General features: G+C 47.9%; 4 protein-coding genes across 7 annotated transcripts in view; 3 read left to right on the top strand and 1 right to left on the bottom strand.

The window, feature by feature from the left end:
• Positions 1–4,187: 4,187 nt before the first annotated feature.
• PARP3 (poly(ADP-ribose) polymerase family member 3) lies at positions 4,188–10,392 on the bottom strand. 3 transcript variants are annotated; one of them, XM_033209218.1, is made up of 11 exons: positions 10,375–10,392; positions 9,511–9,692; positions 8,838–8,963; positions 8,479–8,667; positions 8,147–8,279; positions 7,833–8,059; positions 7,414–7,563; positions 7,119–7,205; positions 6,708–6,885; positions 5,165–5,320; positions 4,188–4,750 (listed from the first exon to the last, which is right to left on the bottom strand). In XM_033209218.1, exons 2-11 carry the CDS (start codon positions 9,688–9,690, stop codon positions 4,581–4,583), a joined length of 1,596 nt encoding a protein of 531 aa, XP_033065109.1. In that variant the 5' UTR covers positions 9,691–9,692; positions 10,375–10,392; the 3' UTR covers positions 4,188–4,580. The 3 variants fall into 3 exon arrangements, with proteins under 3 accessions (XP_033065109.1, XP_033065092.1, XP_033065101.1); XM_033209201.1 differs by lacking the exon at positions 10,375–10,392 and adding an exon at positions 10,000–10,133 and having other exon boundaries at positions 9,511–9,697; XM_033209210.1 differs by lacking the exon at positions 10,375–10,392 and adding an exon at positions 10,000–10,085.
• Positions 7,174–20,182, top strand: RRP9 (ribosomal RNA processing 9, U3 small nucleolar RNA binding protein). 2 transcript variants are annotated; one of them, XM_033209237.1, is made up of 16 exons: positions 7,174–7,194; positions 7,278–7,325; positions 11,575–11,657; positions 15,019–15,125; positions 15,474–15,541; positions 15,621–15,662; positions 15,942–16,068; positions 16,702–16,826; positions 16,908–17,000; positions 17,494–17,594; positions 18,136–18,270; positions 18,353–18,415; positions 18,832–18,977; positions 19,057–19,136; positions 19,830–19,903; positions 20,012–20,182. In XM_033209237.1, exons 3-16 carry the CDS (start codon positions 11,620–11,622, stop codon positions 20,103–20,105), a joined length of 1,293 nt encoding a protein of 430 aa, XP_033065128.1. In that variant the 5' UTR covers positions 7,174–7,194; positions 7,278–7,325; positions 11,575–11,619; the 3' UTR covers positions 20,106–20,182. The 2 variants fall into 2 exon arrangements, with proteins under 2 accessions (XP_033065128.1, XP_033065120.1); XM_033209229.1 differs by lacking the exons at positions 7,174–7,194; positions 7,278–7,325 and adding an exon at positions 10,982–11,291 and having other exon boundaries at positions 20,012–20,181.
• Positions 20,183–35,512: 15,330 nt separating this feature from the next.
• Positions 35,513–36,575, top strand: LOC117082481 (receptor of activated protein C kinase 1). Its single transcript, XM_033209186.1, has one exon. It carries the CDS (start codon positions 35,575–35,577, stop codon positions 36,526–36,528), a length of 954 nt encoding a protein of 317 aa, XP_033065077.1. The 5' UTR covers positions 35,513–35,574; the 3' UTR covers positions 36,529–36,575.
• Positions 36,576–50,779: 14,204 nt separating this feature from the next.
• LOC117082415 (IQ domain-containing protein F1) overlaps positions 50,780–60,948 on the top strand; it is a 16,644-nt gene continuing 6,475 nt past the window's right edge. Inside the window, exons 1-3 of the mRNA XM_033209106.1 lie at positions 50,780–51,112; positions 51,288–51,392; positions 55,994–56,056. Of these exons, the coding sequence (XP_033064997.1) occupies positions 51,110–51,112; positions 51,288–51,392; positions 55,994–56,056 (171 nt within the window). The 5' untranslated portion in view covers positions 50,780–51,109. The remainder of the gene's footprint in view (positions 51,113–51,287; positions 51,393–55,993; positions 56,057–60,948) is intronic.

Here is a 60,948-nt window from a genome sequence, read left to right as displayed (position 1 = left end):
GACTATGGGCACCCACCACCACACTTGGCTAATTTTTTTGTTGTTGTTGTATTTTTAGTAGAGATGGGATTTCACCATGTTAGCCAGGATGGTCTCGATCTCCTGACCTCGTGATCTGCCTGCCTCGGCCTCCCAAAGTGCTGGGATTACAGGCGTGAGCCACTGCGCCCGGCCTTTTTTTTTTTTTTTTGAGATGGGTTCTCACTCTGTCACCCAGGCTGGAGTGCAGTGGTATGATCTCAGCTCACTGCAAGCTCCACCTCCTGGGTTCACACCATTATCCTGCTTCAGCGTCCTGACTAGTTGGGACTGTGGACACCCACCACCACACTTGGCTAATTTTTTTTTTTTTTTTTGTATTTTTAGTAGAGACGGGGTTTCACCGTGTTAGCCAGGATGGTCTCGATCTCCTGACCTTGTGATTCACCTGCCTCAGCCTCCCAAAGTGCTAGGATTACAGGCGTGAGCCACCGCACCCAGCCTGCGACCATCTTTTCTAAAATTTTTCCACCTTCCCATCACTCAAATCCTTTTATCCTGCTTTATTTTTCTTCCCAGCACTTTCCCTACCTGCTATGGTATTTCATATTTATGCATACATTTGATTAGAGCCTGCTTTACTAAAATGTAAGCTCTATGAGAGCAGGGACCTCATCTGAGCCTCACTTGTGCCTGTGGCCCTAGCACCCCTCACAGACACAGGGTCAGCATCGCTGCAGATCTAGATGGTGAAGACAGCACATGGACCTCTTGGTTTAACTAATTTTGTGTTGGAATTCAAAGGGCTCCAGTGCAGTTCTCCATTATTCAGATGAGAAAAGTAGGGCCTGCCCAGAGAGTGGAGAAATGGGTCCCAGGTCACACAGCTGAGTTGGACCTGGAATCCAGGTCACTTGCTTCCTAGAGCTCTGTCCACACAGGTGTCCCTTCCTGTCCTTGACTACAACTTGAACTTGGGCATTTGCCTGTAGGAAGTGAAGCTGAATTTTTGAAGTTTTGGTCCTTACCCAGGTAGCCCTGTAGGCCCGGGGCAGCCCCTGAGTTACCAGGGCCTGGAGAGAGCTCAGTAGGGCCAAGTGGGAACAGCAAATGAGAAAAGTGGACTGGGGAAGGCGACAGGGAGGGGTGGGGACTATGGTGGGTTGCAGAGTTCATGCTCCCTTCAACATCATCAATATAAACAAAAAATTAAAACACTTTGTTAGCATATGTAGGTATGTGTGTGTATTGCAAAATTTGCCAAAAAAAAAAAAAAAAATTAAATAAAAACACACACAGGAAGGATATATCAGAAACTAATGAAACTGGCTCCCTCCAGCAGGTGAGTAGGAATGGAGTAAGGGGGATAGAAGGACTCTTCTGAGCACACCTTGCATAGAGTGGACCTTTTGGAACTATGTTAATGTTCCACATATTGAAAACAATAAAGTAACAAAGAAGAATGTAGACAGAAATGGCTGAGCCTACCTGTATTTCAAATGAGTAACATAACTACATTGAAGAGAAAGAACCAATCCAAGTAACAACTGAACCTGCATTCAAACTGTTACTTTGACCATGGACCCTCAGTCTACAAAGACAAAAAAAAAAAAAAATACTGAGTAAGATCAGAAACATCTTGAGCTCTATTTAGAACATTTGTTTTTCACAGGGTATTGATATGGCAATTCTGAAACTCCTTTTTGTGTAGGATTGAGCAAATAAGTAGATACATTGATGTTGATGGAAACCCAGGTTCTTACTGTTTGAGAATCAAGGAAATAGGGAATTGGGGAAGAATGGAAGAACTCTGTGGTGTTTGATTGGAACTACAGAAATAGATATAGACAGATGTGTTTGTTATTTATTCACACATACATATTCCCTCTCCCCTTTCTTTTTTTCCTTTTTTATTTTTTAAGAGACAGGGTCTCAGTCTGTCATCCAGGCTGGAATGTAGTGTTGCAATCATAACTCACTGCAGCCTTGAACTCTTGGGCTCAAGAGATCCTCCCACTTTGGCCTCCCAAAGTGCTGGGATTACAGGTGAGAGCCCCTGCGCCCAGCCACATATACACATTCCTTAGCTCTCTTTGCTGAAAGGACTTAAAAGCAATGACACCTCAGCACCAAGGAGCACATCTATTGCCCAGATCTTGGATTCTAAACATTTCCTGCTCCAGGAAACCAGGGCTCATCGGAGAAATAGTTGATTCCAGGTTTGTATGAGATGAACCTGGAACATCTTGTGATGCCAGAGAGAAAGGATGTGCTCAAAAAATGATCGGGACACAGAAGGGACCTTGTGCTGGCCAAATCTGGGACAATTTGAGGATCAAAATAACTAATGACAGTAATGGATTATAACTCACTGAATAAAATCAAAATCCATGAGTCTACACTGTAATAAAGGCAGAAAGGATAATGTAAACTAATACATATAAAAGGAATGATGGAGTTAGATAACTACCATTTGCAATCATCTTAGCAAAAATTGATTCAGGTAGTTGATTTCAGTTATCATCGATGGATATTAAAGCTAGTGGGTGAAAGGTGATGAGGAAAGGGACATTTACACCCAACAGTATTTCCCCACAGATTATTGAGTAATTACAAAGGGAGAAGTGGCAGCTTCACAGTGGAGAAACATAGTGGACATCACCTTAATGGATGATTAAAATTATTTAACATCACCAAGAATGGGCCATGCCCCTACAGATGGAATTCCCTAAGGGCATATCATCTATGTTGCGTTCCTGCCCATGCAATACCTAAATCTAATCACGACAAAGCATTACAGAAACCTAAACTGAGAGACATTCTATAAAACAACTGGCCTGTATTCTTCAAGTGTCAAGAATGTCAAAGTTATAAAAGAAAAAAAAAAAAAAAAAGACTGAGGAGTGTTTTCAGATTAAAGGAGACTAAAGAGACACAACAACTAAATGCAATGTGCAACCCTAGCCTGGATGTTGGCCTGCTCCAGCAATGGCACCCCTTGTCTGTGGATAGGATGACCTGCCTGGTGATCACCGGCATTCCTGCCTGAACAGCCTCCTTTCATGATTGCAGAGCTGTGCCCCTCTCACATATGCTCAACTTGTTTGTAACATTTAGATTAAGACACAAAGGAGGCTGTGTGCAGTGGCTCACGCCTGTAATCCCAGCACTTTGGGAGGCAGAGGCAGGAGGATCACCTGAGCCCTGGAGTTTGAGACCAAACTGGGCAACATGGCAAAACTCGGTCTCTACAAAAAACACAAAAATTAGTCAGGTGTGGTGTCATGTACTTGTGGTCCCAGCTACTCTGGAGGCTGAGGTGGGAGGATCACCTGAGCCTGGGGAGGCTGAGGCTGCAGTGAGCAATGGTTGCACCACTGCACTCCAGCCTGGGTGACAGAGTAAGACCCAGGCTCAAAAAAAAAAAAAAGACACGAAGGGATGTTTGGTGCCAAGACATGAGGAATGCTTGATTCACCTGGCAATGTCTGGGATAAAGGACAGAATCACCACATGGGTCCCCAGATGACAAATAGCTCTGAGTTGACAGTGGGGGTCCCCCTGGAAGCCTCAATTAGAGGAAGCAGGTTGTTGCAGTTATGGACCAGGAAGGGCAAGGAGTATGTGCATGATCCACATCAACCGATGTGAGCACTCGTTCCCTGGAGTGTGGCTGGAGGCCCAGGCCCAGCACAGTGGCACAGATAGGCAGAGGTTAGGGCAAGAGAATACCATGTTTAGTAAAGCTGCTTGCGCATGCCTGCAGTTTAGCCTACGTTGGTGACCACATGGCTCCGACATGCAGTCCAGGCCAGGATGGACGGCCTGGGTGGATGTGGGATCCAAGCCACTCTCAGCTGTGCCCCTTGAGTAGGCTGCTGCATCTGTGTCCCTGTAATACGCCCCTACCACACCCATCACTTCAGGAGGCAAGACTCTGGGGCCACAGCCACATCAAGGCTAACAGGGATTGGAGGGAAGGGATTGACGTCTGGGACACAGGGGAGCCTGGTAAGAAGAGGTGATATGGATCCAGAAACCCCACTACTGGGTATACATCAAAGGGAGATGAAATCAGAATGTTCAAGAGATGTCTGCTTTCCCAGTTCACTGCAGCACTATTCACAAGATATGGAAGCACCCTGGTGTCCACTGATAGATGAACGGATAGAGGTAATGTGGTGCATATAACAGAGTACCATTCAGCCTTAAAAAAGGAGGAAATCTTGTCATTTGTGAAAACATGGGTGAATATGGTACACATTATGCTAAGTGAAATAAGCCAGGCACAGAAAGACAAACACTGCATGATCTCACTTACATGTGGCACCTATAAAAGCTGCCCTTATACAAGTAAAGAGTCAAATGCTGGTTACCATGGGCTGGGAGGAGAGGGACTGGGCAGATGTGGGTCAAAGAATACAAAATTTCAGTTAGACAGGAGGCATAAGTTCAGGGATCTTGTACAGCATGGTGACTATAGTTAACAACAACGTATTGTATCCTTGAAAAAAAGGAGTGATATAGGGGTACCAGAGATATGCAGGACGATTGAAGATCATGGTCCAGCCTTGCAGGACCCCAGGGGACAGGGCGGGCACTCAGAGGCGGACCTCCAGCAGGTAGCGCAGGCGACACTGGCTCTCCTGGTAGATGAGGTACTCGCTCTGGGAGAATGCGGAGCTGCTGAACTCTGGGCAGGGCACAGGCTGGCCCTGGGGCACCACAACTCGCTGGCCATCCAGCTCCAGCTCTGTGTCCTGGGTCGGATCTGCAGGGCACAGCAAGGGCCAGGATGGCCCAGGGGTCACTGGTCCCTGTCCTTACGAGTAAGTCCTACCCACTATGCTCTCCACGTCTGTCACAGGGCACGCCTGCTCATTTCCACCTTGCCCACCTCCAAACCACTGCAGGGGCTGGGGCTCCTGCCTGCGGTGTCTGCCCCGACTTCTCTCTGGGAAACTCGTACTCATCCTTCAATGTTCAGTCAAGACTCCTCTCTTTGAAGCCCTCCGGGATGCCCAGGAATGATTTGTTGAACCAGTGGATATTTGTCAAATGACAAACTGAGTGACTGCAGCGAAGCTTCTTTTTGTCCCTCTTCCCAGCCCCCTCCCTGAAAATGTCCCAGCCCCTAGCTCAGCCCCACCTCTCTCCTTGGGCTGTCCAGCTTCCAAGGACTCACCAGGCTCGGTGTGGCCTTGGGCAATGACACTGTCAAAGCCGGGAGGTGGGCTCTTCAAGCTGGGGTTGTCCGTGGTGATATGGTGCTCTCTGCCCAGGGCCACCTCACCCAGGAACATGTAGCCGATATGGTGGGCCCCACAGTTCATGCCAGTAACTGGAGAACACAGGGAGGCACCAGTGGGCAGCTCAGCCTTTCTCCTGCTGACCCACGGGGCCGCTCTCTGCTGCGATGTTATCCCTTCTGGCTTTGCTGCTCCAGCAAGAAAAGGCTCACTCTCCTCCAGCCGTCACTCCCTCCTTGTCCCGGCCCACTCCCTCCCACCTTACTGTGCTCCCTATGGCCAGGCCTCTGCACCCTCTGCTGTCCTCACCAAGGTCAGCAATGGCCTCCCACTGACCAAACCCGGGGCAAAGGCTTTTCTCCCTGGCCTGCTCTGCTGACTTTGCTCCTGACCTCATCAGCCCCTACCTGGGACTTCCTCGCCCTGGCTCTCCTGAGCCCTCCACCCCGCCACTCTTTCCTAAGCTCCTCTGCCCTCCTGGTGGACCCCTTGTTCTTGGTGACCTCAGGCATCCTAGAACTTCAGCCCCATCTGTTCTGGGATGACTCCTTTGTCCTTGCTCTCTCAGCCAGCTGGCCTCCAATGATGAGGTCAACCTGGGCTGAGGAGCTGGTCTGGGGAGGTCATTTTGGTGAGGACACTCCTGGCCAGAAACTCAGAAGTCACTGGAGACAGCATTGACCCTTTCCCACACGCTCCCCATCCCACGTCCTACATGCACCTCTCACGGGCTCCCTCCCCTGCACCTCCCAGCCCTTGGGCCAGGCACCCATCACATCCAGCCTGGCTGAGAGCATGGCCTCCCTTCAGCCTCTGGCTGCTGCCCCTGTCTCCATAGCTGTAGCCACTGGGATCCTGCTACAGACAAGTCCAGCTAGGCTCACCATCACTCTCTGGATAAAGCCTCATCAATCGTTCTGTGCCCCTAACCCACCCTGCCCCACTAGGTATTGCTCTGGGCTCCAGTATCAGGAAGTGTTTGGAAGCCCTGACCTGCCACATCCTCATATCCTCCCAGCCTCTCTGCCCATCCCCTTGCCTTGACATCTCCTCTTTTTTATTTTTATTTTTTTCAGATGGAGTCTGGCTCTGTCACACAGGCTAGAATGTGATCATAGCTCATGGCAGCCTTAAACTCGTGGACTCAAGCGCTCCTCCTGCCTCAGCCTCCTGAGTAGATGGAACTACAGGTGCGTGCCACCACACTTGGCTCAAAGGCTCCCCTTTTACCCCCTCCCAGGTCTGGTTGGTAAACCCATCCTATCTGTATCACCTCCCCCAGGAAGCCATCCCTGACCATCAGACACTTCCTCTAAGAACCCCACCGCCAAAGCCCAGGACAACCCACTGAGCACTATAGTCATTAACCATGAAAGGATTCCTCTCTTGGATTCACCATGAGCTTCCAGTGGGCAAGGACTGGGCCCAATCCACCTTAGTGCCAACCCTCCCAGGGCTTGGCCCAGAGGGGCACCTCACCATAGCCAGCTGACTTGCTGTTCTCTGAGGCAAAGTAGATTCCCTTGCCAACACGCCCACCAGAATGTGGCATAATGCGGAGCCCACGAGTGAGGATGGCGGCCACCACGGCCACGTTGGTGCCATGCCACAGCAGCTTCCGATTACCCAATTTGGAGTGGGCCTGGAATCTGTCTTCCTGAGTGGAGAGGAAGTGAGAAATGGGAGTCCTGCCACCCAAGCACTCAGGTGCCTTGCCCTGCTGCTCAGAGGTGTGACCAAGGCCTAGCGCCCCTCTGCTTACTCACACGCACTCATGGCCGGTAGAAACTGACCAGAGTTGCTGAATGATTTGCTAAGGGGCAGATAAGCCAAGGACATCTTCCTAAGGCACAGTGGTGATGGGGGAGGGGGTGGAGGAACCTCGCTCACCTCCCCGTCTCGGTTTACTTTCCAGATGTGTTGAAGAGTAGGGCACCTGTAGTTGCTGCCAGTCTGATCTAAGTAGGTCTGTATCACCTGTGGGGAGAGCAGAAGCTGGTTGCCAGGGTGGGAGGCTCAGGAGCTAATCCCCTTCTTTTCTTTCTCCAGTCCCAAGCCCTCCTCAGGCCCTGGAGACACAAGAAGGGAAGGCTGAAGGTGAGTATTCCTCTGGGCACCTCAAGGGCAGGTGGGCAGAGGGACGGTGCCCACTGATAGCCTGGCCCCTCTATGGGGTCTAACTCACCTTGTACTCAGGTGCTCCAGAGTCTAGCAGCTGCAGCTGGCACTTGAGAAGCTGGTAGTCTTGGTCTAGGGGGTGCGGCACCTCCTCCACCATCTTCTCCTGCTCAGGGGCTGCCTGCAGGGCCTGGGCCAGCTCGATGTCTGCCAGCACCTAGGATGATGGGCCCTGGCAGCTTGTCTTCCCACTTGACCTCTGGACTCCCCTATCCTCTCTCACACAACTGGTACTGCTGCCACCCAAACTGTGTATGCACATCTCCCTTCCCACCCTATCTGTCTGCCTGGCCTTCCCCACCTGTCTGTCAGCCTGCCCAGGCAATCCATCCCTGTGGGCCTTCTCGGCTACCTGTACCTCATCTTGCTCGCCTAGGCTGTCTGTTCACTGCCCCACTGCCTGCCCGCACCCCTGCCAGCCCTCACCAGGAGCATGTCCTTCTTGGCCTGCAGAAGCTCAGGGGAGTTGATGGGCGGGGGCCGGCTGCGGCTGAAGTTGTGCGGGATGACAGTGTAAAAGTGGGAGGACAGCTCCTCCAGGCTTTGGCCACCATCCGTGGGGCCTTTCAGGGCCTCCTCCAGAGCCTCCAAGGCCTCGAAGCCTCGTGCAATCTGTTGCTTGCTCAGCTTTCCCAGGGGCATCTTCTTCACATCTGGAGGGACAGGGGAGTGGGGAGACTCAGCCCCACAGCCCTGCCACCCTGAAGCCCCTGCCACTCTGCCTGCCTCTCACCCCTCACCCAGATCCATGAGGGCCATGGTGTTCTTGAACATCTCCTTGCTGAAGATGTTAGTGATGAGCTTCTGCGTGGCTGGGTCCAGGGAGCAGGGCTGCACCCGCTTAGCCACAGTCCTCACTGGGCCTCCATCCACCTGAAGATAGAGGGCACATGTGGGCAGGAGCAGCTGGGCAGGGCGTGACACCAGACAGAGACCGGCCAGCCTGAGGCCAGAGGGGAGTTTTGTGGCTGAGGCTGCGCAGCTGGGCAGTGGCAAAGCCCAACCAACAGGGACTCTCCAACCAGTCCCCTCCCTCAGCCCAGGGCCGGCCCACCTTCCCTGGCCATCTCACCTTCACCACAGCTTCCTGGGCCTCATCCTCTCCCTGTACTTCGATAAGTATATACTTGCCCGGGTGAGCCACAAAGCGGTCCCGCTCCGCCCACTTGTTCTTGGTCTTTTCCCGAAATTTCTTCGCAAAGTCCTTCTTTGCATCTTCTAGCCTTGTGAAGTGGTTGATCTTCGACTGGCCTACCTCTCCCTGAAACCGACAGCCTTCAGGGGTATGTCCACCATCAACATTTGCTGGCCTGTGTGTTGGGCCAGGCCCTGTGCTGAGTGCCCCGGGACAGTTGGGTGTGCCCCCCAACTCAGTAGCTGTGGCCTTTTGGGGACCCTGTGGAGTATGTGCAGAGCAGGTGGGGCATTCACCACACGGCCCCAGCGGTTCCAGCAGGTGAAGTGGTGGCCATCTTGGAGCAGCTGCATGATGTAAAACTTGTTGTTGTTGTTCCCGATGTTGGTCTGGTTCAGGGTGCAGTCATAGTCCTCATGCACCTGGGCCAGAGGGGAGGTGGGGGGCAGTCTGGCTGGGGTCAGATGGGGTGCCTGGCTGCACACCGAGAGGGCTCTGATGGGGACAGGAGTCCAACAGCAGTGGGAGTCAGAGGGACCCTGTCTTGGAAGCCTGGGCGGTCACTGCTCTTCCCTCGGGGATGTGGTGTGACAGGACATGGCTAAACCCTGACATGGGGGTGTGGGGAGTTCAGGGGCACACAACTGGGCCCTGGATGGGGGAATCTGAGAGGGACATGGCTCTGCCCTGAGGGGACATGGGCGAGCACACAGGAGACTGATATAGTCAGAGCCTTTCCCTAAGTGTGGTGGGGGGAGGCCTGCATGGGGTCTGAAGGGCAGACGTGACCTGCCTGGACCTGATGGGACACAGCCCTGACGTCTAGGGTCAGGAGAACATGGCCTTGCTCTGGCGCTTGCCTGGGGGCCTTGGGCTCCAAAACCAGAACTGAGCCCTAAGGGGGTGGCCTGGGTGTGTTTGTGCTTATCAGCGGGCAGGCTCTGGGCCTGACTGGGGACTGCAGCTCACCTGGGTCTCAGGGTTGCTGCTGAGTGGACATGTTGGATCCACACGGATTATGTGTTTCTCTGCGGGCATGGCCTTGAGGGCCTCAGCGGTGGAGCGGAAGGGGTCCTCCTCCCTTCCCCCCTGCCGGCCCTTCTTCTCAGGGCCCTCAGTCTGTACCGGGCACTTCCGCTTTGGAGCCATGGCTGTCCTAGGGCACAGAGAAGCCCTTAGGCCTTCATGGTCTCCTCATCCCTAACGACCCACTCTCACTCCCCATCCCCACCCTGGGTCAGCACAGCATCAACTTGCCCCACCCCAGGCTGGCCCTTCGGTGGCCTCCCACTGCATCCTCTGTCCACCCTGACAGCATTCCCAGTCCCAGACCACACTCGGCTATTTGTCACTCAGAAACGCCCCTTTCCCCAGTCCCAAGTGCAAGATTAGGACTCTGTTCAGTCTGCCCACTCGGGTCAACAGGGTCTGCCTGGCTCCCTACCCTCTCCAGCTCACCTGTGTGTCCTGAGGGGTAGTGAAAGTGAAAGGAGGATCTCTGTCTTCCACTTCAGGGCTCCTCCCACTGTGTCAGCTAGTTCAGCCCTGGCATGGTTGCCGGGCTGAGTCACCGAGCTATGGGGGAGGGTGGGCAGAGGCTCCTGGGAGCAGGATTCTTGGGGCCAGATTTATCCTCCCGGAGCTTAGAATCCAGTGCTGGGAAGGCCAGGCTGGTCCTTCCCAATAGACTCAAGAGTTCTGAGGAGCCAGAACTCCAGATCAGTGGTCTTGAACTGCCAGAGGGCAAAGACCAGTCCCACCAGGCCTTGCCCTGCCCTGCCCTGCCCTGCCCTGCCCTGCGGAGGGCTGTGGGCAGGACCGTAGGACACTCACCTAAGAAAAGCAGGGACATGGGAGAGGTCTTGGCTGCCACCCCACCTGGTTGTGTGCACCAACCTGGGCAGTTCCAGGTCTAACAACTCTCTATGAGCCTTAGGAGTGAATTAGGGAGGGAATTCCCCAACAATCGCCAGAGGCCGGGGATGAGCTTGTGTGGGGAATTAGACATCGGCTATTTGGCCACCAGTGTGGTGAAGCAGAGGCTGGGGCAGGCCGAGTCAGGCGACCAGTCCCACGGACGGGTGGACATATCCACGGCCATGGCAGTCGCATCCGTAGCGCTGCTCCGGTGGCCGGGGTCTGCAGCACGCATCTGCCAGTCGCCCAGTGACCTTGGGCCCGGGTAACGACGCAGCCTCCCTCTCCCCGGGGCTGCTTGGATCCCCGCTGGGTCTAGTGCCGGGCTGCCCAAGGAGGGGAGGAGTCACGCTCTAGAACGCGAAAGGACTCCGCGTCTCTGGCGTCCCCCAGCGGCCAAGGCGCACAAACACAGAGAAGTCTTTTCCGACTTCGAAGTCGGCCAGCAGCAGAGCGCAAGCGCCACAGCTTCAGGCCGGAAGCGCCCGGGAGATGCGGGCTTCCTACTCGAGCCTGGTGCGGGAGCCTAGGAACTTCAGGAGGCGGGGCCACAAGCGTGCATCCTATGGGTGCTTGGGGGCGAGGCAGAGCCTGCCTAAGGACCCAATGGAGCAGTAGGAGGCGGGGCCCGGCGGGCGGTGGAAGCCTATCAGGACGCGGGGTCTTGCCATGCGGCTGGGGAGCTGGGAGGGTTCAGCTGCCACGTGAGTTCCCCGGCGGCTGCTGCTACACACCTGGTGGGCAGCATGTCGGCAACAGCGGGAGCTCGTAAGCGGGGAAAGCCGGCCTCTGGGGTCGGGGCTGGCGCGGGGGCCGGCAAGCGGCGGCGAAAGGTGAGCATGGCCCTTCTGAGGCCCGCGGTCAGCCCTGCTACTGGGACAACCGTCATCCCATCCAGGGGACCTGGGTCCGGGCCCTTCCCCAGCCCTTCCCCCAGGATCCCTGCTGGACTCAGCTTCGTCCCTCTCTCCTCGGGCCAAATCCTAGAAAGCCGTGCGCTTAACCCAGGAGCCACCGCCTTTCCCAGTTCTGGGGTTTTGAGGGACCCGAGGGGGCCCTTGGTCATGCCAGCGTGGTCGGGACCCCTAACCAAAGAAAGGACCGTATAATTCCCAGGCCGACTCTGCGGGGAACAGGGGCAAATCCAAGGGTGGCGGCAAAATGAATGAGGAGATCTCCAGCGACTCTGAGAGCGAGAGGTGAGCTATTCTTTTGCACGTAGTGGGAGGGAAAACTGAGGCCCATGGTGTATGGAAGACTCAGTGAGTCCGAGCAGAGCTGAGCCTAGAACCCAAGACTCTGGCCCTTGGCTCTGAGATCGTGGCTCTTTCCTTTAGTTGCTGGTCCTGCAGTCTCGTTTCTGCGAGGTCTCTGGGTGGGAAGGACCCTAGGCCCCAATCCGAGGCCATTGAGACCTCCTTAGTCTTTGGCAGGGACTGGACTGATTGTGAAATTGCAGGAAAACAGAACAAAGCTGTCAAGTATTTCTTGCATCTCTCTTCCCTTGCCAATTTTCCTGCAATTTCACAATTACTGGACTCCCCGTCTCTTAACGCGCCAGGCACTGTCTTTACTGTTGGAAATGCAGAGATAGGCAGGCAGGTGAAGAGAGTGTGTTGTAGTGAGATGTGTATTTTATAATTGTGTGTTCTGGGAACAGAGGAGGGACTTTTAAATAGCGTCTTGAGAGATGAGGAGGAGTCTTTCACGGAGAGGTAGGGAAGGCCTTCAGGGAACAGCAAAGGTAGGCAGGCAGGTGAAGACAGTGTTGTGGTGAGATGTGTATCTTATAGCTGTGTGTTCTGGGAACAGAGGAGGGACATTTAAATAGGGTCTTGAGAGGTGAAGAGGAGTTTGTCATGGAGAGGTAGGGAAGGCATTCAGGGATCAGAGGAAAGTCTGAGGTGTAAGTGTGCCAGAATAGGCACTAGGAAAGAAGGAAGGGGGCTGGGCCTGGTAACTCACGCCTGTAATCGCAGCACTTTGGGAGGCCAAGGTGGGAGAATTGCTTGAGGTCAGGAGTTTGAGACCAGCCTGGGCAACATAGCGAGATCTTGTCTGTACAAAGATAAAAAAAGTTAGCTGGGTATAGTGGTCTGCACCTGTAGTCCCAACTACTCGGGAGGCTAAGGTTGGGGGATCCCTTCCTAGGAAGTTGAAGCTGCAGTGAACTATGATCATGCACTGCTCTCCATTCTGGGTCACAGAGCAAGACCCTGTCTAAAAAACACACACACACACACACAAAAACAGGAGGGCTGGTCATAGGTGCATGCAAATTGTAGAGGGCTTTGAATGCCTCTCTCATTTCTGCAAGTGATGGGTGTGGTTGCTTGCAGGATTTCAAAGGGTCAGGCAAGGGGTCAGGCCTGACCCTGTGGATGGGAGGCTCTTGGACCAGAGAATCCTAGTGCCTTCCCTGTGAGCTGACTTTAGAACCTCTCTTCTAAGATTGAGTATGTGTTGCCTTAATTTGCTTACAGAAAGACTTAATGTACTTTTTTTGTTTTTGTTTTTGAGGCAGTCTCACTCTATTGCCCAGGCTGGAGTGCAGTGGCGTGATCTTGGCTTACTGTAACCTCTGCTTCCCAGGTTCAAGTGGTTCTTCTGCCTCAGCCACCTGAGTAGCTGAGATTATAGGCCTGCACCACCATGCCTGGCTAATTATGTATGTTTAGTAGAGATGGAGTTTCACCATGTTGGCCAGGCTGGTCTCAAATTCCTGACCTCAAGTGATCCACCCACCTTAGCCTCCTAGAGTGCTGGGATTATAGGCATGAGCCTCCACACCCATCCATTAATGTACTCTTCTTAATCCGAAGGTTATTGTGGGTGAGTGTGTGACAGACTAGTGTGGCTAAGTGCTTTTAAATATTTTTAGAATGTTGTGTTGTGAAGTGTGTTAGATACAGAAGAATGAATGAGATGTATTTGTACTACAGAGAGTAGTGGTAAATTGGTGAATCTCTGTACACTTACCACTTAGGTTAAGAACTAGAACATTTGCAGAAACTTCCTAACTTGAGTTAATCATTTTTTTGGTTTCTTTACTCTTCTTTTAAAAAATTAGTATTTTCCATTTAGGTATAGTTTACAGACAGTACCATTCACTTTTTAAAGTTATAGTTCAGTGAGTTTTGACAAACACACACAGTCCTGTGACCACTGCTACCCTGAAGATAAAGGGTTTTATCACCCTCCAAAACTCCTCCTGCTCCTTCGTAGTCAGCCCCTCTCCCTCTCCCCCAGTCTCTGCTAACCACTGCCCCTGGAGTCGTGCATTTTCTAGCATATCCTGTAAATGGAATCATAGTGTGTCTTCCCTTGCATTTCTTTAGCGTTCTGCCTCAAGCGTATGAATCCTTCAACAATAGATTGATTGGTGTGGCGAAATTGAGTAGAAGTCTGAAGTTAACACAGGTCTCTTGGCTGTGTAAGGGAAGGGCAGCACCAGCCCTGTTGGCTGAAGGCTTGCCAGGCACAGGGCACTGAATTATTTCTGGGGCATGGTCCAGCTTTGGCTTTGCTGAGAGTTTTTGAGGTCCCTTCTGGGGAAGTCAGGGGCAGGATTACGAGTGAGTCCTGGGAAACCCGGTTACGGGAGTGGACAGAGACTAGATGTCTGCAGGCACATGATCAGAGGGAGTGGGCTGCCCTGGATTCTCTGCATCTGAGTGCCCATGACCTACCCCCAGCTCCCAGGAGCAGGTCAAAGCAGGAGTGAAGTGAGTACTCTCAGTACTCTCACTTTGAGTGAAGTGAGTACTCTCAGCTGGTCACGAGGGCTGGGTCATGGAAGGGAAAGCAGTACCTTCACCAGTAAGGGTCAATCCCCAAACAGTCAAGGTTCACTTGAAACCTTGTTCCCAGGGTAAAGGATGGTGCTGTGGTGATGACAGTCCCGGTGTGTCTGCCTGGTGGATCCATGGATCTGATCCAGACTGCCCCCGTCACGTCTGGGGATGGTGTCATCTTTTCTGCTCTCTGTGTCGCATCTCTGGTTTCTGGTATCCCTTCCCTTCTCTTTCCAAGTTTACCCTCTTGTTTGGGGAGCACATCCTCTATCCTTCTTAAGAAAGAGGGAGAAAGTTCTGTGGCACTTTGCATACGTGGCGGTGTCGTCGTTGATTGTTTGACTGGGTATGGCATTTTAGGGGTCAGTGTATTCCTTCAAAGGTTTGTGTGTGCGGCTCCTTTGTCTTCTTATTCTCAATATTGCTGTTGAGATGCCCGAGCATGTTGATTCCTGACTCTTTGTATGTGACCTGATTTCTTTTGGAAGCCTGGTTTCTCTTGGAAGCCTCCTCTTTCCCCCAGAGTTGAGAGTCTTTAGTGATCTCTTTGGGATTTGGGTCTGTTTCCCCCCCTACGTGGGGCACTGAGTGGGGCCTTTTAGTTTGGGGAGTCACATCCTTCAGTTTTCTGCTGTGTAGTCACCGGCCATGTGGGCTGGCAGGGAATGGGAAAGGTTGGATGGCAGGGCGAGCATTCAGAAGGCACGATCCTAGTGGCCACAGGAACAAGGTGAGCCCCTCAGACCCAGCCACTTCCTGCCCAAAGCCTAGCTCCAAGGAAGCCTGAAGAGGAGGAGGAAGAGCTGGAGGAAACTGCACAGGAAAAGAAGCTGCGCTTGGCCAAGCTCTACCTAGAGCAGCTCCGTCAGCAAGGTGAGCCAGTGGGCAGGCTAGCCATGGGCAGGGCTTGTGCCTGTCCTGTTCTGCTGCCCGCTGCTGTAACCCCAGCCACTTGATGGGTGACTGACATGGGTTTCCAGTGGGTGCCCGGGCTGTCGGTGCTGGCTGCTCTGTGGGGGTGGCCAGGAGCTCTCATGGGCCTCCTGGGGAGCCTGCAGGGGGCTGATCCGATAAGTAAAGGCAGGAGGAAACCCTCCAGCCCGCCCTCCCCTCTGCTGAGGCAGCTGGAGCTTCCCACATCACCCTGCCCTGCAGCAGTGGGATGGAAGGGGAAAGAGGCATCTCAGCCTCAGTTTACTTGGTCTGGTCTGTCCTGTGCAGAGGAGGAGAAGGCTGAGGCCCGTGCATTTGAGGAGGATCAGGTGGCAGGGCGCCTGAAGGAGGATGTGGTAAGTGGAGGGAGAGTTGGGGAGGGCGGGGGTGGAGCTGATCTGCTCCCAGGGTCTCATCCATTTCTTCTCCGTGCAGCTCGAGCAGAGGGGCAGGCTGCAGAAGTCGGTGGCAAAGGAGGTGAGTGGGCATGGTACTTCGGTACAAGGTTAGAGGGAGTTGGGGACCCCACCTGGGCTGGTGGGCAGGTGGCTCAGTGTGGGCTCAGTGTGTGGGAGTCTTTGCTCTGGAACATGGTGGACACTTGGGCCTATCCGGTCAGGGAAGGATCTGGTCCTTGTAGCCTTGGGTCTTGTTTTCCTTCTGGCCTGGGTAGGAAAGGCCAACACTGTGTGGTGGGGTTGGTGGAGTGGTGCCTTTATGCCACTAGCCACAGTGACCCAGCACCTGTCTGCCCAGATCCAGGCCCCAGCCTCAGCTGACATTCGTGTTTTACGGGGGCACCAGCTCTCTGTCACATGTTTGGTCATCACCCCCGATGACTCGGCCATCTTCTCTGCCGCCAAAGACTGCACCATCATTAAGTGTGAGTGAGTGCCTGGGAGGGGCTGCAGCCCTCAGGGAAAATCTGGGAGGGCCGGTCAGGGCAGCGGGAGTGGTCACGGCAGGCTGAGCCCTGAAGTGGAGAAGTCTCTGGAAGCAGATTTGCTGCCCTAGAGGTGCTCTCTGGGTGACAGTGGAAGCTGCTGCCCAGCAGTGGGGCTTATGAGCTCCCTGTCCCTAGTGACCTTCTGGCAAAGTCAGGAAGATGATTTAATGGGAATTAATGCCGCAGGTGGGTGGTTGGACTAGAAGACATTTGAGGCTGTGCAGTCCTTGGATTGAGTGCTCGGTCCTCCTGCGTTCCCATCTGTTGCTGGCTGAGCAGTTCCTTCTCCACCCGCTGTAGTAACAGGAGAGCTCACACCATCAATCCCAAAGCCCTTGTGCATCTCTTCTCTTCTTTGGGCTTCATGGCTGCTATTTGGCACTAATGTCCCTCTTCGTAGATGAGGAGACTGAGGCAGCTTGTCCGGAGGCTCATGGTGGCTGAGCCAGGTCTTCTGGTGGAGTCTGGGACCTTTGCCATGGCTCTTCTTTCCATGCTGCCCCTTGAGGGAGGTTACCAGCCAGCCCTAGTCCCCCATCCCAGTAGTTTCTCTCCCACCCCCAATGGCAGGGAGCGTGGAGAGTGGACGGAAGCTTCGTGTGATTCCTCGAGCCAAGAAGGGTGCCGAGGGAAAACCCTCTGGCCACAGCAGCCATGTCCTCTGCATGGCCATCTCCTCCGACGGCAAGTACCTTGTAAGGCCAGGTTGGCCCTGGGGGCAGGTGGGAGGTCTGGTGCACGGTGGGTGCCTGTGGTCATTGTCTTCATCCCTGCAGGCCTCGGGTGACCGCAGCAAGCTCATTCTCATCTGGGAGGCCCAGAGCTGCCAGCACCTGTACACCTTCACAGGACACCGGGATGCAGTGTCGGTGAGGAGCTGGGTCTACCCCAGTGGATCTTTAGCGGGCACATGCTAGTGTTCTAGGCTCAGTGCTGGCTTCTGGGGTCCCCGTCCTCAGAGAACCTGCATCCTGGGGTAGCGAGTGGGTAGTGAGTGGTGCTGTAAAGTACATAAATGGTCTAGAGGGGTGGAGAGGAGCTGGGGGAGACCAGGCTGAGCTTGCTCAGGAATCAGGGAGGGCCTTGAGAAGCTGCCTCTGGGCAGGGTGTGGTGGCTTTTGCCTATAATCCTAGGACTTTGGGAGGCTGAGATGGAGGATCATTTGAGCCCAGGAGATGGAGGCTGCAGTGAGCTATGATCGCACCACTGCACTCCAACCTGAGCAATACAGCTGGGCTGCACAAAAGTGCCTCACAGGACATGCTACATGGCTTGCTTTTTGGGAAGTCCTCCCTGGGCCTGAACTGTCTCTTGCCTGCTGTAGTCCAGGTCCCCTTTGTCCTCTCCCCATGCACCCTTAGGGGCTGGCGTTCCGCAGAGGCACCCACCAGCTCTACAGCACATCGCACGATCGCTCCGTGAAGGTGTGGAATGTGGCGGAGAACTCCTACGTGGAGACACTGTGAGTGTGTATGGGAGAGGGTATGTGGATGGCGTGGGAGAGGGTATGTGGATGGCGTGGGAGAAGGTATGTGGATGGCGTGGGAGAGGGTATGTGGATGGCGTGGGAGAGGGTATGTGGATGGCGTGGGAGAGGGTATGTGGATGGCGTGGGAGAGGGTGTGTGAGTGTGTATGGGAGAGGGTATGTGGATGGCGTGGGAGAGGGTATGTGGATGCGTGGGAGAGGGTATGTGGATGGCGTGGGAGAGGGTGTGTGAGTGTGTATGGGAGAGGGTATGTGGATGGCGTGGGAGAGGGTATGTGGATGGCGTGGGAGAGGGTATGTGGATGGCGTGGGAGAGGGTGTGTGAGTGTGTATGGGAGAGGGTATGTGGATGGCGTGGGAGAGGGTGTGTGAGTGTGTATGGGAGAGGGTATGTGGATGGCGTGGGAGAGGGTGTGTGTGTATGGGAGAGGGTATGTGGATGGCGTGGAAGAGGGTGTGTGAGTGTACGTGCTGAGTTCACGCGGTACCCCATCCTGCTGTGTCTGGCCCTCCAGCTTTGGACACCAGGACGCAGTGGCTGCTCTGGATGCCTTGAGCCGGGAGTGCTGTGTGACGGCTGGGGGCCGGGATGGGACTGTACGTGTGTGGAAGATCCCCGAGGAGTCCCAGCTTGTCTTCTATGGCCACCAGTAAGGTGGCCTGCCGTGCCAGTGGGGGCTACATGGGTTGGGGGTGGGCTTGGGCCACGCCCCTCACAGCCCCTTTCTTCAGGGGCTCCATCGACTGCATCCACCTAATCAATGAGGAGCACATGGTGTCTGGCGCGGACGATGGGTAAGAGCTCCTTTGGATGTCTCTGGCCACGGCTTCTGCTCCCGAGCGCTGGCTGCCCATGGGGCCCTGAGCTTGCCTCAGGGCGCCCCCAGTGGGGGAGCTGTTGTAACCTCTTTTCATAGATGAGGATGCTGAGGCAGAGAGCTCAGATGACCTTGTCTGGGCTGTGTGCTGTTGATCCCTTCCTGTCATGTGGCCTTTCTTCTTTTTTTTTAGAATTAAAAAAAATTTTCTGTGGGTACTTAGGTGTATGTATTTATGGGGTACTTGAGATGTTTTGATACAGCATGCAGTACGTAATAATCACGTCATGGGAAATGGGGTACCCATCCCCTCAAGCATTAATCCTTTGTGTTACACGTGTGGCCTTTTCTGCCTCTGGCCCCCTCACTGCTGTATTCCCTCCCTGTCTACAGCTCTGTGGCCTTGTGGGGCCTCTCCAAGAAGCGACCACTTGCCCTGCAGCGTGAAGCTCACGGGCTGCAGGGAGAGCCAGGCCTGGAGCAACCCTTCTGGATATCGTCGGTGGCAGCCGTTCTCAACACAGATCTCGTGGCTACAGGTGGGTGCCCTGAGAGGCAGGGAGGAGGGGTCGCCGGGTGGGCCGGTGTGGGGGTTGCTCACTGTTCTCGTCTCCCCAGGCTCCCACAGCTCCTGCGTGCGGCTTTGGCAGTGTGGGGAAGGCTTCCGGCAGCTTGACCTTCTCTGCGACATTCCCCTGGTGAGTAAGTGGGCTTGAATGCTCAGCCTGTCTCTGCCACACTGCTGAGGCCCCTGGAATTAGCTCTTTAAGGTCTGTCTTCCTGCCAGAAGGGAACCTTCTCAGGGCAGGGCCAGCTTGTAGCACAGGGCCTGGCAGGAACCCTCCTCACTTTCCCCGCTCTGCTCCGCTTCCTATCCTAGGCCCTGTCCAGGGTGCTGGGGTACAAGTCAGGAGCAGCATGGGCAGAGGCATGGAGACCTGGCCCTGTGATGGGTTCTGCACCGCTGGTGCCAGATTGGGTGCCAGGCTAGAGCATGTGGACCCTACTGTCCACACTTGGGTGACCTGGGGGAGGGTGGCAGGATCTGTCAGTGATGTGTGCTGAGAATGCAGGGTCTAGGTCAATGGGGACAGTCATGGGGTCTCCAGGGCCCCACCACCAGGAGCCAGCCTCAGGCCATACTTGGTGTACACTGCCTCCTTCATCCTCACAAACTCACTGCTAGCCCTGTGCTCTGCTTACCCCCATCTTGCAGATGTGGAGGCTGAGGCCCCAACAGGTGAAGGACTGGCCTGTGTCACCAGGTGGCAGGAGGCAGAGCAGGGATTTAACCCAGGCCTGGTAAGGCCTGGCCCTTGACTGTGATGCTGAGGACGGTGGTGGAGGGGCATTCTAATGTCTTTCTGTGTTGTCTCTCTCTCTCTGCTCAGGTGGGTTTTATCAACAGCCTCAAGTTCTCCAGCTCTGGGGACTTCCTAGTGGCTGGGGTGGGGCAAGAGCACAGGTACGTGTGGCCCTCAAGGGTTCAGGTAAGGTGGTGCAGGCTGGACAGCTGGGTGGAAATGGGGTGGAGACTGGGCCGAGTCTCAACTGCTTCTTGCGCTATCTGCAGGCTTGGCCGATGGTGGAGAATCAAAGAGGCTCGGAATTCTGTCTGCATCATACCACTCCGCAGGGTCCCTGTACCCCCAGCTGCTGGTTCCTGACACTCTTACCCTCCTTATTTAAGTCCTTCCCAGGCCATGCCCCACCCTCTTTGTATTAAAAGCCTCCTCTTTTGGGCCTTGTCTCTTGTAGCTTCTTGGCGGAGGTGGGGTGGGATTGCATCAGGGACTGGGTGGGAGGCGGCCTGGGGAGGGACAGGACTCCAGCAGTCTCCTAGCTCTGCCCCTCTGCTAGCCTGAGGGCTGTTATCCTTTTCCAAAGAACTTGGGATGGAGACCTCAACTGGCTCCTGGCTCCTGGTCCCTGCGTGTCCTGCACGACCTCATCAGGCTAGCTGCCCACCACTGCTCTTGGGTGGTTGGAGTCAGAAGCTACTCACCCCTCAGCTCAGAAGCCATGGCTTGTAAGGGCTGGCGCAGGGGTCAGGACTGGGCTTTAGACAGGACCTGCACGTCAAACTGGCCTGGCTTCCTCTCCCAGGTCAGGTCAGGAAGCTGGAGGGGACAGACTGCCCCTGAGGTGTGGGGGTCGGGAGTGGGAGTGTGAATGGGACCCTGGACCGTGGGCTTACTGTTTGGAGACAGGGGTCCAAGTTGGGAAGAGCTCTGTCTTTGGTCTGAATGTCAGAACCAGGCTACAGTGCTCATCACAGCCAGGACCTACCTGCCAGGCAAGCAAGTCAAAGGAATGTTCACTCTCTCTGATTTCACCGAGTGGGTAGCTCCCTCCTGCTGTGGGGTGAAGCCAGTGAGGAGGAGGCAGAGGTGGACTGGAGGTGTAGAGGCACAGTGAGGTTCCTTCCTGTCAGGAAAAAGGAGAAGAGGGTATTAAGGGAAAGCCCTGTGCCCATGGGGCCCTGAACCTGTGAAGGAGTGGTACGGTCCCCTGAGAGATGAAGCCACAGGGCTTCCCTTGACCCCATGCTCACAGGGCCTCCCCCTCAGACTGCCTGCAGTTAACCTGGGGCCAGAGGGGTCAGGTTCAGGCTGAGCCTCTGAAAAATCTTTTTTTTTTTGAGACGGAGTTTCGGTCTTGTTGCCCAGGCTGGAGTGCAGTGGCATGATCTCGGCTCACTGCAACCTCTGCCTCCCAGGTTCAAGCAATTCTCCCGCCTCAGCCTCCCAAGTAGCTGGGATTACAGGTGCATGCCACCACATCTGACTAATATTTGTATTTTTAGTAGAGATGGGGTTTTGCCATGTTGGCCAGGCTGGTCTTGAACTCCTGACCTCAGGTGATCCACCTGCTTCGGCCTCCCAAAGTGTTGGGATTACAGACATGAGCCACTGTGCCCAGCCTGAAAAATCCTATTACAGATGAGATGTTGATAGAATTCACTCACTCCTGTGTCCCGTCTCAAATTGAGCTTAGCAATGTCATGAACACCTGAAGAACACTGTAAACAACACAGAGAAGCTCCTGAACGAGAGAACCCTTTCCTAAGTACATTCTCATCAAATGAAAGCAAGGACTCCGGATTCAAAGTGAAGATAACTTCTCCCATGGTTTCTATTCTCAGCCTTGCTCCGTCAGGGCTTCCTTGGTATTGGATTCTTGAGCAGGAGCTGCTATCAGCAAATATGGTGCCTTCAACCTCTCCCAGGACCCTTCCCCTCACCTCCGCTTTGGCCAAAATCTGGCTGTTCCAGGAGGGTTGCATTCCACCTAGCTCTCAGGCTGAGATTGAGTAGGTATTCTCCCTGGCTCCTGCATCCGTTAGCTATTGCTGGGTGCAAACCATCCTAAAACTGGTTTAGAACCATTAGTGTGCATGGATCTGTAGGCCAACGGGGTTTTTGTTTTGTTTTGTTTTTTGTTTTGTTTTGTTTTGAGACAGAGTCTTGCCCTTGTTTCCCAGGCTGGAGTGCAATGGTGCAATCTCAGCTCACTGCAACCTCTGCCTCCCAGGTTCAAGTGATTCTCCTGCCTCAGCCTCCCGAGTAGCTGGGATTACAGGCATGTGCCACCATGCCCAGCTAATTTTGTATTTTTAGTAGAGACAGGGTTTCTCCATGTTGGTCAGGCTAATCTCAAACTCACGACCTCAGGTGATCTGCCCACCTTAGCCTCCCAAAGTGTTGGAATTACAGGCATGAGCCACTGCGCCGAGCCCAGCTGGGGGTTTCTTCTGGTTCCAGCTGAACTTACTCATGACTTTGCAGTCAGTTGTGTGTTTGAAGCTCTGCTGACCTTGACTTATCTGTGTTTGGAGGTTGACTGGCAATGGACACACTGGGAAAACTGCACTTTCGTACGTGATTTCTTATTCTCCAGCAGGCTAGCCCAGGCCAGGAGAGAAGCATGCAAGTCGTCTAGAGGTCTAGGCTTGGATATGGCACTTCTGTTGCATTCAGTTGGCCAAAGTGGAATGGCAGGGCATCCCAGATTTAAGGGAAGGAAACTTCATCTCCTGATGGGAGTAACTGTCATGTTATTTTGTGAAGGGCACAGAAATGGGATATTTCGGCAGGGAATCCACATAGTCTACTGTCCAGTCCAGAATATCACTGCACCTTTCTCCTGCCAGAGCTAGGCTGTTCTTACTCCTGAGTTGGCAGAGGATGTGCTAGAGGGCAACCTCAGACTCTCTGATTAATGGTGCAGGAAGAGTCAGGGATGAACGGCCAGACCCTAGTCCACTGGCCAATTTTTTTTTTTTTTTTTTTTGAGACAGGGTCTCGCTCTGTCATCCAGGCTGGAGTACAGTGGCGAGATCTTGGCTCAGTGCAACCTCTGCCTCCCTGGTTCAAGTGATTCTGATGCCTCAGCCTCCCGAGTAGCTGGGTTTATAGGCATGAGCCACTACACCTTGCTAATTTTTGTATTTTTAGTAGAGACGAGGTTTCACGATGTTGGTCAGGCTGGTCTCAAACTCCTGGCCTCAAGTGATCTGCCCACCTTGGCCTCCCAATGTTCTGGGATTACAGGCATGAGCCACGGCAGCTGGCCGCCCCTGGCCACTATTAGGAGGTTGGCATGACAGATGGGCAGCCAGTATCCACTCTTCCCTCCTGCCTGAGAATGGGCCTAGGAGTACGGTCTGAACCTCTGAACCACCCAAATCACTGTCATTCTGGGGAATCTACCATCAATCCTAACTTCAAAAGGGAAACTAGAAATCAGGGAGGTGAAGGCAAGAGGGCTGGCAGCCCACCTTCTTTCCACAAACAAGAAGGGTTGAGGCCACTTTATGGAGATGGTGACAGTAATATGTCTTCGATACCTGTTGTGTGGTCTGCCAGGTGCTCATTCCCATTTCCTTCTGAAAGTGTAACTCCAATTTCTCTTGGAAAACTATCCCTTGCACCTTGTAGCATATCCCTCCATCCATCCATTGATCCATCCATCCATCCATCCGTCCAACAAAACTTTGTTGTGTTCCAGTGAAGCCCCAGCTCCTGTTCTAGGTTATGGGGATACAGAAATGAACAAGAAATAGTTCCTACATTCAAGAAACCTACCCTCTGAAGGTATAAAGCATGTAAATAAGCAGACACAATGGAAATCTAGATGATTAGTGTTATGAAGAGGTCAAGCAGAGTGAGAGGACAGAGACTGGGTAAGGTTTCTGGAGAAGTGACATCCCGTGAGACCTGAATGCTGGGAAGATCTGGGGGAAGAGCACCCCTAGTCTTGGAATCATCTGCAAAGGCCTAATACAAGAGAATCTTCCTCAAGGAGCCACTTTCCAGGGCCTCCTGACTAGAGAAGTGTGTGGACAGAAACCCCAGGCAGAGGTGAGTAAGACACAGGGGTAGCTGGTGCAGGATGGGGTTGGCTGGCAGCTAAATGCCCTGCCTCTCTCAACCTGTCTTAGTCTAGCACGTCTCTGCCTCATTTGTCTTCCCCACCCCTACCTTTCCAGTGCTGGCTCTTCTGGCTGCTGTCCAATTCCCAGTGCTGAACCCCACCTTCCCCAGTGCGGAGCTTCCTCAATCCCAGCCCAGTCACTTCCTGCTCACCCCCACCTCTTTCTGGGGACACTGGGTACAGGGAAGCACAGTGACAGGACCTGTCCCTAGGCATGGAGAAAAGGGTATTGGGACTTTAGGGCCTTGGGTCTCCTTACAGAAGCATCTGGTCCTCTTTTACTTTATAATATTCATTCATTCAATGAGCATTTATTTAGTACTTGCTCTGTGCTGGCACTTTTTAGCATCTGGGGACACAAACGAGGAAAATGCTCAGATTCTGTCAGCAAGGAGCCAGATGAAGGAAGAGACTGGCTAGCAAAGGTGACTGCATAAGATCAGGTGAGGACCACAGGTGGATATAGATCAGGTGGAGATCTTTAAAGGGGGCCATGGGGCTTCCCAAGGTACAGGATCCACCAAGTAAACTGGGTCCTCCTGGGAGGCTGCTGTGCCAGGGGCTGCATGTGAGGGTCACTTATCTGGGGATGGGGCTGGGGCTGTTGCAGAAGAAATGCCTGAGGCAGGGGCTGAGGGTTGCCTTAGAACAGCCCATTCCCAGGAGACCTGCGTTTCCTCCTCTGCAGGCTGTGGGCCTGGGAGCACAAGCAGAGGGGTGGTCCCACTGGGACCCTCACTGAGTCCTGCTTTCTTCTCCCTTTTCCAGCCCTCCCTCAAGGGGCCTACTGAGAACCTCTGGAGGAAACTCTGGTACAGGAGGTGGAGAATTGTGGGGGTGGGATGGGAGAATGGTACTCCAGGATGCTGGTACTTCTGTGCTCAGTGGTCACCCATAGTGGCCCTGAGGGGGCTGTGTCTTGCTCCCTGTGCTTCATCCCTTACCCCAGCTCCAGGAGGCTCACTCCACCATGCTTGCCCTACTCCCTCACCCAGCGCATCCTCCAACCTCCCTTTCAATGGCATCTCACTCTGCTCCTCAGCCCCTGGGGTGCCTCCTCCCTGCCCACTGGCTAGAGGCTGAGCTGGTCTTGGTGGTACTCAAGGCCCCAGCGCCCACCTGGCCTCTAGGGTCACCTCATCCACCAATCCCCCAGCCCCTGGGTCTCTTCCCCATCTAGGCCTCCCTCCATTCTGGGCTTCAGCTCTCTAGTCACCCTAGGTTCCAAATGTGGGATCTTTCCTGTGCCCTTGGAGTGCAAGGACCTTCATCTCTTTGCTTCTCATATAGACCCAAATAAGAGGATCATACTGGGTGGGATAACTCATGCCTGTAATCCCAGCACTTTGGGAGGCTGAGGTGGGCAGATCACCTGAGACTGGAAGTTCGAGACCTGCCTGACCAACATGGAGAAACCCCACCTCTACTAAAAATACAAAATTAGCTGGGCATGGTGGCACATGCCTGTAATTCCAGCTACTCGGGAGGCTGAGGCAAGAGAATCTCTTGAACCTGGGATGGGGAGGTTGTGGTGAGCCGAGATTGTGCCATTGCACTATAGCCTGGGCAACAAGAGCAAAACTCTGTCTCAAAAAAAAAAAAAGAGGATCATGATTGTTTTGAGTTGTTTTTAAAACTTACACAAAATAAGCTTCTTTGATGTGACATATGGGGTTCTAAATTTTTAAAAATTGTGCATTGAAATTGACTTTTTAGGGAATGTACAGTTCTGTGAAGTGTACATTATAACACATAGATTCATGTAACCACCATCACAACCAAGATACAGAATAGTCTGTTACCCTAAAACAATCCACTTGGTACCCCTTTGTGGCCAGACCTCCCCCATCCCTAACCCCTGGCAGCCACTGAACTGTCTTTTTGAAAATGTCACATGAATGAAATCATACAGTATGTAACATTTTGAGACTGTCTTTTTCGACTCAGCATAGTGTCTTTGAAATTCATTCACATTTTCACATCCTTTTTCCAGTTGAGTGGTATTCTGTTGTATGAATGGATTCCAGTTTGTTTATCCATTCATTTTGTGATGGAAATTTGGGTTGTTTCAAATTTTTGATACTCTGTATTGAGCTACTATGAAGCCAGGCGCAGTGGCTCACACCTGTAATCCCAGTACTTTGGGAGGCCGAGGCGGGTGGATCACCTGAGGTCAGGAGTTAGAGACCAGCCTGGCCAATATGGTGAAACCCCATCTCTACTAAAAATACAGAAAATTAGCCGGGTGTGGTGGCAGGCGCCTGTAATCCCAGCTACTCAGGAGGCTGAGGCAGGAGAATTGTGTGAACCCAGGAGGCGGAGGTTGCAGTGAACCGAGATGGCACCACTGCACTTCAGCCTGGATGACAGAGTAAGACTCTGTCTCAAAAATAAATAAATAAATAAAACTACTCTCAATATTCGTGGACATACTTTTTCACTTCTCTAGGTTAAATACCAAGGAGCCAGATTGCTGGGTCATATGTTGAACTTTATAAGAAGCTGCCAAACTATTTTCTGGAGCAGCTGTACCATTTTGCATCCCCATCAGCAATTTATGAGACTTCTAGTCACTCCACATCCTTTGTAACACTTGTTATTATCAGTATTTTAAATTTTATCCATTTAAATAAATGTGTGGTGGTATCTCATTTTAGTGTTAATTTGTATTTCCTAGTGGATAATGGTGTTGGATATCTTTCATGTGGTTATTTTCCTTCTGTGTATCTTCTTTGGTGAAGTATCTGTTCAAATCCTTTGCTTATTTAAATAGTATGTTGTTTGTCTTTTAAGAATGTCAAATAGAGGCTGGGCGCGGTGGCTCAAGCCTGTAATCCCAGCACTTTGGGAGGCCGAGACGGGCGGATCACGAGGTCAGGAGTTTGAGACCATCCTGGCTAACACGGTGAAACCCTGTCTCTACTAAAAAATACAAAAAGCTAGCCGAGCGAGGTGGCTGGCGCCTGTAGTCCCAGCTACTCGGGAGGCTGAGGCAGGAGAATGGCGTGAACCCGGGAGGCGGAGCTTGCAGTGAGCTGAGATGCGGCCACTGCACTCCAGCCCGGGCGACAGAGCAAGACTCCGTCTCAAAAAAAAAAAAAAAAAAAAGAATGTCAAATAGCCGGGTGCAGTGGCTCACGCCTGTAATCCCAGCACCTTGGAAGACCGAGGCGGGTGGATCACGAGGTCAGGAGATCAAGACCATCCTGGCTAACAAGATGAAACCCCATCTCTACTAAAATATACAAAAATATTAGCCGGGCATGGTGGCGGGTGCCTGTAGTCCCAGCTACTCGGGAGACTGAGGCAGGAGAATGGCGTGAACCCGGTAGGTGGAGCTTGCAGTGAGCCGAGATCGCACCACTGCACTCCAGCCTGGGCGACAGAGTGAAACTCTATCTCAAAAAAAAAAAAAAAAAAAAAAAACCAGAATGTCAAATAAATGAAACTATACAGCATATAACATTTTGAAGGCCGGGCGCGGTGGCTCAAGCCTGTAATCCCAGCACTTTGGGAGGCCGAGACGGGCGGATCACGAGGTCAGGAGATCGAGACCATCCTGGCTAATACGGTGAAACCCTGTCTCTACTTAAAAATACAAAAAACTAGCCGGGCGACGAGGCGGGCGCCTGTAGTCCCAGCTACTCGGGAGGCTGAGGCAGGAGAATGGCGTAAACCCGGGAGGCGGAGCTTGCAGTGAGCTGAGATCTGGCCACTGCACTCCAGCCTGGGTGGCAGAGCAAGACTCCGTCTCAAAAAAAAAAAAAAAAAAAAAAAAAAAACATTTTGAGACTGGCTTCTATTACTCAACCTAATATCTCTGAGTTTGTACAAGTGGTTGGGGGTATCAACAGCTTGTTCCTTTTCACTGCTGCAATTACAGCAGTTTGTGTTTATCCATTTACCCTTTGAAGCACATTGGGTTGTTTCCAGTTTTTGGCTATTACAATTAAAACTGCTGTGAACCTTTGTGTACATGCTTTTGTGTGAGCATAAGGTTTAATTTCACTAGGGCAAATACCCAGGAGTGGGATTGCTGGACGATTAGGTAAGTATATGTTTACCTTATAAGAAACTGCCAAACTATTTTCCAGCATGGTTGTATTTTTCTCATTCCAACAAGCAGTGTATGAGTGTTCCAGTTCCTCGTCATTCTTGCCAGCTCTTGGTGTTGCCAGGATTTTTAATTTTAGCATTTCTAACAGGGGCATAGTGATATCTCATTGTGGTTTTAATTTGCATTTTCCTAATGGCTAATTATATTGAACATCTTTTAATACATTCACTTGCTATCATTATATCTTCTTTGATGCTGTGTTTGTTCAACTCCTTGGTCCATTTTTAATTGGGTTTGTTTACTTACTATTTAATTTTGAGAATTCTCAATAATAGTCTTGATACAAGTCCCTTCTAGAATGTGATTTGCATATATTTTCTCCAATTCTGTGACTTGCTTTTACATTCTGTTAATGGTTTTTTTCACTGAGCAAAAGTTTTTTTTTGTTTTTTTTTTGAGACAGAGCTTTGCTCTTGTTGCCCAGGCTGGAGTGCAATGGCGTGATCTTGGCTCACCGCAACTTCTGCCTCCCAGGTTCAAGCAATTCTCCTGCCTCAGCCTCTGGAGTAGCTGGGATTACAGGCATGCACCACCATGCCCAGTTAATTTTGTATTTTTAGTAGAGATGGGGTTTATCCATGTTGGTCAGTCTGGTCTCGAACTCCTGACCTCATCTGCCCGCCTCAGCCTCCCAAAGTGCTGGGATTACGGGCGTGAGCCACTGTGCCCAAGTTTTAAATTTTGAAGTAAATTAATTTTTTCTTTCATTTTCATGGATAATGCTTTTAGTGTTATATCTAAGAAGTATTTCTTCCAATATTATGGAAAATTTTCTCTTGTGTTCTTCTTAAAGTTTTACATTTTACATTTACAGCTATAATCCATTTTGGGTTAATTTTTTATAAGGTACGAAGTTTAGGCTGAGAGTCCTCCTTTTTACATTTTCTGATAGATGTCCAATTATCCCAACACCAAAAAAAAAAAAGACTACTCTTGGCCGGGCGCGGTGGCTCAAGCCTGTAATCCCAGCACTCTGGGAGGCCGAGGCAGGTAGATCACGAGGTCAGGAGATCGAGACCATACTGGCTAACACGATGAAACCCCGCCTCTACTAAAAATACAAAAAATTAGCCGGGCGTGGTGGCAGGCAGCTGTAGTCCCAGCAACTCGGGAGACTGAGGCAGGAGAATGGTGTGAACCCGGGAGGTGGAGGTAGCAATGAGCCGAGATAGTGCCACTGCACTCCAGCCTGGGCGACAGAGCGAGACTCCGTCTCAAAAAATTTTTTTTTTTTTGAGACGGAGTCTCGCTCTGTCGCCCAGGCTGGAGTGCAGTGGCCGGATCTCAGCTCACTGCAAGCTCCACCTCCCAGGTTCACGCCATTCTCCTGCCTCAGCCTCCCGAGTAGCTGGGACTACAGGCGCCCGCCACCTCGCCCGGCTAATTTTTTTGTATTTTTTAGTAGAGGCGGGGTTTCATGTGTTAGCCAGGATGGTCTCGATCTCCTGACCTCGTGATCCGCCCGTCTCGGCCTCCCAGAGTGCTGGGATTACAGGCTTGAGCCACCGCGCCCGGCCAAAAGACTACTCTTTCTCCATTAAATTGCCTTTGCATCTTTGTGGGAAAAAAAAGCAATTAGTCGTATTTGTGGAGATCTATTTCTGGACATACTATTGTGATCAATTTGTCTGTGTTTTTAATCTTCACTAATGTCATACTGTTTTTATTACTATAGCTTTACAGTAATTCTTAAAATTGAGTTATGTGAGTCTTTCAAATTTTTTTAATCTTCAGAACTGTGCTATTCTAGTTCCTTTGCTTTTCTACATAAATTTTAGAATCACCTTGTCTCTTCTAAAATTCTGCTGGGATTTTGATTCAAATGACATTTAATTTATGGACCAATTTGGGGAGTATTTAGCTATATTGAGTCTCCCAATCAATAGACATGATATATCTTTCTATTTGTTATCTTTTTATTTTGGTCATTAGCATTTTGTATATTTCAGAATATGTATTCTGCTCATGTTTTATTAGATATGTGTTTTATTAGATTAGATAAATCCAAGCATTATATTTTTGGAGCTATTATAAATGATTTTTTAAATAATTTTGGTTTCCAACAATTCATAGAAGTATATGGACATGTGATTAAATTTTGTATGTTAACCTTACATCTTTTTTTCTCTTTGAGCATGAAGATAAATCCTTATTTTAATCTTGCTAAACTCACTTAGGGGCCTTTGGTGGAGTCTTTGAGATTTTCTATGTAGATAGTCACTGTGAATATGGACACTTACATTTCTTTTTGAATGTGTGTGGCTTTTATTTCTTTTTCATGCCTTGTTGCACTAAAAATATGTGTGGCTTTTATTTCTTTTTCATGCCTTGTTGCACTAAGACTTCCAGTACAATCTTGAGCAGGAGTGGTGAGAGTGGACCCATTGTCTTATTCCCAATCATAAGAGCGAACATTTAGTTTATCACCATTAACAATTATTTTACCTGCCAGGTTTTTTTTTTTTTTTCAGACGAGTCTTGCTCTGTCGCCCAGGCTGGAGTGCACTGGTGCGATCTCAGCTCACTGCAAGCTTCACCTCCCAGGTTCACACCATTCTCCTGCCTCACCCTCCCGAGTAGCTGGGACTACAGGCACCTGCCACCACGCCCAGTTAATTTTTTGTACTTTTAGTAGAGACGGGGTTTCACCGTATTAGCCAGAATGGTCTCGATCTCCTGACCTCGTGATCCACCTGCTTCGGCCTCCCAAAGTGCTGGGATTACAGGCGTGAGCCACTGCGCCAGGCCTTTTTTTCCTTTTGAGACACAGTCTTGCTCTGTTGCTCAGGCTGGAGTGCAATGGCATGATCGTGGCTCACTGCAATCCCGGCCTCCTGGGTTCAAGCAATTCTCTGCCTCAGCCTCCCAAGTAGCTGGGATTACAGGCACCTGCCATCACATTTGGCTAATTTTTGTATTTTTGGTAGAGATGGGGTTTCACCATTTTGGCCATGCTGGTCTTGAACTCCTGACCTCATGATCGGCCCGCCTCAGCCTCCCAAAGTGTTGGAATTACAGGCGTGAGCCACTGTGCCTGACTGAGTTTTTATCATGTATTATTGTTGAGTTTTGTCAAATAATTTTTCTGAATCAATTGATATACTTTTTTTTTTTTTTTTAAAGGAGTCTCCGAGACCACTGTCACCCAGGCTAGAGTGCAGTGGTGTGATCTCGGCTCACTGCAACCTCTGACTCCCAGGTTTAAGTGATTCTCTTGTCTCAGCTTCCCGAGTAGCTGGGATTACGGGCATGTGCCACCACGCCTGGCTAATTTTTGCATTTTTAGTGGAGGCGGGGTTTCACCATGTTGGCCAGGCTGGTCTTGAACTCCTGACCTCAGGTGATCCACGTGCCTCGGCCTCCCAAAGTGCTGGGATTACAGGTGTAAGCTACTGCACCTGGCCAATTTATGTTTTTTTTTTTGAGGCAAGGCCTCACTCTGTCGCCCAGGCTGGAATGCAGTGGCACAATCTCGACTCACTGCAACCTCCGCCTCCCGGGTTCAAGTGATTCTCCTGCCTCAGCCTCCTGAGTAGCTGAGATTACAGGTGCCCACCATCACGCCCGGCTAATTTTTGTATTTTTAGTAGAGAAAGGGTTTCACCATGTTGGCCAGGCTGGTCTTGAACACTTGACCTCCAGTGATCTGCCTACTTCGGTCTCCCGAAGTGTTGGGATTACAGGCGTGAGCCACTGCGCCCAGCCTGCTTATATAGTTTTTTTTCTTTAATCTGTTTATAGGATGGATTGTATTGATTTTTTTTTAATGTAGAACCCTCCTTGCATTCCCGTGATAATCCCCATTGGTAGTAGTGTATTATTCTTTCTATATATTGCTAGATCCAATTGGCTAATATTTTGCTGATTTTTTTTCTATGTTCATGAGGAACATAGTTTAATTTTCTTATAATGTCTTTGTCTGGTTTTGATATCAAGGTAATTCTGCTGTCTAAAGCCATTTGAAAATGATTCCCTTCTGTTATATTTTATGTAAGAAATTGTATAGAACTGGTGCTATTTCTTCATTAAATGTTTGGTAGAATATGCCAGCAAAACCATCTCTATCTGGGATTTTCTTTATTAGAAAGTTTTAAACATAAAAGTCAATTTCTTTTCTTTTCCTTTTTTTTTTTTTTTAAAGATGAGGTTGTGTCACCCAAGGTGGAGCGCAGTGGTACAATCATAGCTCACTGTAGCAACTCCTGGGCTCAAGAGTTCCTTCCACCTCAGTTGGGACCAGAAGTGTACAGCACCATGCCCAGCTAATTTGTTTATTTTTATTTTTTGTGGAGATGGGGTCTCGCTATGTTGATCAGGTTGGTCTCAAACTCCTGGCCTCAAGTGATCCTCCTGCCTTGGCCTCCCAGAGTGCTGGCATTACAGGTGTGAGTGTCTGCACCTGGCCCTGGTGCAGTGGCTCACGCCTGTAATCCCAGCATTTTTTTTTTTTTTTTCCTTTCAACACCAAACACTTCACTTTACTTTCCTTTGCTCAGATGGTTTCTGATGAGAAGTTTGCTGTATTTCTTATCTTTGCTCTTCTGTAGGTAAGGTGTTTCTCTCCACTCCCCTGGCTTTTCAACTTTGCCTCTTGATCGCTGATTTTCTGCAGTTTGAATATGATATGCATCAGTGTAGATTTTGGTATTTATCCTGTTTGGTGTTCTCTGGGTTTCTGGGATCGATGGTTTGGTATCTACCATTAATTTGGAAAGTTCTTGGCCATTATTTCTACAAATATTTCTTCTGCTCTGTTCTCTCTTCTTTTTAGGTATTCCAATGACACATATGTTACACATTTTTGAAATTGCCCCTCAGTTCTTGGATGCATTGTCTTTTTTTCCCTTTGCATTTTAGTTTGGGAAGTTTCTGTTGGCATATTTTCAAGCTCACTGATTCTTTTCTCAGTCACTTCAGGCCACAGGTGAGCCCACTGAAGACATTCTTCATTTCTGTTGTTACCGTGTTTTTTAATTTCTAGCTTTCCTTTTGATGCTTTCTTAGGGTCTCCATCTCTCTACTTATATTACCCATCTATTCTTGCATTACTTTTTCCATTTGAGCCCTTCACATAATAATCATGGTTACTTAAAATTTTCTGTCTGATAATTTCAATATCTGTGTTACATCTGGGTTTGATTCTGATGATTGCTTTGTCTCTTCAAATTGTGTGTATGTGTGGTATGTTTTGCCTTTTAGCATACTTGTAGTGTTGTGTTGAAAGCTGGACATGGACTGAGTGTGGTGGCTCCTACCTGTAATCCCAGTGTTTTGGGAAGCTGAGGTGGGAGGATTGCTTGAGGTCAAGAGTTGAAGACCAGCCTGGGCAACATAGTGAGACCCTCATCTCTAAAAAAATAAAATTAACAGGGCCTGGTGGTGCATGCCTGTGGTCCTAACGACTCAGGTAGCTGAGGTGGGAGGATTGCTTGAGCCCAGGAGTTTGAGTCTGCAGTGAACTATAATTGTGCCACTGCACTCCAGCCTGGGAGATAGAGCAAGATATTGTGTCTGAAAAAAAAAAAAAAAAAGCTGGGCATGTATCAGGTAATAGGAACTGAGGTAAATATGCCTTTAGTATGAGGATTTATGTTAATCTGCTAGGATTTGGGCTGTGGTTTTCTTTTGTTGGTTTTTGAGACAGTCTCACTCTGTTGCGTATGCTGGAGTGCAGCTCACTGCAACCGCTTCCTCCTGGGTTCAGGTGATTCTTCTGCCTCCTGAGTAGCTGGAACTGCAGGCACGCACTACCATGCCTGGCTAATTTTTGTATTGTTTTGTATAGAGACAGGGTCTCTCCATGTTGCCCAGCTAGTCTCGAACTCCTGGGCTCAAGTGATCCACCTGCCGTGGCCTCCCAAAGCATTAGGATTACAGGTTTGAGCCACTGCGTGCAGCCTGGGCTTTGTTTAGAATTCATCACTCCTAAATATTTCCTCATGTTCCTCGGTCATCCCTTCCTCTCACCCCTCCTGAAGCCCCACCTCCATCTTCAGGAAATCACTGATCTGCTCTCTGACATTTTAGACTAGTTTACATTTTTCCAGAATTTTATATGAATGAAATTATACAGGATATATATATATATATATTTTTTTTTTTACTGATATATAAAAGTTGTACATATTTATGGGGTACACATAGTATTTTAATACATTCATAGAATGGGTAATGATCAAGTCAAGGTAATTGGGATATCCATCACTTCAGACATTTGGGAGCAAGCTGGATGGAACTGGAGGACATGTTAAGTGAAATAAGCCAGGCACAAATATTACATTTTCTCACTCATATGTGGGAGCTAAAAAAATTGATCTCATGGAGGGAGTGAGTAGAATGATGGTTGCCAGAGGCTGGAAAGGGTCAGGTATGAGGAAGAATGAAGAGTGGGTTGGTTAATGGGTGCAAAAATGCAGTTAGCTAGGAGGAATAAGTTAAAGTGTTAGCATAATAGAGTGGCTATAGTTAAGAATTTATTGCATGTGGCCGGGTGCTGTGGCTCACACCTGTAATCCCAGCACTTTGGGAGGCCGAGGCAGGCAGATCACCTGAGGTCAGGAGTTCGAGACCAGCCTGGCCAACATGGCGAAACCCCGTCTCTACTAAAAGTACAAAAATTCGCCAGGTGTGATGGCGCGAGCCTGTAACCCCAGCTACTACTCGAGAGGCTGAGGCACAAGAATTGCTTGAACCCGGGAGACGGAGGTTGCAGTGAGCCAAGATTAAGTCACTGCACTCCAGCCTGGGTGACAGAGTGAGACTGTCTCAAAACAAAAAAAAAAAAAAGGAATTTATTGTATGTTTCAAAATAGCTAAAAGACTTGAAATGTTCTCAACACAAAGAAGTGATAAATGTTTTAGATATACTCTTTTCATCTGTATACTTTCTTTTTTTTTTTTTTGAGATGCAGGTTGGAGTGCAGTGGTGCGATCTCAGCTGAGTGCAACCTCTGCCTCCCAGGTTCAAGTGATTCTCCTGCCTCAGCCTCCCCAGTAGCTGGGACTATAGGCGTGTGCCATAATATCGGCTAATTTTTTTTTTTTTTATTTTTAGTACAGACCTGGTTTCATCATGTTGGCCAGGATGATCTTGATCTCCTGACCTCGTAATCTGCCCACCTCGGCCTCCCAAAGTGCTGGGATTACCTGGCCTCATCTGTATACTTTCAAACAAAATTTATTTTGAGATTAATTCCTGTTACTGCGTATATCAATAGTTTATTCCTTTTTATTGTGGAATAGTGTCCCATTGAATGGGTGTACTATGTTTATGCATTCACATTGGTGTTGTTTTAAGGTTTTGGCTATTACAAATAAAGTTGCTGTGGACATTAGTGTACAAGTCTTTATGTACACATATGCTCTGATTTCTCTTGGGTAAATAGGACTGGAATAGGAGGGTTATATGGTAGGTATATGTAAAATGTTTTAAGAACTGTCAAACATTTTTGCACAGTTGTTGTACCATTTTTAATTCTCATGAGCAGTGTATACGAGTTCGTTCTCATCTAAAGAGTTCAGCTTTCTCTGAGCCATCCAGTGCCATCCTCGTCACTGCAGCGACACACGCGCTCGCCGCCGCCATGACTGAGCAGATGACCCTTCGTGGCACCCTCAAGGGCCACAACGGCTGGGTAACCCAGATCGCTACTACTCCGCAGTTCCCGGACATGATCCTGTCCGCCTCTCGAGATAAGACCATCATCATGTGGAAACTGACCAGGGATGAGACTAACTATGGAATTCCACAGCGTGCTCTGCGGGGTCACTCCCACTTTGTTAGTGATGTGGTTATCTCCTCAGATGGCCAGTTTGCCCTCTCAGGCTCCTGGGATGGAACCCTGCGCCTCTGGGATCTCACAACGGGCACCACCACGAGGCGATTTGTGGGCCATACCAAGGATGTGCTGAGTGTGGCCTTCTCCTCTGACAACCGGCAGATTGTCTCTGGATCTCGAGATAAAACCATCAAGCTATGGAATACCCTGGGTGTGTGCAAATACACTGTCCAGGATGAGAGCCACTCAGAGTGGGTGTCTTGTGTCCGCTTCTCGCCCAACAGCAGCAACCCTATCATCGTCTCCTGCGGCTGGGACAAGCTGGTCAAGGTATGGAACCTGGCTAACTGCAAGCTGAAGACCAACCACATTGGCCACACTGGCTATCTGAACACGGTGACTGTCTCTCCAGATGGATCCCTCTGTGCTTCTGGAGGCAAGGATGGCCAGGCCATGTTATGGGATCTCAACGAAGGCAAACACCTTTACACGCTAGATGGTGGGGACATCATCAATGCCCTATGCTTCAGCCCTAACCGCTACTGGCTGTGTGCTGCCACAGGCCCCAGCATCAAGATCTGGGATTTAGAGGGAAAGATCATTGTAGACGAACTGAAGCAAGAAGTTATCAGTACCAGCAGCAAGGCAGAACCACCGCAGTGTACCTCCCTGGCCTGGTCTGCCGATGGCCAGACTCTGTTTGCTGGCTACACAGACAACCTGGTACGAGTATGGCAGGTGACCATCGGCACGCGCTAGAAGTTTATGGCAGAGCTTTACAAATTAAAGAAGAAAAAACTGGCTTTAAAAAAAAAAAAACAAAAAAACAAAAAAACAAAAAAACAAAAAAAAAAAAAAAAAAAGAGTTCAAGTTGCTCTACATCCTTACTGGCACTTGGCATAAGTCTTTGAAATTGTAGCCATTTTAATATGTGGGCCATAATAGTTTATTGTCCTAGTCTGCATTTCCCTAATTACTAAGGATTTTGAGTATCTGTACATATGCTTATTCACCATTGAGGTATCTTCTTTGGTTCCCCCTTCCTGTACAGTTGCCTGGAAACTCTCCAGGCAGTAAACTCATTTGTTTCCTTTCTCTTGGGGATTATTGTCCTTCATTGCCTGGTTTCTAGAATCTTAAAAATCATTGTTTTCTAGATTTTGTGTAGTTTTTGGTTGTTTCAGGTGGGAGAGTAAATCCAGTTACTGTTACTCTATCTTGGCTGGAAATGGAAGTCCCATCCTTTTACTTAATTTTTTTTATTGAGGTAAAATACACATAAAGTTTACAATTTTAACTATTTTCATTGTACATTAAGTACTTGTTTTACTTTTAACATGCCTATATAATTATGTTTTAAATAGATTTATTATAGAGAGCACACAATTTGTCTTTTTAAAAAAAGCCACTCTGTTAATACCTCTCTTTTAATGGGCATATTTAGGCTGCTTACATTTAATATTATTATTGATATAATTTAAGACTACAGTTTATCATTTGTTTTCTGTGAGTTCCCTCTGTTATTTATTTCCCCTTCTGTTCTCCATTCCTGATTTCTTTTGGGTTATTTGAATATGTTTTAGTGTTCCATTTTAATTTATGTTTTGGATTTTTGAATGTGTCTCTTTGTATTTTTTTAGTGTTTTCTCTCAGGATTACTGTATATTTTTACATATAGCATACCTTCACAATCGATTAGAATTAATGCTTTCTCTCTTCAAGTAACATGTAGAAACTTCACAACCATACAAGTCCCTTTATATTCCCTTCTTATGTAATAGTTGCCATGTGCATTTCATTTGTATATTTTGAAAGCCCCACCAGACAATACTGTAACAGCAGTCAAACATATTCTAAAGAACTTAAAAGACTACTACTTTTAGTCTATTATATTTACCTAGATAACCATTTCTGTTGTATTTTCTTCATTACTGAAGTTCCAAGTTTCTCTCTGATATTATTTCTCTTCTTCCTAACTTCCTTTAGCATTTCTTTAGGAATAGTTCTGCTGGCAATGAATTCTCTTGTTTCCTTCATCTGAGAATGTCTTTATATCACCATTATTTCAAAACTTTTTTTTTTTCCTGTTTATAGAATTCTGGGTGACAGCTCTCTTGAAGCATTTTAAAGATGTTGTTCCGCTGTCTTCTGGTCTCCATGATTTCTGATGAGAAGTTCGGTCATTTGAATCATTATTTCCCTATAAGTAATGCATCATTTTTTCTCTGGCTACTTTTAAGGTGTTTTGTCTTTTCTTTCTTTCTTTCTTTTTTTTTGGCCTCTGGTTTTCAACAATTTGATTATAATGTATCTGGGCATGGTTTTCTTTCAGTATATCCTTTTTGGTGTTGCTGAGATACTTAAATCTGTAGATTTGTGCCTTTTACCAAATTTGGGAAATTTTTAGCCATTATTTCTTTTTTTTTTTTTTTTTTTTTTTTTTGAGACGGAGTCTTGCTCTGCCGCCCAGGCTGGAGTGCAGTGGCGGGTCTCAGCTCACTGCAAGCTCCGCCTCCTGGGTTTACGCCATTCTCCTGCCTCAGCCTCCCAAGCAGCTGGGACTACAGGCGCCCGCCATGTCGCCCGGCTAGTTTTTTTTGTATTTTTTTAGTAGAGACGGGGTTTCACCATGTTAGCCAGGATGGTCTCGGTCTCCTGACCTCGTGATCCGCCCGTCTCGGCCTCCCAAAGTGCTGGGATTACAGGCTTGAGCCACCGCGCCCGGCCGCCATTATTTCTTTTTTTTTTTTTTTTTTTTTTTGTTGAGACGGAGTCTCGCTCTGTCGCCCAGGCTGGAGTGCAGTGGCCGGATCTCAGCTCACTGCAAGCTCCGCCTCCCGGGTTGACGCCATTCTCTCGCCTCAGCCTCCCGAGTAGCTGGGACTACAGGCGCCCGCCATCTCGCCCGGCTAATTTTTTGTATTTTTTTAGTAGAGACGGGGTTTCACCGTGTTAGCCAGGATGGTCTCGATCTCCTGACCTCGTGATTCGCCCGTCTCGGCCTCCCAAAGTGCTGGGATTACAGGCTTGAGCCACCGCGCCCGGCCATTATTTCTTTAAATGATTTTTCTCCTTTCTTTCTAGGTCTTCAATAACATGAATGTTAGGCTTTTTGATACTGTTCCACAGTTCACTGGCATTCTGTTTATTATTTTTTCTAACCTTTTATTTCTCTGTTGTTCAGATTAGCTAATTTCAATTGCTCTATATTCAAATTCACTGATTTTCTGTCATTGACATTCTGCCAATGAGCCTATCAGTGGATTTTTTATGTCAGATATTGATTGTATTTTACAGTTCTAAAATTTTTATTCAGTTATATTTCTTTATTTTTTAATTTTTAGTGGACCCGTCTGCCCTCCTGAGGGAGAGGGAGGACAGGGCCCTGGTTATATTTTTGTTTTGTTTTATTTCTCTGCTGAGAGCTCCTATCTTTCCATTCATTTGAAAAGGGTTCGGCCAGGCACTGTGGCTCACGCCTGTAATCCCAGCAGTTTGGGAGGCCAAGGCGAGCGGATCACCTAAGGTCAGGAGTTCGAGACCAGCCTGACCAATATGATGAAACCCTGCCTCTATTAAAACAATACAAAAATTAGCCAGACGTGGTGGCAGGCGCCTGTAGTCCCAGCTACTCAGGAGACTGAGGCAGAAGAATCACTTGAACCTGGGAGGCAAAAATTATAGTGAGCTGAGATTGCGCCATTGCACTCCAGCCTGGGCAACAAGAGCAAAACTCTGTCTCAAAAAAAAAAAAAAAAAAAAAAAAGGGTTCACCTTTGCTTCATGGACAATGGTTACAGTAACTGCTTTAAAGTCTTCAATACTTCCAACAACTGGGTGATTTGGGAATGGCAAGAACTGATTGTCTTTTCCCTTGATAATTAATCAGATGTTCCTGGCTCTTCATATATTGAGTAATTTTGGATTGCATCCTAGACAGTTTAAACATTACATCTCTGGATAATGTTTAGTTTTTATTTTAGCAGACAAATCAGTTACGTAAAGGCCAGGGGCTTTGTCTTGCTTTCCATGGATGATAATTCTGATGTCAGTGTCAGCTTTCAAAGCCTTTTCTATGCTGTTTGGGTCTGCCCTTGCATTTGCTACATAGGGGTTAGTTTGGGACTTGGAAGTGGTTTTTGTTGTAGTTCATTTTTCAAAGGATGTTGTAAACCAAAAGCATCTGAGACAAGTCTCAGTTTAGGAGTTTATTTTTCCAAGGTTAAGGACATGCCTGTGACACAGCCTCAGGAAGTTCTAACGACATGTGCCCAAGGTGGGTGACCTACAACTTGGTTTTATACATTTTAGGGAGTCATAAGACATCAATCAGTACATGTAAGATGTACCTTGGTATGGTCTGGAAAGGTGGGACAGTTGGAAGTGGGGGCTTCAATGTCATAGGCAGATTCAAAGATTTTCTGATTGGCAATTGGTTATTATCTAACGACTTGGAATCAGTAGAAAGGAATGTCTGGGTTATAAGGGCTTGCAGAGACCAAGGGTTTATGATGTAGATGGAGGCCCCAGGTAGCAGGCTTTAGAGAAAATAGATTGTATGTGTTTCTTATCAGACTTAAAGAGTCTGTTCTATCAGTCTTAAGGTCTGTGTTGATATTAATAGTAATGAGGTATGTCTGACTCTCACTTTCCAGCATAGCCTGAACTAGTTTTACAGGTTAACTTTGGAGTGCCCTTGGCCAAGAAGAGGGGTCCATTCAGGTGGCTGGAGGCTTAGAATTTTTTTTGATTTATAATGTGCAGCTAAGGCATGAACCTGAGACGTGTGTTTGTTATACACAGAATTAGGGGATTCCCTTTTCCTTATTTTCTGGACTTGCCTCATTCTTTCACTCCTAGAAATTATGTTCTTGATTCCTCTGCCCAGAAATATGGATTTGTCTCAGAGTTATAGACCACTACACTTGCATGCAGTTCCATGTGACTAGAGCTGCCTTCAGGGCAAAGTGGCAAAAGAAATGAGAAAAAATTACTTCTTTCAGACTACAGGGGTCTCGTCCCTTTGTACATTTCCTCTAGCCAAGGAGATGATTTTTCAGGTGCCCATAGCACCACCACTGTGACAATGCGGTTCTGTGACTGGGCCTGGCCTTGGGGTAGGGCTAAGAGAAAAAAGAGAAAGAAAGAAGAAGGATGCTATCCATACTCTCTAGCATGAGGAAGTGTCTTTTTCTGATCCTCTGATCCAAAATAAGGACTTTCTTTTGGATTATTTACATTCACATTTGTGCAGTTCTGCATTTTAGGCTGTTTTTGACTTTGACTTGGAAACCAGAGCTGATAATTCTTCACATTTGACTTTCTTCCCCAATCTGTGTGCTATTGCTGCTTTCTCTTTTCTTCTTCCTCCCTCCTACTCCTCCTCCTTCCCCTTCTTCCTCCTCCTCTTCTTCCTTCTTCCTTCTTTCTTCTTTCTTCTTTCTTCTTTCTTCTTTCTTCTTTCTTCTTTCTTCTTTCTTCTTTCTCTTCTTCTTCTTCTTCTTCTTCTTCTTCTTCTTCTTCTTCTTCTTCTTCTTCTTCTTCTTTCTTCCTTCTCCTTCTTTTTCTTCCTCTTTCTTCTTTCCTCTCTTTCTTCTTCTTCGATAGAGTTTTGCTCTTGTTGCCAAGGCTGAGTGCAATGGCACAATCTTGGCTCACTGCAACCTCCACCTCCCAGGTTCAAGGGATTCTCCTGCCTCAGCCTCCCGAGTAGCTGGGATTACAGGCGCATGCTACCATGGCCAGCTAATTTTGTATTTGCAGTAGAGACAGGGTTTCTTCATGTTGGTCAAGCTGGTCTTGAACTCCCAACCTCAGGTAATCTGCCTGCCTCAGCCTCCCAAAGTGCTAGGATTACAGGCGTAAGCCACCATGCCTGGCCGCTATTGTTTACTTTTCAGAGTCTAGTTGATTTTGTATTCTGTCCAGAGTTTTCTGTTGTAATCACTAGGAAAGATTATCTATAGTGTACTTACTTCCTCTTGCCAGCACTGGATTCAATGGTGTTTTAAAGAAATTTAAAAAGATGATCTTTTCTGTTTGCCCACATAATCACCATTGTGGGGCTTTCATTTCCACCTGCTGATCTGAGCTTCCACCCGGGACTTTCCTTTAGCATTCTGGTAGTGTGAGTCTGCTGATAATAAATGATCTCAGCTTTTATTTTTTGGAAAATGTCTTTATTTCACCTTCCTTTAAAAAGCGCAGGTATAATTTATGTACAGTGAAATGGAGAAATCTTAAATGTGAAGTTAAATGAGTTTTGACAAATGCATATACCTCAAATCCACACCTCATCAAGATATAGAGCATTCATGTCATCCCAGAAAGTCCCTTTGTATCCCTTTCCAATCAATCTCAATCCCCAGAGGCAACCACTGCTCTAGATTTTTTTTTTTTTTTTTGAGACGGAGTCTCGCTCTGTCGCCCAGGCTGGAGTGCAGTGGCACAATCTTGACTCACTGCAAGCTCCGCCTCCCAGGTTCACGCCATTCTCCTGCCTCAGCCTCCCGAGTAGCTGTGACTACAGGCGTCCGCCACCACAGCTGGCTAATTTTTTTTTTTTGTACTTGTAGTAGAGACGGGGTTTCTCCGTGCTAGCCAGTATGGTCTTGATTTCCTGACCTCATGATCCACCCGCCTTGGCCTCCCAAAGTGCTGGGATTACAGGCGTGAGCCACCGTGTCCAGCTGAGATTTTTTTTTTTTTGAGATGGAGTTTAGCTCTTGCTGCCCAGGCTGGAGTGCAATGGCGCGATCTTGGCTCACTGCAACCTCCGCCTCCCAGGTTCAAGCCATTCTCCTGCCTCAGCCTTCCGAGTATCTGGGATTATAGGCATGTGCCACCATGCCCTGCCAATTTAGTACTTTTAGTAGAGATGGGGTTTCTCCATGTTGGTCAGGTTGGTCTCGAACTCCTGACCTCAGGTGACCTGCCCGCCTTGGCCTCCCAAAGTGCTGGGATTACAGGCATGAGCCACCACGCCCGGTCCACTGTTCATGATTTCTATCATGATATATTAGTTTTGCATTTTTTTAAAAAACAGGGTTTTGCTCTGTCACCTAGGCTGGAGTGCAACGGCTTGATCCTGGCTCACTGCAGCCTCGACCTCCCAGACTCAAGTGATCCTCCCACCTCAGGTTCCCAAGTAGCTGGGACCACAGGTGCACACCACCACACTCGGCTAAATTTTCTTTTTTTGAGACGGAGTTTTGCTCTTGTTGCCCAGGCTGGAATGCAATGGCGCGATCTTGGCTCACTGCAACCTCTGTCTGCCAGGTACAAGCGATTCTCCTGTCTCAGCCTCCCAAGTAGCTCGGATTACAGACATGTGCCACCACGCCCGGCTAAATTTTTTGTATTTAGTAGAGACAGGGTTTTACCATGTTAGTCAGGCTGGTTGTGAACTCCTGACCTCAGGTGGCCCACCCACCTCGGTCCCCCAAAGTGCTGGGATTGCAGGCATGTGCCACCACACCCATCCTCGCTCAATTATTATTATTATTATTTTTTTTTTTTTTGAGACGGAGTCTCGCTCTGTCGCCCAGGCTGGAGTGCAGTGGCCGGATCTCAGCTCACTGCAAACTCCGCCTCCCGGGTTTACGCCATTCTCCTGCCTCAGCCTCCCGAGGAGCTGGGACTACAGGCGCCGCCACCTCGCCCGGCTAGTTTTTTGTATTCTTTCGTAGAGACGGGGTTTCACCGTATTAGCCAGGATGGTCTCGATCTCCTGACCTTGTGATCCGCCCGTGTCGGCCTCCCAAAGTGCTGGGATTACAGGCTTGAGCCACCGCGCCCGGCCTCAATTATTTTTAAAAACATTTTTTGTAGAGACAGTGCTTTCCTGTGTTGTCCAGGTTGGTCTCAAACTCCTGGGTTCAAGAGATCCTTGGCCTCTCAAAGTGCTGGGATTATAAGCATGAGCCACCACAACAAATTTACATGTTTTAAATTTGATATAAATAGAATTATACAATATGTTCTGTTTTGCATTTGGCTTTTTTTGCTCAATATAGTATCATGGATAAGATTCACCCATGTTATTGCACGTATCATTAGTTCTTGGCTATTTATTGCCCAATGGTATTTTATTTTATGAATATACCACAATTTGTGTATCCATTATCCTATTTATAGATATTTCACTTGTTCCCAATGTTTGACTATTATGAGTATATGCTATGAGCATTCCTGTACAAGTCTTTTTGTGGATATGTTTTCATTTCTCTTAAGTAAATACCTAAGAGTGAAATTGCTGAGTCAGAGAGTGGGTGTAGGTATATGTTTAATTTTAAAAGAAATAGCCAAATGAATTTCCAAATTGGTTGTATTATCAAAAATATATGAGAGTTTCTTTTGCTCTACATCCTTGCCAACATTTGGTATTCTCCTTTTCTTTTTTTCTTTAATTTTGGCCATCATGATGGTGGCTTAAATTTTGTTTTTCCCTGATAACTAATGATGTTGAGCAAATTTCATGTGTTTGGAAGCCACTTGGATATCTTTTTTTATGAAGCTTAAGGCTTAAGCCTTTTATCCATTTTTATTAGGTTGCTTTTTATTACTGAGTTGTAAGAGTTCTTATATTCTGAGTAGGAGTCCTTTGCCAGATATAGGTATTGTGAATATTCTTTCCTCAGATTGTAGCTTAAGTGCTGTCTTTTGATAAACAGAAGTTTTAATTTGGCCAAAGTCTAATTTATCAAAATTTTTTTTTGAGACAGGGTCTCACTCTGTCATCCAAGCTGGAGCACAGTTGTGCAAATACGGCTTATTGCAGCCTTGATCCCTGGGCTCAAGTGATCCTCCCACTTCAGCCTCCCTGAGTAGCTGGGACTACAGGTGCATGCCACCACACCTGGCTAATTAAAAAAAATTTTTTTTTGTAGAGACAAGGTCTCAACATGTTTGAGTCCGGGCTAGTCTCAAACTCCTGGGCTCAGGAAATCCTCTCGCCTCAGCCTCCCAAAGTGCTGGGATTATAGGCATGAGCTACCATGCCTGGCAAAGTTATCAATATTTTATACTTAGTGTTTTCTGTGTGCTAAGAAAACAGTTTTTGTTGATTCTTGGGCACAAAATAATTCTCATAGGATTTCTTCTAGAAGTTTTATAGTTTTAGGTTTCATTTAGGCTATGATCCACCTTGAATTATTATTTGTGTCTATGGTGTTAGATAAGGATCAAGATTCTTTTATTTTAAATTGAAAAATGCGTTTCCTTCTGCATTGAATTGTGTTGGTACATTAAACAAATCAATAGACCATATAAGTGTAAGTCTTTTTCCGGCTTTTCTATTCCATTTCATTGATCTGTTTGTCTCTTCTTATACCATGCTGTTTTGATTACTGTAACTTTATAGTGAGTCTTGAAATGAGATAATATAAATCCTTCAACTTTGTTCTTAATTTTTTTTGTTTGTTTGTATTTGAGACAGCCTCACTCTGTCCATCTCACTGCAACCTTTACCTCCCAGGTTCAAGCAATTCTCCTGCCTCAGCCCCCTGAATAGCTGGGATTACAGGTGCCCACCACCACGCCCAGTTAATTTTTTGTATTTTTAGTAGAGACGGGGTTTCACTGTATTGCCCAGGTTGATCTCCAACTCCTGGCCTCAAGTGATCCACATGTCTCGGCCTCCAAAGTGTTGAGATTACAGGAGTGAGCCACTGCCTCCAGCCAACTTTGTTCTTCTATATCGAGAATTCCCCAATCATCCATTGATGTATGAAAATACAGTTGATTGGCTGGGCACAGTGGCATGCCTGTAATCCCAGCACCTTGGAAGGCTGAACTGGGCACTTGAGATCAGGAGTTTAAGACCAGCCTGGCCCACATAGTGAAACGCTGTCTCCACTAAAAATACAAAAATTAGCTGGGCATGGTGGCACGTGCCTGTAATCCCAGCTACTTGGGAGGCTGAGGCAGGAGAATTGCTTGAATCTGGAAGGCAGAGGTTGCAATGAGTCGAAACCATGCCATTGCACTCTGTACTCCAGCCTGGGTGACAGAGTGAGACTGCATCTCAAATAATAATAATAATAATAGTAATAAAATAAAATGCAGTTGGTTTTCATATATTATCCTTGTATCTTGAAAATGTTTTGATGACTTTTATTTTTTAAACAGCTTTACTGGGACATAATTCACATACCATACAATTCACCTATGTAACATGTACAATTCAATGGTTTTAAGTATATTTATAGACATGTGCCACCATCACCATGGATATCTAGCAAATTTGCTGAATTCCTTTATCAGCTCTAGTAGGACTCTTTGGGTACATTTTTGGGGACATTTTAATGCAAATAATCATGTTGTGAATAACAGTTTTCTTTCTTTAAACAGAATTTTAAGGCCATTTAAAGGCTTTATTGCACTGGCTAGGACTTTTAGTGTATTGTTAAGTAGAAATGATAAGAGCAGAACTTTTAGTTTTATTTCTATATCTTTATTTTTGAAGGACATTTTCTCTGGGTATAGAATTTTAGGTTGGCTTATTTTTCTCTTCTCATTTCTTTAGCACTCTACAATGTCATTCCATTTTTTTTTTGACTTCTTTTTGTTTCTGATGACAAGTCGTCTATACTGTTTATTTTTCTTCCCCTAAATATAATGTGACCTTTTCCTCTGGTTTCTTTCTTTTTTTCTTTTTTTTTGAGATGGAGTCTCGATCTGTCACCCAGGCTGGAGTGCACTGGCGAGATCTCGGCTCACTGCAAGCTCCGTTTCCCAGATTCATGCCATTCTCCTGCCTCAGCCTCCCGAGTAGCTGAGACTACAGGTGACTGCCACCACACCTGGCTAATTTTTTTGTATTTTCAGTAGAGACAGGGTTTCACGGTGTTAGCCAGGATGGTTTCAATCTCCTGACCTCGTGATCTGCCCGCCTCGGCCTCCCAAAGTGCTGGGATTACAGGCGTGAGCTACCGCATCCAGCTGTTTGTTTTTTTGAGACAGAGTCTCACTCTGTAGCTGGAGTGCAGTGGCACGATGTTGGCTCACTGCAACCTCTGCCTCCTGGGTTCAAGTGATTTTCATGCCTCTGCCTCCCAAGTAGTGGGGATTACAGGCATGCACCACCACACGGGGCTAATTTTTGTATTTTTAGTAGAGATGGGGTTTCGCTATGTTGGCCAGGCTGGTCTTGAACTCCTGGCCTCAAGCAGTCTACCTGCCTCAGCCTTCCAAAGCGCTGGGAATACAGGTGTGAGCCACCACACCCGGCCATCTTTGGTTTCTTTCTTTTCTTTTTTTTTTTTTTTGAGATGGAGTCTTACTCTGTCATCAAGGATGGAGTGCAGTGGTGCAATGTCAGCTCACTGCAACCTCTACCTTCCAGGTTCAAGTGATTCTCCTGCCTCAGCCTCTGAGTAGCTGGGATTACAGTCACATGCCACCATACCCAGCTAATTTTTCTATTTTTAGTAGAGATGGGGTTTCACCATGTTGGCCAGGCTGGTTTCAAATTCCTGACCTCAAGTGATCCACCCACATCAGCCTCCCAAAGTGCTGGGATTACAGGCGTGAACCACTTGGTTTTTTAGAAACAATTTTCTTTTCCCTTGATTTTTATCAATTTCATTATTGTACCTATATGTAGTTTTCTTTGTGTTTATCATGTTCGTATAACTTTTTGACCTGCCTTTGAGTTTGATAATCCTTTCTTTTGTTACTCTCTCTAGTGAACTGTTCATTTTGGGTATTGTATTTTTCAGTTTTAGTATTTCAGAACTGCGTATGGTGGCGTGTGCCTGTAGTCCCTGCTACTCAGGAGGCTGATGCAGGAGTGTTTCTTGAGCTCAGGAGTTTGAGACCAAGGTGGATGATATAACAAGACCCTGTCTCTTTAAATAGAAAAAAAAATTGCATTTCTTTTATTCTGTTCTTTAGAGTTTCCATTTGTCTGCCCAAATTCTCCATCTTCTTATTTCATTTTTTTCTAGCTTTACCTCTAAATTATTTTTCTGTTATATGTATATTTATATAATCTCTGTTGTTTCAAAGTCTTTGCTAATTCTAACATATGAATCATCTGTGAGTCTGCTTCTATTGCTTTTTTCCTTTTGATTACAGGTCACATTTTTCTGCTTATTCGTGTGTCTCATTTTTAAAATTGTGTGCAAACACTAGATAAAAGCAGTAGAGACTAGGGTAGGCTATTTTTCAACTAGTCAGGAGTTCAGTTAGGTTGGGGCTGTGTTGACACTTCAGTTGGTTTGCATCCCCCTCAGTTTCAAATGTCTTGAGGCTCGGCTCAGACTCCTTTCTCCAGCAAAAGTGTGGAATGTTAGCACTGTGAGACTTAAGAGCTTTCTCTGCTGTCCAGGCCAGCCCCTGGCTCCCTGTGCTGCTGTGGATCCAGCAGAAGTCCCACGGGAAGGAATGGGGGCAGCAGAGGACTCACTGTGTGTGTGTGTGTGCGTGTGTGTGTGTGTGTGTGTGTGTGTGTGTGTGGCTCTTCCAGATTCCAAGTTGTCTTGCAGCTCGCATGCAGCCATTGAAAGTTCAGCTGGTTTATCCCCATCACAGCATTTCACTGCATATGGTGGGCTTACTCCTGTGGGTCCCTGTGTCCAGAGATTTGGTACCTATCCACAGGCATGAAAGCAGCCACTAACCTCCGTGCACCTAGAGAGGGACAGAGCCACTTTAGAATTCAGTTTATTTAGACCCTCCATAGCTACTATTATGTGATGTTTTAAGTTTGTCAGGTGTTTTCTTATTGTGCAGTTGCTGTGGAAGTATTTTGTGACCCTCTGCATCCTAACTGGAGGTGGAGCCCTCTGACATTCCCATGAAGTGGCATTTCTTCCTCCTGGCTATTCTGGAGGGAAGCCCTTCCATGCCCAGACCTGCCTTTATACTCTCTCATTTCCTTTCTTGATGTTGCCAGGGCTTTTTATTATTCACAGGATGTGAGTTACCCCATATATTCTGACCAGTAATTAGATTTTTGATTTAATTTTTCTATCTTTTTTTTTTTTTTAAGACTGGGTCTTGCTCTGTCACCCAGGTTGGATCATGGTCATGGCTCACTGCAGCCATGAGTTTCCATTTGAGTGGACCTCCTGGGCTCAGGTGATTTTCCCACCTCTGTCTCCCAAGTAGCTGGGACTACAGATGCACACCACCACGCCTGGCTGATTTTTGTATTTTTTGTAGATATAGAGTTTCGTTATATTGCCCAGACTGGTCTCAAACTCCTGGGTGCAAGTGATCTGTTATGCCTAGACCGTTAGTTCCTCGAAAAAGACCACCAGAGTCCAGAGTCAAAGCCAAGCGGCAAGGATCTTTAATGCAAGTTCGAACTTGGTCCCTCCGTTCCACAACATACAGGAGGGCCCTGAACAATGCGTGCGCTTGCCTTTTATAGCCTAATGTAAACAGGACTTGTAAAGTTGCAGAGGAACGAGGGAATTCTCTAGGTTACAGCATTACAATTGGTTAACATTTTAAGTTTATACATTTAGCAGTTTTTTATTGGTTCCCGTGCTCTCACAAACGGCTGTGTTCTTATCGGGGATTTTCCAGGTGGTGTCCTTCTAAAGTTGAGATATATGGTAGTCTTTGAATTGAAAGATATATGGTAGGGAGACATATGGTGGGATGAGCCCAGGAAGTTGAGGGATATATGGAGGGGAGACATATGGTGGGATATGTTTATACTGGGCTCAGGAAGTTGAGAGATATATGGCAAGCACTAGTAATTAGAACAGAAAAAGAACAAGACAGGGACTTTCACATTGCTTGTCTATACAACATCTGAAATCTATAGATAACATTATCGGTTAGGTCCGGCATCAACTTTTAACTAGGCTCAAGGCGCCGCCCGGGCTGTCTGCCTGTAGGGTCAACTTCTAACTAGGCTCAAGGCGCCGCCCGGGCTGCCTGCCTGTAGATTTCATTCGGTCTCTTTCAGATCCATCTGCCTTGGCCTCCTAAAGTGCTGGGATTACAGGTGTGAGCCACTGCACCTGGCCTTCTCTGTCTTCTTCTCTCTCAAAAAGCTGATGCCCACTACTTAGGTTGTGAGGAGTTTGGGGTTTATTCTTCCAGATGATGAAGCACAAGGCTTTCATGAGTATGTGTGTGTGTGTCGGTGGGGGGCAGGTGTGGAGAATGTTGGGAGTTGGGAGAAGTAAAAAACTGACTAGTGTTACAACAAAGGCCTGTATCCTATTATCCTTCTCAAATGAACACATATCACACCTTCTCTGTCACACCCTCTATTAGTCCATTTTCAGGCTGCTGATAAAGACATACCCAAGACTGGGCAATTTACGAAAGAAAGAGGTTTAACTGGACTTACAGTTCCATGTGGCTGGGGAAGCCTCACAATCCTGGCGGAAGGCAAGGAGGAGCAAGTCATGTCTTACATGAATAGTAGCAGGTAAAGAGAGCTTGTGTAGGCAAACCCCCATTTTTTTTTTTTTTTTTGAGACAGAGTTTTACTCTTGTTGCCCAAGCTGGAGTGCAATGGTGTGATCTCAGCTCACTGTAACCTCTGCCTCCCAGGTTCAAGCGATTCTCCTGTCTCAGCCTCCTGAATAGTGGGATTACAGGCACGAACCATCATGCCCAGTTTTTGTATTTTTGATAGAAACAGAGTTTCACCATGTTAGCCAGGCTGGTCTCGAACTCCTGACCTCAGGTGATCCACCTGTCTTGGCCTCCCAAAGTGCTGGGATTACAGGTGTAAGCCACCACACCCAGCCCAAACTCCCATTTTTTTTTTTTTTTTTTTTTGAGACAGAGTCTGGCTCTGTCTCCCAGGCTGGAGTGCAGTGGCCTGATCTCAGCTCACTGCAAGCTCCGCCTCCCGGGTTTGCACCATTCTCCTGCTTCAGCCTCCCGAGTAGCTGGGACTACAGGCGCCCACCACCTCGCCCGGCTAGTTTTTTTGTATTTTTAGTAGAGACGGGGTTTCACCGTGTTAGCCAGGATGGTCTCAATCTCCTGACCTCGTGATCCGCCCGTCTCGGCCTCCCAAAGTGCTGGGATTACAGGCTTGAGCCACCGCGCCCAGCCAAGTTTTTTCAATTAAATATTACCAATGACTCGCTTTTTATAAACCTTTACAGCAATGGGCCAGTATTTCTGGCATCTTGCCTTTGAAGTCAGGGCTTTGTCCATTTCTGGCAGAAAAGAATGGGCAGTGCTTTTGTCTTTCCCTTGGAGGGGGATCACTTGTTAGGAACCATCTGGTGCCTGAGTCACAGGGGACATTATGACATCACAGGCCTTTTTTCCTCCACCCTTCCTGCCTATGCTATGGCTGGATGAACACAGATGTGAGGGGATTTGAACCATCTATAACCAATCCATATGTGACCAATGGTAAGAGCCAAACACACCAGGCTTGTTAGGGGTGTCCCATAGATCTCTCAGGGTGAAGGGACCCACTGACACTGAAGACTCTCAGAAGCCCTGGAAGCTGGGGATGCATGCCATACTGAATGGAGGCGGAGGGACAGCAGCCTCACTCTTGCCTTTCCCCTAATGCTGATTGCAGGAGGAGAAGCAGCCCATAAAGACAGAGGAGCCCTCAAAAGAAGATGAGCCTCAGCAGAAGGAGACGCTGACCCTTTTGTCCTTAGAAGCAGAGTCAAAGGCAGAGGTAGGAGGAGCCCTGACTTGGATGTCATTGATCCTATGTCCTAGTGCTTGTGGCTAGTGTCTTTTGCATGGTGCTGTTATAAGTAAAATTTTAGTGCCACAAAAGAAATAGCACTTGAATATAAACTTTTCTTTTTAATTCTTAGCAAGGCAATGTATTTATATAGAAGGGTGTACCCTTACAGGTGGAGCAATGGTGAGTGCACACTTGGACAAGGGAGGGGAAGGCGTTCTTATCCCTGATGCATGTGGCCCCTGCTGCTGTGTCATTCCCCTATTGACTAGGGTTAGATGCACAGGCTGAACTAATTCTGATTGGCTAATTTAAAGAGAGTGACGGGGCGAGTGGTTGGTGAGAAAAATTGTTATGGCAGAGCAGGAAATCGGAATGAGTTGGTGGAGAATGAGCAGGTAATGGGAATGAGTCAGGGTGGAGCAGGTAATCAGAATGAGTCAGGGTGGAGCAGGTAATTGAAAAAGGTTGCTTTACAAGGAGGTTAAGTTTAAAAGTAAAAGGCAAAGAATTGAACATACTGACATACTGATTCTCTGAAGAGAAATTTAGAACTCATATCTATGAGTTTTCCTTCTTTCTACCCTTTGATGAGAACGTGATCCTCAGGCTGGTGCTGGTTTACCGGAAATTCTAGGGGTGGTACCTGTGCTAAAAGACTTTTTGTTTTGAGGGAAAGGAAAGTAGAAGATAAACCAAGTATATAATTTCTAAGAAATTGACCTTTTGTTTTAAATGTGGGGACATCAGTAGTGGACTTTATAGTCTTTTGTATCTTCTTACTGAGAAATTTCCTTTAACACCTGTTTTTATTAGTTTTTAGACCAAAGAAAGTCAAACACCATTTTATATTTGACAATGCTTCCTATTTAGTGTGTTATTAATGTTAAACTTAATTTTAATAAAACCTTGTAGACATATTTATCCAATTTTTAATGTCTGACTATAAGGTAAGAATTTTATAGACTCTTTTTAACCTTTTATAATTTTCGTTAAACAGCAGGTTAGTGTTTTAAGAAAAACCTGTTGTGCTTTTATTTTAATGTCTAGTTCACAGAAAAACTGGATGATACCCCTTTAACTTTAGCCAATATGTTTACACGCAGAACTTCCTTTACAATTAACATTTCAAAACTTGCTTAAACCTTTAAAACAAAAAAAATTTTAAACCTTTTAATGTAGGTAAAAATCCACATTCTTATACCTCCTTATAATCCTTTCACCAAAGGTATATTTTACTTTCCTTACACACCTACACACCTTGCACATAAACTGTTTCTTCAATAGTTTTACATTCAGGAGGCCTAATTACTTTTAAATTATACTGTTATGCCCAGACCGTTTATTCCCCGAAGAAGACCACCCGAGTCCAGAGTCAAAGCCAAGCGGCAAGGATCTTTAATGCAAGTTCGAACTTGGTCCCTCCGTTCTACAACATACAAGAGGGCCCCAAACAATGCGTGCGCTTGCTATTTATAGCTCGAGGTAAACAGGACTTGTCAGGTTACAGAGGAACAAGGCATTTCTCTAGGCTACAGCATTACAATTGGTTTACATGTTAATGTTAAGTTATGCTTTTAGCAGCCTTCTAATTGGTTCCTGCGCTTTTACAAACGGTTGTAACCTTATTGGAGCTTCTCCAGGTGTTGTTTTTCTTAATGTGTTTGTGTTGGGCAGGCATATGGGGGGATGTGATGTGCTCAAGGCTGTGATGTGTTGAGGAATGTGTTCATTACGACATTTCTTGCATAAATTCCCTATTATAACATTTTTTTTCCATGACTTTCACAGACAATTCTTCGACATGCCTCAATTTTCTCACTTGTTGCAAACATTCCTTTCTTTAAACAACCAGTTAATTTATTTTAGGACAAGAATTTACCATATAACATTCCTTTTTACAGAAATCCTCCCCCGCACCGGCTTTTTTTTTCTTGAAGATGATAACCATTCTTTTCCAAAGTGAACTTCCTTCATGTCTGTGGACTAGACTGCCTAAGGCCACAAGATACTATAATACATGTTACACTGTTAACTTTTAGCAAACTTTACTTTTGTTGAAAAATCTTGTAAGTTTGGGATTTCAATTATTCTTTGTTATTAATAAGGCCTCGTTCAGTCCATATTAACTTAGAATTGTATAGATGGCTCCTTCCTGATTCTGTAAGTACTTTAAAGCTTGGCTGAGTGCAAACAGCTCGCAGGTTTGAGCAATTTTCCTAACTCTGCTTCTACAAAGAGTTTCCTCATCACTTACTGAATACCCATTGTGTCTTTTCCCCTCAATCACCCGGAAGGAACCATCTATTGTCCTGTCCCGAAGGGAGTTCCTTGGAGGTCTGGTCGGACCTTTGTATGGTAATTGAGATTTAGATGCCCTGTTAGGAAATCTGCTGGGTTAAGGGAATTTTCAGTGGTTAATGTTAAATCATCTTTTTCTAACAGAATAGCCTCATACTTCAAGGTTCTTGAGTCACTAAGCTACCTTGTTGCCTTTTTTTTTTCTTTTTTGACTTAGGACAGTTCTGACTTGATGAGGAGTGCTCACAATGAGGTTTCCTCTAAAACTTGTTTTTCTACTTTCTTCTGTTAGCAACAGTTGCCGCTACAGATTGAATGCATTTGGGCCATCCGCAGGTTACCGGATTAAGAATTTTTGATTAGGAAGGCTATGGGTTGTCAGTGGCCTCAGTGCTTTTGGGCTATGCCTTTGTTTACACTGACAACAAGGTGGTATTGGAGTGTTATAGGGTCATGGAAAAGATCTTCAATTATTAATTATAGGTTTTAAATTTACCCTGGCTTTTAAAGGAATAAGATACACTATATTCTCTTTACTACTTCCATCTCTCTCTCTGTCTTTGACTCTGTCTCTCTTACCCTTTGACTCCCTCTTTGTCTTTCTGTCTCTCTCTGCCTCTCTTTCTCTTTGACTCCCTCTTTGTCTCTCTCTCTCTCTCTGCCTCTCTCTCTCTTTCTCTTTGACTCCCTCTTTGTCTCTTTCTCTCTCTGCCTCTCTGTCTCTCTCTCTGACTCCCTCTTTGTCTCTTTCTTTCTCTGCTTCTCTCCTTCTCTCTCTGTCTCTTTCTCTCTGACTTCCTCTCCCAGTTTCTCTTTCTTCTTTGCTGGTCTTTCCCTGCCTCTGCCAGCCGCTTATGCTGCTGTTCTCCCCTGTCCTTCCCCTTCCCCTAGGGGAGGGACCGTTGGGAGAGGAGCTACTCTCTCTTCCCCCAAGAAAGGAAAGGGGTGTTCTGAATATTTTTCTTACTACCAGAAGTTTGTGTGAGGTTCAACCCCCTGAAATTTGCGGAAGGCTCAACACCTCAAAGCAGGGATGTCTCACCTTGCCTGCCCCAGAAGGCTCAACCCCACAAACCAGGGATGTCTCACCTTGCCAATCCTGGAAGGTTCAACTCCTCAAATCAGGGGGCATCTTGCCTTGCTGGTCTGGAAGGTTGACCTGTTTCCTCTCTTTTCCCCTCTGAAGGTCCCTTGGACACTTCCCACTCATGTTGCCCTCTCTGGCCACTCCCCAAGGGAGAATTAGGCTCCTCTTAGTGTTGGCGTGCTGGTATAAATCCCATGGTGGGAACCACCCTAAGCCATAAGAGGTAGTTACAGAACTGCAGAGAGGACCCACTCATTCCGTCCAGAAGTAGGACTTGTCACTGTCCACACAAACAACACCTCAAGTAAGCTTGTTTGTGATCATTCACACACACACACATTTAGCCCTCCAGAATTTGACAACCAAGGAAGTACTTTATCAGCTCCCACAGCTTCTCTTTCCTTGGTCTGTGCACAGAGTTGTTGCCACAATATGTGAGGATCCTTTAAGCTAGGTTGCTGGCCAGTTTCTTTCTGCGTTGCTGAGAGCTTGGGTTATTTCTCACACTGGGTGGGTCCTGATTTTTCACCCCTGAGGCCGTTACAAGGGGGCGGGGTGCACCTCCTCATGAGAGAGAACCAGAGACCTCCCCCAGAGTGGAATGTAATCGCAGGCAAGCCCCCAGATTGTTATAAGTAAAGCTTCAGTGCCGCAAAAGAAATAGCACTCGAATGTAAAATTTTCTTTTTAATTCTCAGCAAGGCAATGTACTTCTATAGAAGGTACATTCTATAGAATTGTAGCCCTTACAGATGGAGCAATGGTGAGCGCACCCTTGGACAAGGGAGGGGAAGGGGTTCTTATCCCTGACACACGTGGCCCCTGCTGCTGGGTCGTTCCTCGGTTGGCTAGGGTTAGACCGGTTGGCTAGGGTTAGACCGCACAGGCTAAACTAATTCCAATTGGTTAATTTAAAGAGAGTGACCAGATGAGTGGTTTGGCAGGAAAAATGGTATGGCAGAGCAGGAAATCGGAATGAGTCAGGGTGGAGAATGAGCAGGCAATGGGAATGAGTCAGGGTGGAGCAGGTAATCGAAAAAGCTTGCTTTATGAGGAAGTTAAGTTTAAAAGTAGAAGGCAAAGAATTGAACGTACTGATTGATTCTTTGAAGAGAAATTTAGAACTCATATCTAACAGTGCTGAGCTAAGAAGAGAAATAAACTCAATCTTGTCCGTTCTCTTTCCCCATTTCCCTTTCAGGCTAACACTCCAGTTCTGGTTGAGACACAGACAGTGGACAATGCCAATGAGAAATTAGAAAAAGTATGACCTTCCAAACCACACAGGGCTGGGGCTGGGGATGTGGGGGCTGTGCTTGTGGAATGGAATGACCATGATATGGAAGCGGGGCTCAGTTAGAAGTATGTGTATGTGCGTGTGTGTGTGTGTGTATGTGTGTGTGTGTTTGAGCTTGTGCATGTATGTGTGCTTGTGAATTAAGATTTAAAATGTGAAAGTTAAGAAAAATGATGATAGGGAAGAGATGTAAGAGTTTGAACTTTGGGGTGGAGGAACTTTTGATACTATGACATGTTGACAAAAAGAGAAAAGAGTTGAACTTTGCAAAATATTTGAAGAGATTTATTCTAAGCCAAGTGTGAATGACCATGGCCCATGACACAGCCCTCAAGAAGTCCTGAGAACATGTGCCCAAGGTGGTCCTGGCACAGCTTGGTTTCGTACATTTTAGAGAGGTATGAGGCATCAGTCAAATACATTTAAGAAATACATTGGTGGCGGGGTGCGGTGGCTCACGCCTGTAATCCCAGCACTTTGGGAGGCCGAGGCGGGCGGATCACAAAGTCAGGAGATCGAGACCACGGTGAAACCCCATCTCTACTAAAAATACAAAAAACTAGCTGGGCGTGGTGGCGGGCGCCTGTAGTCCCAGCTACTTGGGAGGCTGAGGATGGAGAATGGCGTGAACCCGGGAGGCGGAGCTTGCAGTGAGCCAAGATCGCGCCACTGCACTCCAGCCAAGGGGGCAGAGCTAGACTCCATCTCAAAAAAAAAAAAAAAAAGGCCGGGCGCGGTGGTGGCTCAAGCCTGATAATCCAGCACTTTGGGAGGCCGAGACGGGCGGATCACGAGGTCAGGAGATCGAGACCATCCTGGCTAACATGGTGAAAACCCCGTTCTCTACTAAAAATACAAAAAACTAGCGGGCGAAATGCGGGGTAGGGCGCCTGTAGTCCCAGCTGCTGGGAGGCTGAGGCAGGAGAATGGAGGGTAAACAGGAGGCGAGAGCTTGCAGTGAAGCTTGTTATGCCCAGACCTTTGTTCCCCGAAAAAGACCACCAGAGTCCAGAGTCAAAGCCAAGCGGCAAGGATCTTTAATGCAAGTTCGAACTTGGTCCCTCCGTTCCACAACATACAGGAGGGCCCAGAACAATGCGTGCGCTTGCCTTTTATAGCCTAATGTAAACAGGACTTGTAAAGTTGCAGAGGAACGAGGGAATTCTCTAGGTTACAGCATTACAATTGGTTAACATTTTAAGTTTATACATTTAGCAGTTTTTTTATTGGTTCCCGTGCTCTCACAAACGGCTGTTTTCTTATCGGGGATTTTCCAGGTGGTGTCCTTCTAAAGTTGAGATATATGGTAGTCTTTGAATTGAAAGATATATGGTAGGGAGACATATGGTGGGATGAGCCCAGGAAGTTGAGGGATATATGGAGGGGAGACATATGGTGGGATATGTTTATACTGGGCTCAGGAAGTTGAGAGATATATGGCAAGCACTAGTAATTAGAACAGAAAAAGAACAAGACAGGGACTTTCACATTGCTTGTCTATACAACATCTGAAATCTATAGATAACATTATCGGTTAGGTCCGGCATCAACTTTTAACTAGGCTCAAGGCGCCGCCCTGGCTGTCTGCCTGTAGGGTCAACTTCTAACTAGGCTCAAGGCGCCACCCGGGCTGCCTGCCTGTAGATTTCATTTGGTCTCTTTCATTCCTCCTTTCTCAAGTACCTCTAGAGCCAATCTTGGGTCTTATAAGTCTGATTCTGTTTCAGCATCTACAGGTTGGTATTGGGCTCTGAGGACCATGAGCTGTATGGTGTCAAACCTCTCTCTGACAAACCGCAAAATTCTGTAACAACACAAGGTCCTACGGTAAACAGAAATAGTAGACTTAGTAGAGGTCCAATGAAGGGGGCCAACAGAGAAAACATATAAGAATTCCACCATTGATTTGCAGCTGAGGCAAACTGCTGTTTTCTCATTTCTGTGCTTAACTTGCGTAGCTGTTGGACCCTGTTCTCTACAAGCCCTGATTCATTTACGTAGAAGCAACAGTCCTCTTTCAGGAACATACATGTACCACCTTTTTCAGCAGTGAGTAGGTCTAGGGCCCTCCGGTTCTGTAAGGTCACCTGAGCTAGGGATGTGAGCTGTCGTTGAAGGGAGGCAAGGGACTCAGCTGATTCCTCCATAGCCACGGCAAATTGTTGGTACAATTTGTTGCTTTCTATGAGGGTGTGACCTAGGGCTCCCCCTGCCAGTCCGGCCGCAATGAGGGATGATGTGAGGGAGATTCCTACAATGAGGGGGAGAAATATTGCTCGTGTAGGTCTCAGTTTAGGGATTGGGTGAATGGCAGTACTAGTCCAGTTACCGGTGTACCCCAGGAACTCGCCGGCAGTTAGTAGAGTTAGTCGGGGAACTAGTGTGACAGGAAGACACAGTAGGCTGGCAACAGAGGGACTAGGTAGATTCTTAGATAATGTTCCATTGCACCAAAAGAATATGCCCTGCGGGGCTCTTAGGGAGGCACTAGGGGGCGTCACAGTGATGCTACAGAGGCTGGAGTTAGTGCCTGAAAAACAGTAGGGAAACTTTTTCTGACTAGGGTTTTGGTACAGTGGCACATTAAGAATGGGGGCGTCCGTGAGATTCTGAAAGTCCCTAGTTTGGGTGGAGGATTCCCAGGGCAGAGGGACAGCGGTTAGTGGTGGATGCCCTAGGGTGGCACACAGAAAGCAGCCAGACAAGCTGTGAAGTCCCGTAAGGTTGGCAAGCTCTAATCCTTCTTGTAATATTTCCAGCCAGGAGAAAGGGCGTAATTCTTGTGTTAGTCTGTCTTCCTGTCGCTGGATATCCCCATGGACTAGGGGCAGTATTTGAACTAGGCCACGCCACAGATAGAGGTGACTACTAGGCCATGTGGAGGAGAGGAATAGTATACAGCCCCATGTTGAGGCGTGGTCCAGCGGGGGTCCCAAGGGTCCTTAACTATCCAAGTATAGATACCGCCTCTACCCTGTTGGTAAAAATTCCACCCGGATTGCTTGTTCCACCCTCTGACTGAGTGCATCTTACAGTAATTGTAGGGGCAGCCTGCGTTTTGGTGCCACCAATAGTGTTTACAATTGTGTTTAGTCTGATCAAACTCAAAGCATATCATTGGTGCCACTGGTTTGGCTATCTGAAAACCAGTAAAATTCAGCAAAATTGGGGCACTGCACCCTGAGGAGGGACAATCAGCACTGGCCAATAATTTCCGGGCTTATGAGGTTGCCCTGGGTGGGTTTGGTTTTCATAAAGCCAGAATCTCCAAACAAAGGGATTAGAAACTGGTTTTGTGTTAGCCCCCACGGCCATTAGGGCGACTAACATTAGGGTTAGACTACCTAGCTGCATGTTTGTAGTGAGCTATGCTGCCGGCGCAGGGTGAGTTTTAAGGGGTTGTTCTTAGCTTTGTCCACAGTCCACGTGGTCGGTGCTTCAGTCGCTATCGTGACGGGTCCGAGAAGGTCGGAGGCTGGGTCCACCGGCTTGACGTGGGTGTAGTGGATCCACGACGCGATGCCTTCTACCTTTAGGGCAGTGGGTGTGGTTAGGAGTACTTGAAGCGGTCCCTTCCACCGGGGTTCTAAGGTTTCTTGCCGGTGTCGCTTGACTAGGACCCAGTCTCCCGGCTGGTACGGGTGGGGTGTCGGTGGGGGTCCGGTTTCATATAATTCCTGCAGCTTAGGCCAGATTTCCTGATGAATTTTCTGCAAGGCTTGTAGGGAAAACAAGAGTTCAGATACATTTTCAGTTTCAGATTTGAGCAGATCATCTTTTAGGCTGGGAACTAGGGGTGGGGGTCTGCCATACATGATTTCATAAGGGGTAAGGCCCAGTCTGTAGGGGGTATTACGGGCCCGGAACAGAGCGTAGGGGAGAAGGACCACCCAATTAGCGCCAGTCTCCATAGTTAATTTAGTTAAGGTCTCCTTTAAGGTCCGATTCATCCTTTCTACCTGTCCTGAACTCTGGGGCCTGTAAGCGCAATGTAATTTCCAATTAGCCCCAAGAATGGAAGCCAAATCCTGACTCACCTTAGCAACGAAGGCCGGTCCATTATCTGACCCTATCTGGATGGGAAAGCCATACCTGGGGAGGATATCTTCCAGAATTTTTTTCGCTACAACCTGAGCGGTTTCTCTTTTGGTTGGAAATGCTTCAGTCCACCCTGAAAAGGTATCTACAAAGACAAGTAAGTACCGATATCCGTATTTTCCTGGCTTTACCTCAGTGAAATCTACTTCCCAGTAGATACCGGGCCTGGTTCCCCTGAGCCTTGTTCCCGCAGCAACCTGGGATTGGGGATAGGCGTTGCTAAGCTGGCAGACTTTGCAACTCATCACGATGCTGCTGGCCGTTTCCGCTATGCGTCTGATCTTGAGCTTGGAGCGTCTAATCAGGTCCATCATCCGCCGGGCACCCAGATGGGTGGATCGGTGGATGTGTTCTAACACTTGCTGTCCTAATTTTTCTGGTAGGATAATATGGTCTTTAGTATCAGTCCACCACCCATTCTGGATCTGTTTCAGGGGAAGTTTGTCGATCCACTGGAGATCTTGTTCTGAATAATCAGGGTAATACGGCAGGTCTCGGGGGCCCGGATCAGGGAGCTGGAGTGCAAGGAGTTGACTGGGAGCCTTTGCCACACTCCTTGCAGTTTGATCTGCCAGAAAGTTGCCTTGAGCAGTTGGAGTGGTTGGCTTCTGGTGCCCTGGGCAATGTACAATAGCCAATTTTTCTGGTTTCCATAGGGCTGTTAGCAGGGCTAGGATCTCTTGCTTATTTTTTATTTCTTTTCCCTCAGCCGTTAGCAACCCTCGCTCCCTGTAAATGGCCCCATGTATGTGTGCCGTAGC

This window comes from Trachypithecus francoisi, unplaced genomic scaffold (genome assembly GCF_009764315.1).
Source record: "Trachypithecus francoisi isolate TF-2019V2 unplaced genomic scaffold, Tfra_2.0 Lachesis_group0, whole genome shotgun sequence".
Classification (NCBI taxonomy): domain Eukaryota; kingdom Metazoa; phylum Chordata; class Mammalia; order Primates; family Cercopithecidae; genus Trachypithecus; species Trachypithecus francoisi.
This window is presented reverse-complemented; position numbering and strand designations above follow the sequence as displayed.

Excerpts from the sequence above, each read along its gene's own strand:
- PARP3 (XM_033209218.1), bottom strand. The coding sequence starts at position 9,690 with ATGGCTCCAAAGCGGAAGTGCCCGGTACAGACTGAGGGCCCTGAGAAG. Across the intron at positions 8,280-8,478 it reads CCCAGGAAGCTGTGGTGAAG|GTGGATGGAGGCCCAGTGAG; the intron begins GTGAGATGGCCA and ends CTCTATCTTCAG. Across the intron at positions 7,206-7,413 it reads CTGGAGCACCTGAGTACAAG|GTGATACAGACCTACTTAGA; the intron begins GTGAGTTAGACC and ends CTCTCCCCACAG.
- RRP9 (XM_033209229.1), top strand. The coding sequence starts at position 11,205 with ATGTCGGCAACAGCGGGAGCTCGTAAGCGGGGAAAGCCGGCCTCTGGG. Across the intron at positions 15,126-15,473 it reads AGAGCAGCTCCGTCAGCAAG|AGGAGGAGAAGGCTGAGGCC; the intron begins GTGAGCCAGTGG and ends TGTCCTGTGCAG. Across the intron at positions 15,542-15,620 it reads GGCGCCTGAAGGAGGATGTG|CTCGAGCAGAGGGGCAGGCT; the intron begins GTAAGTGGAGGG and ends TTCTCCGTGCAG.
- LOC117082481 (XM_033209186.1), top strand. The coding sequence starts at position 35,575 with ATGACTGAGCAGATGACCCTTCGTGGCACCCTCAAGGGCCACAACGGC.